Source organism: Coregonus clupeaformis, unplaced genomic scaffold (assembly GCF_020615455.1).
Source record: "Coregonus clupeaformis isolate EN_2021a unplaced genomic scaffold, ASM2061545v1 scaf0001, whole genome shotgun sequence".
Lineage (NCBI taxonomy): Eukaryota > Metazoa > Chordata > Actinopteri > Salmoniformes > Salmonidae > Coregonus > Coregonus clupeaformis.
In genome coordinates this window covers 1,916,619-1,988,707 of record NW_025533456.1, presented here as the reverse complement: position 1 = coordinate 1,988,707, position 72,089 = coordinate 1,916,619, and the positions used below count along the sequence as shown (strand labels likewise).

At 42.1% G+C, this 72,089-nt stretch overlaps 1 protein-coding gene and 1 long non-coding RNA gene across 2 annotated transcripts; one reads left to right on the top strand and one right to left on the bottom strand.

Moving 5' to 3' along the window:
- Window positions 1–19,927: 19,927 nt before the first annotated feature.
- LOC123482975 lies at window positions 19,928–20,974 on the top strand. The gene is made up of 4 exons (XR_006658027.1): window positions 19,928–20,019; window positions 20,179–20,229; window positions 20,547–20,621; window positions 20,914–20,974. It is a non-coding gene; the product is annotated as an uncharacterized LOC123482975 (long non-coding RNA).
- Window positions 20,975–26,426: 5,452 nt separating this feature from the next.
- Window positions 26,427–49,269, bottom strand: LOC123482969. Its single transcript, XM_045212222.1, has 3 exons — window positions 49,189–49,269; window positions 35,866–35,934; window positions 26,427–29,778 (listed from the first exon to the last, which is right to left on the bottom strand). Exons 2-3 carry the CDS (start codon window positions 35,874–35,876, stop codon window positions 28,146–28,148), a joined length of 1,644 nt encoding a protein of 547 aa, XP_045068157.1. The 5' UTR covers window positions 35,877–35,934; window positions 49,189–49,269; the 3' UTR covers window positions 26,427–28,145.
- Window positions 49,270–72,089: the final 22,820 nt, after the last annotated feature.

Below are 72,089 nucleotides of genomic sequence, written 5' to 3'. Positions count from 1 at the left end.
AACCAGCTCATGCATGCATTTAAAGTTGTTTTGAAGCGAAGTCCACCATGCAAGGTATTTCATGTAAATGACATCATGTACCACAAACCTTTTGATTTGCTCATGTCATATGGAGCAAGTGATTTTTTTGACTACATTGTCCCCTACTGTCACTTGATAACTGTTTAAGCCAGGGCTGAGACTTATGGTTAGGTTGTGAGAAACATATTTGTTTTTAATGTAAATGTCATAATTTTCCAACAAACCTATTGATTTGCTCATGTCATATGGAGCGAGGGATTCGTTTGACTACATTGGACTGTCACTTGATAACAGTTTAAGCCAGGGCTGAGACTTATGGTTTGGTCATAATAAACATATTTTAATGTTGAAACAGCTTTGCTTGAGTTTATTGTGAAATCCCAAGTGCTTTTACAAAATGTAATTTCCATTTACATGGGGGAAGAGTAAATAAATTAACACTGAATAGAGTAAACACATTTTTACTCTAATAGGAGTCACCCTAGATCAACACTAGTGAGTGTCACTTTTTGCACTCCTCAGTGTTAAATCAACACTAGAAATGTAACACTTTGATCAGTGTACTTTTTACTCTGTGTAGAGTGGGAGCATATGTACTTGCTGACAGTGTTACATTTATCACTTAAAGTGTTGATTTAACACTTTCAAATTTACTGTGTATTTGAACAACTAATCTTTGAGTCAAAACACAATGCAGGTTACAGGTATTTGTGGGAACAAACAGATTCATAAAACAAACACACTGACTTCCCACTGGGAACAAACCGGTTGAATCAATGTTTTTTCCATATAACATTTTAACAAAAATATTTGTTACTGTAGGTGTCCTTATGAATTCATTCATAAAGCCTTTATAACAGCTATATAACACATTATAAACCAGGTAGTTTGGGTCCTGGATGCTGATTGGCTGAAAGCCAGGGAATATCAGAAAATATACCACGGGTATGACGCAAAATTACTTGTTTACTGTTCTAATTATTTTGATAACCAGTTCAAAATTGCAATAAGGCACCTCGGGGGTTTGTGGAATATGTCCAATATACCACGGCTAAGGAACGTATCTAGGTACTCCGCTTCGTGTATTGTCTAAGAACAGCCCTTAGCCATGCATGGTAAGGTATATTGGCCATATACCACACCCCCTCGGGCCAATTTTGCTTAATTATAACATTTGCCATAAGCGGTCATAAATAGTTGTAAATAGTTATGAGTAAGGGCATAAGATGTTATGAATCTAGTAATAATGGGTGATATAGATAACTGTTAATGAATTATGTAGTTATCTAACTATACTTTTTAAAATAATATAGTTGTCATTGTTACTGTAGCCTGCACATCTTCCTTTTTTACACAGCTGCCCCAGAAACCTTGATTTTGTCGTAAAATTCTATCGCTTCCATTTTGTAAAACATGTTGTTTGTGTTTTTTGGCAATAGTCCAATTTGTACAACTCAGAGCATTTTTTTTTGTTTTTACTAAGTACATCATTCATCCATTTGCCCATGTTTCTTGGAGATCCTTTGAATGTAATAAGCACATTCATAACTGTTTTATAACACCTCAAATGAATGTCACTTTAACTAAGGTGTCAGTACACACACTATAAGGCAATTTGACATGGTCAAAAATTCTCTCCACCCCATGACAAAATAGGTAGAATTGCAGCAAATTAGATGTAAAACCAGGGGCGGCCTGTTCAATAGGGCGATATGGGCGACGCACTGCCAAACGGGAAAAGGAAGGGATTTTTTTTCTAATCAATTATATCACGGCAACAGTAGTTATCAGTGTTGTAATCTATACGTCTGATCTGCCACAGTGCCACACTGCCACTAAATGTCGAATCAGGCTAAAGTCGTGCTTCAAATGGCTCCCCCCCCTTTTGGGGCGATTTCAGTCAGGTTGAAAATCGCCCAGAAGTCTGTCATAGACTCCCATGTAAAATCTATTTTTTTCAAATTTCAGAGCCTTCAATACAATCTCAAAGGGTGTCTGTGGGCTTGCACTTACGCGCTTTCGTCATACGTTACGTAACCATGAACGTAACTGAGAAAAGAGCGGATTGTTTGAAAGAAGTTCCTTTTTGTCGGCGAACAAATGAAGATAAATTGGCAACGAAACAATTAGGACCTCCCAGACCAAATTTAATAATTCAACAGGTTTCTACTAAAGGCGGAAAGTCCTACACCCGAGGATTTTCCAAAAATGTGTACGAACGAAAAAAGACATTGCCACTCACTCAACTGGATGACGAGGGATACAGGCTAGCTGTCCGCCGCCACAACGATGAGGTTAGTGTTGATAATCACAAGTTTACTGGAACTGAGACCAAGTAGAGACTTTGGACAGGGTGGATATGGTAATAAAGGCAGTTTATTCAGAGGTAAAGATATCTGGAATCGCGTTCACGGACCCGTTCGTCAAACTCTTAGGGAGCTATAAATTAAGCCCCATTACTTACCATATCAGATAAGAGAAATTGCTGCAGCTACATATATTTTACATCCTGGCCCTACATAGTTCACTATTTGCATCACTTACCAAAATATTACATGTGGTCATATATGCTTGGAAAGTGGAGATGCCATAGAACGTCAAAAAAGTAAACATTGCTGGAGACACATTGCCGTTTTGGAGAAGACATCGCGTTTGCTAGCGAAGAGATTTGTTGTGGCAAATGAACTTGGGCTGGGAATTGCCAGGAACCTCACGATAAGATATATGCATCAGCATTGCGAGTCTCATGATTCTATACGTATTGCGATTCGATACTGTGATTTTATTGCGCACCATATGTCTGTTGCAGAGGGATCAGAAAGCCATGAGAACGAGTTTTGATCAGTCATGGAAATAAAAGTGCTGAAAACAAATTGGCTCCCAATGTGAAAAGATTGAGAACAAGCTATGAAGGAACAATAATGGTGTTTTGGTGCAGGTACAGCCAACTAGCGCTAAAATATTGCGATATTGTCAATACAGTATATCGTAAAGTATCACTATGTAACTCGATTTCTTTCACCCCAATCCCTCAAATTAACGGTAAATAACTGAATTGTTTGCCCCACATTTAGCTAAGATGATTAGCTAGCCAGCTAAAATGTTTTATTTAGTTAGCAGTCGCATCTACAATAGTTTACTGTCAATAACATGTCTCCAAAAATGACGTGGTGTCTCCAATTGTGTTGACATTTTACAATTGCAATGCGCATCCATGAGTATCCACTTTCTGTAGCTCAGCTGGTAGAGCATGGTGCTTGTAACGCCAAGGTAGTGGGTTCGATCCCCGGGACCACCCATACACAAAAATGTATGCACGCATGACTGTAAGTCGCTTTGGATAAAAGCGTCTGCTAAATGGCATATTATTATTATTATTATTATTATTATCTGAAGAGAGCCGAAACATTGTGTGCAGACATTTTATGCAATAAATGAAGTAGGTTGAATCTAGTAGTTCTGATCTTCTGATTGGTCCTGATGAGTTGGGCGAGGTCCCCTCCAGGCTACTGTCACTGTTGCATTGGCTCTGAGTCGGGTTCTCTGTCTTCAAATGTTCAGCCTAAGAGAGGGGATTTTTGTGTGTGTGTGTGTGTGTGTGTGTGTTTAACAGTGATGATGTGTGTGTGTGTGTGTGTGTGTGTGTGTTTAACAGTGATGATGTGTGTGTGTGTGTGTTTGTGTGTGTGTGTGTCCTCAGAGCAAGAACTCGTGAGTTGGAAGAACTGAGAGGCCTATGGCGTGGGTGTTGTCCTTGGCCACCTGCTGACAAGGCTGACAAGATAGGACCCTTTTGTCCATTGTTATTGGATAGGAACATAACTTATAACCAGCTCCTGACCTAAATAGATCTTAGCACAACATTTTACTCAACATATCATATTCCATATTCACTATAACAAATATATTTACTACGACATTAGCAAGAACCGCCACATCCTCAGCCGGCTAATCCAGTGTGTGAAGTTTTGCGGAGTGTTTGAGTTAGCTTTGCGAGGCAAAGATGAAACTGAGGGCTCCACCAACCCTGGTAAGCCAACACTTTTGAGATCAGTCAATAAATGCTTCTGGTATTGACTTATATGCTGCCCCTGTCTTCATGTTGTTGCTGGACATATCTTTTTTTAAATGTGTGTAGGTCACCTAAATCATCAGAAAAATTGCCCCTCCTGAGAATTTTTTCAGGAGCCGCCACTGTGTAAAACTGAACAGAAATATACAATACATGACCAAAGGTATGTGGACACCTGCTCGTCGAACATCTCATTCCAAAATCATGGGCATTAATATGGAGTTGGTCCCCCCTTTGCTGCTATAACAGCCTCCTCTCTTCTGGGACGGCTTTCCACTAGATGTTGGAACATTGCTGCAGGGACTTGCTTCCATTCAGCCACAAGAGCATAAGTGAGGTCGGGCACTGATGTTGGGCGATTAGGCCTGGCTTGTAGTCAGCGTTCCAATTCATCACAAAGGTGTTCGATGGGGTTGAGGTCAGGGCTCTGTGCAGGCCAGTCAAGTTCTTCCACACCAATCTCAACAAACCAGTTCTGTATGGACCTCTCTTTGTGCACAGGGGCATTGTCATGCTTCAACAGGAAAGGGCCTTCCCCAAACTGTTGCCACAAGTTGGAAGCACAGAATCGTCTAGAATGTCATTGTATGCTGTAGTGTTAAGATTCCCCTTCACTGGAACTAGGGGGCATAGCCTGAACCATGAAAAACAGCCCCAGACCATTATTCCTCCTCCACCAAACTTTACAGTTGGCACTATGCATTGGGGCCGGTAGCGTTCTCCTGGCATCCGCCAAACCCAGAATCGTCCTTGGGACTGCAAGATGGTGAAGCGTAATTCATCACTCCAGAGAACGCATTTCCACTGCTCCAGAGTCCAATGGTGGCGAGCTTTACACCACTCCAGCCGACACTTGGCATTGCGCATGGTGATCTTAGGCTTGTGTGCGGCTGCTCGGACTTTTTAAACCCATTTCATAAAGCTCCCAACGAACAGTTCTTTGGAACAGTGTGGAACTCGGTAGTGAGTGTTGCAACCGAGGACAGACGATTTTTGCGCGCCTAGCGCTTCAGCATTCGGCGGTCTCGTTCTGTGAGCTTGTGTGGCCTACCTCTTCGCAGCTGAGCCAGTGTTGCTCCTAGACGTTTCCACTTCAGCACTTACAGTTGACCGGGGCAGCTCTAGCAGGGCAGAAATTTGACAAACTGACTTGTTGGAAAGGTGGCATCCTATGACGGTGCCACATTGAAAGTCACTGAGCTCTTTAGTAAGACCATTCTACTGATAATGTTTGTCTATGGAGATTGCATGGCTGTGTGCTCGATTTTATACACCTATCAGCAACAGGTGTGGCTGAAATAGCCGAATCCACTAATTTGAATGGGTGTCCACATACTTTTGTATATACAGTATAGTGTATATCTGCCCCATGGCAAAATTAGTAGAATGACATGAAATTTGTTATAAAATTGCTAAACTTCTCTCAATCCCATGGCAAAATGTGTAGAATTGCAGAAAGCTTGCTTTAAAACTGCAACATTTTCTCTAGGCCAACTCTCCATGGCAAAATGAGTAGAATTGCAAGAAATTAACTACATTTGTTCTCTCCATCATAAACAGGGGGGCCACTAAAATATTTTGACCGCGAGGTGGGGAGGCCCCCCAACCAAATCTCACTTAGGGCCCCCAAAAGGCTAGGGCCGCGGCCCTACTGAAGATTTTTCTCTTCCCATGCGACAGGTCTTCCACTCCCCTGTAACTATTCCCGAGGTCGTTGCTGTAAATGAGAATGTGTTCTCAGTCAACTTACCTGGTAAAATAAGCGTTAAATAAAAATTTAACAATCTGCAGAAGTTGACGACTCACCTGAACAAACTTTGTGAGTGTAGAAAACATTGATAGATTTACTCTACCACTATGCATTTCAACGCTCTCATTTTGTCGTATTACTTTTCAACCTTTCATACAATAAATATTTTCTCTCTCTTTTTCTTTTCCTGTTGTATAACTGTCTGTTGAAGTGTCCAAAGATAGTTCTCTGTGACGTTTCCTGTCTACCTGATATTGTCACGATCGTCGAAGGAAGTGGACCAATGCGCAGCGTGATGAGTGAACATACTTTATTTAGATTCACCACATGAACTAAAACAACAAAAACGATACGTGAAGTCCTTGGTTACCTACACAAAACCAACACGGAACAAGATCCCACAAACACTGTGGCAAAACAGGCTGCCTAAGTATGGTTCCCAATCAGAGACAACAAGCAACAGCTGATACTCGTTGCCTCTGATTGAGAACCACCCCGGCCAACACAGAAACACATGAGCTAGATAACGAACCTAGAACATAAACACATAGAATCTACACACCCTTGCTCAACATATAAGAGTCCCAGAGCCAGGGCGTGACAGTACCCCCCAAAGGCGCGGACTGCGACCGCGCCAAAACATAAACCGAACAGGGGAGGGCCGGGTGGGCATTCCTCCTCGGAGGCGGTTCCGGCTCCGGGCTTGACCACCACCCTCCAACAATCCCCCCGTAGCGCCCCTGGTCCGGTCTGGCCCCGCTGGCTGGAGCTAGACTGGACATCGGTGAAGCGGATTGCTTAGGCTCCGATGTGGAGCAGCTGACCGGTACCTGACCAGGCACCGGTGACCCAGGCATGGGCTGTGCCGGACTGACAACGCGCACCACAGGCTTGGTGCGGGGAGCAGGAACGGGCCGGACCGGGCTGACGACGCAGCACCACAGGCTTGGTGCGGGGAGCAGGAACGGGCCAGACCGGGCTGACGACGCGCACCGTAGGCTTGGTGCGGGGAGCAGGAACAGGCCGGACCGCACTGGGAACACACACCACTGGCCTTACACGGGGATCAGGAACGGGCCGGACCGGACTGGCAACACACCTCAGTACCTCTCGCCGTGCCTCTACATCTTCCTTCCCTCTACTCGCCAATGGCTCCCGTAACCCGGTGGCCTTCTCTCCTCGTCCACTAACTCGCCCCTTATCTGCTTCCAGCAGCCCCGTCGTCCATGCCATGTGCCCCCCCCTATACATTTCTTGGGGGTGCCTCTCGCCTGTTCGACGACGGACCGGTTGGCGCCGCTTCTCCTCTCCTGCCTGGGTCTCCCCCTTCATAGCCCTCCGGTACCGGACGGCCTCCTCCTCCATAATCTGCCCCCAACCGAGGAGGACATCCACTAGAGTTACCTCCTGCGTGTGCTCCTGGACACGCTGCTTGGTCCAGTATTGGTGGGATCTTCTGTCACGATCGTCGAAGGAAGTGGACCAATGCGCAGCGTGATGAGTGAACATACTTTATTTAGATTCACCACACGAACCAAAACAACAAAAACGATACGTGAAGTCTTTGGTTACCTACACAAAACCAACACGGAACAAGATCCCACAAACACTGTGGCAAAACAGGCTGCCTAAGTATGGTTCCCAATCAGAGACAACAAGCAACAGCTGATACTCGTTGCCTCTGATTGAGAACCACCCCGGCCAACACAGAAACACATGAGCTAGATAACGAACCTAGAACATAGACACATAGAATCTACACACCCTGGCTCAACATATAAGAGTCCCAGAGCCAGGGCGTGACAGATATGTATTGTACCACATCCTGAGTCAATACCTAAGCATTTACATCAGTACAACGTTTTTTACCACTGCACCCAGATAATAAACATTATCAGTAGACCATAATAAAGACAAAGAGAAGGATATTGTTATGGTGCATTATTGCTAAACACACAAACAAGGCATATGGAAAGAGAAATATATATGTTGAAAAACAAAGCCAGGGGACAATCTTAGAACTTTTGCTCAGTCAGCTTTTCATTACTCATTGCAACTCCAGTGTACTTTTTCATTTGTACAGTTCAACAGTTAATGAATAGTTGATTTCCTCCTCTGTTAAATAATGTGCAAACACCACCTACTTGATTAAGTAACCATTTACACCAATACACAAGACTGTGCCATAATGGACACCAAGTTTCCATCAGCAGTCCTTTGAATCACATTGGGTGGAGTGCAACTGCAGAACACTGGGAGCCTCAGGTGCAGCATACACCCTGACTCTGGAGGAGTGGTACCTCCTGTAGGCCACCATCAGAGCAGCCAGGAGACAGACAGCAGCACTGACCCCCAGGACTGCAGCCACATTGGGGTCTGTACTGACCCCCTGTACTGGAGAGGGAGGGTCAGGGTCAAAGGTCACACTCAGGTCAGGGGTCATGTTCTGGTGTAACAGGAAAACACTGAGGGAGAATAATTATAGAGACACATTTTTATTTATGCTAAATGTATACATGACATTGCAATTCTGATTTACTGAACAATAAGTGTTGTCTGAGAAAAAGAAATGCTGTTTAAAACTTGATGAAATAATATAATTTGAAGTACATTTTGTGTCATACTTACTTCTCAGTAGTCACTGGGCTTGTTGTTGAGGAAGCTGGAGAGGGAGGGGTCAGGTTGTTGGTGGACAGGTCCACCAACACAGGTTGTTGGTGGACAGGTCAATGTCAGAGTAATGCCACAACCTCTTGTGTCACAACCTAGAATTAGATTGCAAAAAAACAGAATAGTCCGCCAGAAGCCCGAAGTTAAATACACTGCTCAAAAAAATAAAGGGAACACTTAAACAACACAATGTAACTCCAAGTCAATCACACTTCTGTGAAATCAAACTGTCCACTTAGGAAGCAACACTGATTGACAATACATTTCCCATGCTGTTGTGCAAATGGAATAGACAACAGGTGGAAATTATAGGCAATTAGCAAGACACCCCCAATAAAGGAGTGGTTCTGCAGGTGGTGACCACAGACCACTTCTCAGTTCCTATGCTTCCTGGCTAATGTTTTGGTCACTTTTGAATGCTGCTGGTGCTTTCACTCTAGTGGTAGCATGAGACGGAGTCTACAACCCACACAAGTGGCTCAGGTAGTGCAGCTCATCCAGGATGGCACATCAATGCGAGCTGTGGCAAGAAGGTTTGCTGTGTCTGTCAGCGTAGTGTCCAGAGCATGGAGGCGCTACCAGGAGACAGGCCAGTACATCAGGAGACGTGGAGGAGGCCGTAGGAGGGCAACAACCCAGCAGCAGGACCGCTACCTCCGCCTTTGTGCAAGGAGGAGCAGGAGGAGCACTACCAGAGCCCTGCAAAATGACCTCCAGCAGGCCACAAATGTGCATGTGTCTGCTCAAACGGTCAGAAAAAGACTCCATGAGGGTGGTATGAGGGCCCGACGTCCACAGGTGGGGGTTGTGCTTACAGCCCAACACCGTGCAGGACGTTTGGCATTTGCCAGAGAACACCAAGATTGGCAAATTCGCCACTGGCACCCTGTGCTCTTCACAGATGAAAGCAGGTTCACACTGAGCACATGTGACAGACGTGACAGAGTCTGGAGACGCCGTGGAGAACGTTCTGCTGCCTGCAACATCCTCCAGCATGACCGGTTTGGCGGTGGGTCAGTCATGGTGTGGGGTGGCATTTCTTTGGGGGGCCGCACAGCCCTCCATGTGCTCGCCAGAGGTAGCCTGACTGCCATTAGGTACCGGGATGAGATCCTCAGACCCCTTGTGAGACCATATGCTGTTGCGGTTGGCCCTGGGTTCCTCCTAATGCAAGACAATGCTAGACCTCATGTGGCTGGAGTGTGTCAGCAGTTCCTGCAAGAGGAAGGCATTGATGCTATGGACTGGCCCGCCCGTTCCCCAGACCTGAATCCAATTGAGCACATCTGGGACATCATGTCTCGCTCAATCCACCAACGCCACGTTGCACCACAGACTGTCCAGGAGTTGGCGGATGCTTTAGTCCAGGTCTGGGAGGAGATCCCTCAGGAGACCATCCGCCACCTCATCAGGAGCATGCCCAGGCGTTGTAGGGGAGGTCATACAGGCACGTGGAGGCCACACACACTACTGAGCCTCATTTTGACTTGTTTTAAGGACATTACATCAAAGTTGGATCAGCCTGTAGTGTGGTTTTCCACTTTAATTTTGAGTGTGACTCCAAATCCAGACCTCCATGGGTTGATAAATTTGATTTCCATTGATCATTTTTGTGTGATTTTGTTGTCAGCACATTCAACTATGTAAAGAAAAAAGTATTTAATAAGATTATTTCATTCATTCAGATCTAGGATGTGTTATTTTAGTGTTCCCTTTATTTTTTTGAGCAGTGTACAATTAAATGTCAACTTACTCTGCCGATTGTCCATAGGGTTGGTCCTTATGCAGGGGGGAAATTGAGAAAAAACATCAATTAAACAGACATTCCAAACGTGGGTCTGTTCTACCCCTCGTACCCCTGCACAATGACTCGGTACTGGTACCTGTATATAGCCATGTTAATTTGACTTCTTATTGTTATTCATTATTCACTGTGAATTTATTCCTTGTGTTACTATTTCTATTTTGTTGTTGGTGGACAGGTCAATGTCAGAGTAATGACACAACCTCATGTCAGGACAGAACACTAAAGTCCTGTATCCTGTCACCTGAAATAATTAATTAATTAATTAATTAATTAATTAATTAATTAATGTCAAGAATCAGGTTAGAAAGGTTGTATCACTAAGGTATTGGGTCATAGAGTCATCCAAGATCATCAAACTCAAAGTTACCTCAATGATGGCATTCTGACAGAGAGGATGGCATTCTGACAGAGAGGATGGCATTTTGACAGAGAGGATGGCATTCTGACAGAGAGGATGGCATTCTGACAGAGAGGATGCCATTCTGACAGAGAGGATGACATTCTGACAGAGAGGATGGCATTCTGACAGAGAGGATGATATTCTGACAGAGAGGATGACATTCTGACAGAGAGGATGGCATTCTGACAGATAGGATGGCATTCTGACAGAGAGGATGACATTCTGACAGAGAGGATGACATTCTGACAGAGAGGGTGACATTCTGACAGATAGGATGGCATTCTGACAGATAGGATGGCATTCTGACAGAGAGGATGACATTCTGACAGAGAGGATGACATTCTGACAGAGAGGATGACATTCTGACAGATAGGATGGCATTCTGACAGAGAGGATGGCATTCTGACAGATAGGATGGCATTCTGACAGAGAGGATGACATTCTGACAGAGAGGATGACATTCTGACAGATAGGATGGCATTCTGACAGATAGGATGGCATTCTGACAGAGAGGATGACATTCTGAAAGGGGGGGAGGTGGAGAGAAAATAAAATAAATGTGTCACTTTCATTCACTTTTTCACAAGAATATGCACTTGCACACAAAAACAGGGAGTTGAGAGAGACAGAGATGGGGAGAGAAAGGGAGTGAGTGTTTAAAAGAGGGGGAGAGAAAGGGAGAGAGAGGGAGAGAGTTAAAGAGAAGGAGGAGATGAGAGAGAAGGGTGAAGAGAGAAGTGAGGGAAGTAAAATAATGGAGATATGGGGAGAGAGAGGGGGAGATATAAAGAGAGAGAGAGAGAGAGAGAGAGAGAGAGAGGTAGAGCACAATATAAGACCACAGAAACATGTTGGGAGAGACTCTGATATTAGTATTTCAAGTGTGTCTGCAGGGTTCTGATCACTGATTGGCTGTAGATCCTCTCCAGACCTCTCATCTGTGTTGTCACCTGATCCCGTGGGGAGCAGCCCACCCCATCTACACAACACAATAACACAACACAGGATGACTCAACTACACAACAATCCACAGCAACACAACATAACAACAAAACTGTAATGAAAATCAAATAGACCTACCATCCCACGGCCAAAAGAAACAGTACAAAAAAAAGCTAGCCATAGCCTCATAATACAGTATAACAAATATGTTATAACATATAACACAAGCAAGGTTACTGATGTTGGGAGGAGTAGGAACAGTCCCTCACACACACACTGTATTCATGTACCATCTCTCTCTCTCACACACACACGCGTGCGCACACACACGCACTCACGCACGCGTCCCAGGAGAATGCTGAGTAAATTGGTAAGGTTCAATACCGAACTCATATTCAGTTCCTATTTTCCCCTGAGCTCCATTTGAATATGTTGTAAACTAGCAACCCGGTATTCATACTGTTACCATCTCTAAAGGCAGTACCAAGACAATTGGCTTATCATGCTCTTTTGGCCTGTATAATTTACTGTAGGTGGGATTCTTGCTGGCTGTAGTTACAGTCTGTCTATCATTTTAAATAGGTCCGGAGGAAACGCTGGTGTCTTCAGTCCCTTACCAGAGGCTCAGAATGGAGAACACTTCACTTTATATGCTGCTCTGTGAGTATTACATTATGATGAATGTATTTATCTGTATTTATAAATGATGTTAGCCAACTATTTCCTTTATTGGACGAGAATTGTATTTATTTATAGAATATGAAGTATGTCATAAATGCACAATAAAGTGGCAACAGATGATGTTGTTTGGTTACACTGTGTTTACCCTTTATAGAGCATTTACATTTATATTTTAGTCATTTAGCAGATGCTCTTATCCAGGGTGACTTACAGTTAATGCATTCATCTTGAGATAGCTAGATGGGACAACCTCAGTAAAGTAACTATCAGCAAAGTCAGAGCTAGTAAGATGGGAGAAAGTTAAGTGAGTGTTGGAGTTGTTGGTCATTGCAGCTTTTAATCAGGTTGTATATGAGTCTATAGGAATCTATAGTTTTATACCAGATATATACTATCTATACAGAAGTATGTGGACTCCACTTCAAATGAGTGGATTCGGCTATTTCAGCTGACAGATGTATAATATCGAGCACACAGCCATGCAATCTCCATAGACAAACATTGGCAGCAGAATGGCCATACTGAAGAGCACAGTGACTTCCAACGTGGCAGCGTCATAGGATGCCACCTTTCCAACAAGTCAGTTCGTCAAACTTCTGCCCTGCTAGAGCTGCCCCGGTCAACTGTAAGTGCTGGTATTGTGAAGTGGAAACTTCTAGGAGCAACAATGGCTCAGCCGTAAAGTGGTAGGCCACACAAGCTCACAGAACGGGACCCCCGAAACTGTCTGTCCTCGGTTGCAACACTCAATACCGAGTTCCAAACTGCCTCTGGAAGCAAGGTCAGCACAAGAACTGTTCCTCGGGAGCTTCATAAAATGGGTTTCCATGGGCGAGCAGCTGCACACAAGCCTAAGATCATCATGCGCAATGCCAAGCATCGGCTGGAGTGGTGTAAAGCACGCTGCCATTGGACTCTGGAGCAGTGGAAACGCGTTCTCTGGAGTGATGAATCACGCTTCACCATCTGGTAGTCCAACGGACGAATCTGGGTTTGGCGGATACCAGGGGAACGCTACCTGCCTGAATTCATAGTGCCAACTGCAAAGTTTGGTGGAGGAGGAATAATGGTCATGGTTCGGGCTAGGCCCCTTAGTTTCAGTGAAGAAAAATCTTAACTCTACAGCATACAATTACATTCTAGACGATTCTGTGCTTCCAACTTTGTGGCAACAGTTTGGGGAAGGCATGACAATGCCCCTGTGCACAAAGCGAGGTCCATACAGAAATGGTTTGTCAAGATTGGTGTGGAAGAACATGACTGGCCTGTACAGAGCCCTGACCTCAACCCCATCGAACACCTTTGGGATGAATTGGAACGCAGACTGCGAGCCAGGCCTAATCGCCCAACATCAGTGCCCAACTTCACTAATGCTGTTGTGGCTGAATGGTAGCAGGTCCCCGCAGCAATGTTCCAACATCTAGTGGAAAGCCTTCCCAGAAGAGTGGAGGCTGTTATAGCAGCAAAGGGGGGACCAACTCCATATTAATGCCCATGATTTTAGAATGAGATGTCCACATACTTTTGGTCATGTAGTGTATTTTTAAACTGCTCTTCTAGCTCAATGTCACGTATTCAGTTATCTCTATCTTTCTCACTCTCTCTCTTTCTCTCTCTCTTTCTCCATCTCTCTATTTATCTCTCTCTATCCCCCTCTCTCTTTCTGTGTTTCAGTGTTGAGTGCATTATTCATCTGTGGACACACTCAAGGTGAGTAAATAATCCGAATATATTTTTCTGCATTTCATCACTCTAACCCGATACAACCACACACATGGTTCAAATAAAAACTAAGTAGGTAAAGACTGATGTCTAATGTCTTTCCAAGATTCCTCAATTTTCTCATTCTTATTTCATGTAATAATTGAAGAAATATGGTGCATTTGTTTAATATTTGCATGTTTCCACAGCTCTGCCCGTGGCCATATTGAGAATCTCTCCTCAGGGTCTCCTCTCCTCTGGAGAGACAGTCACTCTGCAGTGTGACATACTAAGCTACACAGACTGGATGTACCTCTTGTCCGGAAACAATCAACAGCTTCACAGTCAGACCAGTGAAACCATCACCATCTCTCTCCCTGACCAGGCTGGTCAGTACAGATGTGAGGGGACGAGAACAGGTCTGCCCCAGAGGTCACAACCCAGTGTTTCTCTTTCCATCAGTGTCACTGGTGAGTTCACTATTGATGCTTCATCACTAACTGGACCTTCCTAATTTTGAGAATAAACTTTTATTTGATTTTTGATTTTTGAAATTGATAATGTTTTCCGTTTAGGTAACATGTCTAATCTGTAATATGCATCCTCAGCTTTAATAGTTACCGTATTACCTAGAGAAGTCAGATCATACTTTGAAAAGATTTGTGCACTAACTGCATTTGTTTTCATTTAACTGTTTCCACAGCTCTGCCTGTGGCCACATTGAGCATCTCTCCTCAGGGTCCCCTCCACTCTGGTGAGACAGTCACTCTGCAGTGTGATATATCACTGTACACAGATTGGACGCACCTTTGGTCCAGAGACAACCAACAGCCTTCCAGTCAGTCCAGTGAAACCATCACCATCTTTCTTCCCGACCAGGTTGGTCAGTACTTGTGTAAGGGGACCAGGAGAGATCGGCCCCAGCAGTCTCAACCCAGCGGAACCGTTCTCATCAGATTCACTGGTGAGCTTGAGACTGATTACATACTGGTGTAGGATCTTAATTTGATCACCCTGTTGTGAGCGAATTGTCCTGCGTCGAAGGAAATGCAAACTTGTAGTGCATTTAAGCTTTCAAAGGTTTAAAAAAAAAAATATTTCCACTTAGAAATGTCAGACTTGATTTGCTCTAACGAAAAATGCATCAACCCCTACAACAATGTCCATTAATTATTATCCACATAATAACTCACATTTCCTCTTGATGCAGGATCAATTTCCTGCTGTAAGAAACTGGTCAAATTAAGATCCATAAAGATCCATATGTATATGTACACCAGTGGCGGTTGGTGTCGTTTAAGATGAGGGAGGATTATTATTATTTTTTTACAGACATGCCATTATTTCTATTACAGTATATTGGATGACTGTCATTCAAATTCCATTCACCCAGCTCAATGTAACATTGATAGGTTTAGGCTACTTCATGATGCTCTAATTTTACCCGTACCCATCATAAGATTGCTACAACCTAGCCTATGAATTAAAGTTTACAGGTCGAGAGAATTTTGAGTAATCAAGGTGACAGACAGTGACACATTCAATACCGCTTTGCACACTCTTGCCTGCATCTAGCTGATGTAGGGTGTAATCATTAGTCCAACAGTCGCAAACAACAGTTTCTATTGGACAAATTCAGACATGTTTTTACCAGTTTTGTTCCGTTTAGGAAAAGTTTTTCAACAGAATCGGCACAATGAATACACCCCTCATGCAAACAAAGTTAACTTTCATAGCAGTCACATAAAAACAGCTTGTTGTATGTTGTATATATTTCTCTCTCTTAGTGTCTCCTGAGTGGCGCAGTGGTCTAAGGCACTGCATCGCAGTGCTAACTGTGCCACTAGAGATCCTGGTTCGAATCCAGGCTCTGTCGCAGCCGGCCGCGACCGGGAGACTCATGGGCGGCGCACAATTGGCCCAGCGTTGTCCAGGGAAGGGGAGGGAATGGCCGGCAGGGATGTAGCTCAGTTGATAGAGCATGGCGTTTGCAATGGTATCCCTGTGCATTCAAATTGTCATCGATAAAATCAAATTGTGTTCATTGTCAGTAGCTTATGCCTGCCCATACCATAACCCCACCACCACCATGAGGCACTCTGTCCACAACGTTGACATCAGCAAACCACTCGCCCACATGACGCCATACACGTGGTCTTCGTTGTGAGGCCGGATGGACGTACTGCCAGATTCTCTAAAATGATGTTGGAGGTGGCTTATGGTAGAGAAATGAACATTCAATTCTCTCGCAACAGTTCTGGTGGACATTCCTGCAGTCAGCATGCCAATTGCACACTCCCTCAAAACTTGAGACATCTGTGTTGTGTGACAAAACTGCACATTTTAGAGTGGCCTTTTATTGTCCCTAGCACAAGGTGCAACTGTGTAATGATCATGCTGTTTAATCAGCTTCTTGATATGCCACACCTGTCAGGTGGATGGATTTTCTTGGCAAAGGAGAAATGCTCACTAACATGGATGTAAATGAATTTGTGCACAAAATGTAAGACAAATAAGCATTTTTTGCGTATTGAAAATGTCTGGGATATTTTATTTCAGCTCATGAAACATGGGAGCAACACTTTACATGTTGCGTTCATATTTTTGTTCAGTGTAGCTCTCGCTCTCTCTTCTCCATAACTTATTAATTTGTTCAAAACTGTTCAACTATTGTATTTCTCTCTCTTTGAGTCAACTACTCACCACTTTTTATGCACTGCAGTGCTAGCTAGCTGTAGCTTATGCTTAGAGTACAGACCAGTACGAACAAATATGAAAATGAATGCACTTACTACTGTAACTTGTTCTGAATAAGAGTGTCTGCAAAATAACTTAAATGTAAAAAATTTAAATGTAAGTACTAGATTCATTTTCTGATCCTTTGATTTGGTGGAGAACATGTCAGTTCATGCTGCAAGAGCACTGCTAGTTTGAAGGACATCCTATGGATTTTGTCATAATTATTTTGTAAGTCTATGGAAGGGGGTGAGAACCATGAGCCTCTTAGGTTTTGTGTTGAAGTCAATGTACCCAGAGGAGGACAGAATCTAGCTGTCCTTCGGCTACACCATGGTGCTAACCTACAGCGTGCTGCTGAGGCTACTGTAGACCTTCATTGCAGAACAGTCTGTTTTAATCAATTATTAGGTGACGTGAATATATTTAGTATAGTTGAATCTAAAAAGGATAACTTTAATGTTTCCCTATTGTATTTTTATGAAATTCACTGAGGATGGTTCTACCCTTCCTCCTCTGAGGAGTCTCCACTGATGTACACCTAAAATGTACTTTTATCAAAACTCTCCAAAAGCTAAATCGTTGGAAATGTATCCACATGATGTGTATCAAATAATGGATGCAGTGTAACATTTCAGACTACACAGACTGGGAATACCACTGATTCAGAAATAAATAAAAACAGAGTCCTGGAAAAACCATCACCACACTGTCTAACCAGGCTGGTCAGTACATTTGTGTTGGGGTGAGGACAGGTCGGCCCCAGTGGTCTCAACTCAGTGTTTCCCTCCCCATCAGAGTCACTGGTGAGTTCACTATTGATGCTCCATCACTAACTTGTTGTTGTTGTTCTCATCGTAGTGTGTGTCAGGACACTGGAGCTTCCCACTCAATCCTATTGCAATACCAACAGATTATCAGCCCTCGACTACACTGACTTCAGACAAAGAGGACGTATTCACAGGAGACAGTGTGACACTGACCTGTACAGTAGAGTCTTATGGATGGAAGTTTTACTGGTACAGACACAGACCAGACTCTACACCAGTAACCTCAACCTCTGGATACTCCTACACACTCAGCAGGGTCAGTGTCTCTGATGGAGGACAGTACTGGTGCAGAGCTGGGAGAGGAGACCCAGTCTACCACACCCTGTACAGTGACCCAGTCCAGATACATGTTACTGGTGAGTTTGTACTTTTTAGGATAGTGGGTTCCTATGTGGATTAATAATATGTAGTCTACTTGTTATCCATATGTTACTGAATACCTTTCATATCTTCAGGCTCTATTGTTGTGAGTATTGTTTAATGTAATTTGTATTCTGATGTGTGCAACATATTCACTATGTGTTGTGTGTTGTGTCTGTGCAGAGAGACCGGTGGCTGTTCTGACCCTCCAACCCAACTGGACCCAGATATTCAGAGGAGAGACTGTCACTATGAGATGTGACATCCAGGGAGGAGGAGACTCTGACTGGAACTACAGATGGTATAAGAATAGTCAGTCAGTGATCCCCTTTAACACAAAGTCTGAGTACAGAATCAGTCCTGTCTACATGTCTAGCAGTGGTTCATATACCTTTAAGGGTGTAAAGGGAAACAAGTTCTCCAAGACCAGTGATGCTGTACAACTGACTGTGTCTGGTAAGTCTATTTGAGCTTATACTTATATAATATTTTTTGTATTAAAAGTTTGAAAACTGCCTTTTCCTTCATAACAGATAAACCCAAGTCTGTCCTGAGTATCTCTCCTCAGTGGCTGAACCCTGGAGACTCAGTGTCTCTGAGCTGTGAAGTTGACAAGACGTCTACAGGCTGGAGGTTCTCCTGGTACAGAACTGTTCCCTACAGAGCTGGGTTACCCTCCCTATTGGACAAGTCCTACTCTGTAGAGCCCCTATCTGACAGTAGTACTGGAACTACAGAGAGCTTCTACACCCTGAGTCCTGCTGGTCCTACTCCCACAGGAGGATATGCGTGTAGAGCTGGGAGAGGAGACCCAGTCTATGACACACTCTACAGTGAACCCCAGTTTCTCTGGTCAGGAGGTAACTAACTGCATTGAAACGGCATCGAATAATATTTAAGTCACCCTCATGTGTATAATATATATTATTTTATTATAGGTTTGACTCTGTCTCTCTTTGTTTCAGATCTGCAGGAGAGTACAGTAATGCTGTCAACATCACAGTGGATGGTATGTCTGTTGTACGACATTCACACACAAAAAACAACAACATTTTAATGTTTGATAGGATGTTCAATTCTGTAATGAATTGCATCTCTTATAAAATACCAGTTCATAATATTTTGAGGGTGATGACTCCAGCATGCAGATTTACAGTATTATTTATATATTATGTTACACAGATGGTGATGTGATGCTGGAGAGCCCTGCCCATCCCGTGACTGAAGGATACTCTGTGACTCTGCGCTGCAAATACTGGACAACTAGCTCAAACATCAAGGCTGATTTCTACAAAGATGGAGTTCTCATCAAGAATGAGACAACAGGAGAGATGACCATCCCTGCAGTATCCAAGTCAGATGAAGGATTCTACAAATGCAAATACCCTGACAAGGGAGAATCACCAAAGAGCTGGATGACAGTGAGAGGTGAGAAAACATGTGATAAACATGTGATTTTAGTGTTGATGTTAACATAGGTTTGGATTTGTACTCCCATAGAAAATATGATATGTCAACTAAATTGTCAAAAGATACAGACCAGTCTATACTCCTATATTACCTCTCTCAGAGTCTGATGGTGTTGTGTTGTTCTCTCTCCAGTCTCTCCAGTCGTAGCTCCTGGATCCTCTACATCAGTCCTAGTAGGAGTGGTTGTGGGTCTGGTTGTTGCTGGTGTTCTACTGGTCATTCTCCTGGTCCTGCTGTGGAGAAATCAAAACAGCAAAGGTGAGATTAATATTATTAATCATTTAACTTTTCAGTTCATGTTTAGTTAGAAATATTTATAATTACAATAGTTTAAAACAGAAATTACCCGATATTATAGTATGCATTTCTCGTTACAGGTTCCTGTTTTAACAGATTATTATTGTGAGTACACCGGTCTCTCAGTTATGTTAATTCAGTAACATATCATCTTAGTTCTTCATGAGTATATCTGTCGCTCTAGGCCCCCCCAGCCCCAGAGCACCAACCAGGACCACCAACAGGACCAAGGATCTACCCTGGGCCGGGCTCCTGATGCTGGGTATACACTTCTGCAACATGGTCAGTTTCTCAGCCCAGACTTTACCACTCTCTGAAACCTCATACACTGACTCATCAACATCCACATTGAATAACAACATGTTACTGTACTCTCTGTCCCTAGGGAAGCTGAGGGATAACCAACATAACTAACCTTTCTCTCTCTTCATTGACCAACAGGTGGTGCTAACATCTACGATACGATCAATTCCTCAGACAACAATGATAATGGTACTATACACTGTATGTTATGTTTAGTATGAATACAGTAGAGTTACTGCTGCTGTTCTTCATGTTTTTAATATGACTAACACACTAAGACTAAGGGCTCTATTCAGTCCGTATCACGGAAGTTCAGCGTTAGAGCGTGATTTAAATTTAAAGGCAATGTTCCCACGTTAGCGGAGACTGCATTCAAGGTAAACGCTGCATATGTCAGCTCAATCGGAAATTACCTTTACCTCTATCGCGCAATTTGTAACCGTTCAGCAATACAGATTGAATAGAGTCCTAAGTAGAGATATTAGTGTATTACCTGTATGTTTCAGATGGTGCTGCTGCTGGAACAAGTCATGTGACATACGCCCAGATTCAACTCAAAAAGTTGGACAAGAAAAAGAAAGGTGACTCAACTGTGACATCAATTAATAATGTGCAGTGTATCAAAGATTAGTTGAAACATACACTTGTAACAGGCAAGTAGAATTAAGCAACAGTCTCTTTGCTAAATGCAATTCGTAATCCCTTCAGATGTTAAAGTTTTAAGTTCAACAACGATAGCGTCCATCTCAGTTCTCCTCATCTCTCGAGCAGCATCACCCCTTCCAGTGCTAATGTTCAGTAAAAACATGTACAATATATATTTAAAAATAAAACAAAATCTACAAATTCTCTGCTATTCTTCCTCCTCCTCAGAAAAGCCAGCTGATCCAAAAGAAAATCCAGTCTACTCTGAGGTGAAGACAGGGAAAGCCACAGGTAAGACCTATTCTACAAGTTGGCAGTTAGTCACTAAATTCACAATTTGGGAGTTTTGATGAAGATTTAGAATATGCAATAAGGTAATTCCTTCATTTGTAGACTGGAAATGTCCATTGTCAGCAGAAGCTGGACCTGTTGATGTGACCTATGCTGAGGTTGACCTAAAAAAGAAGACCAAAGCCAAGAAGAAGAAGAGAGGTAAGACAGGACATCCCTCCCTCCATATTCCCCCTGTCCGAACCTCACACCTCTTTGACCCCATATTGAATAGGTGTATATTATTCTGTATATTACTGTCATATTATTCTGATGTTTATCCTCCTTCAGAAACATCAACCCCACCAGAGGCAGATTCAGTCGATTCTCAACTGAAGCCAGGCACAGCGCTAGGTAAGACTAATAGCCATATGCTATTGATACTAATATGATACTTATATGTAACCCTCTCACCACAGACTTGGATAGATCAGCAAGGGAATAATGGTGAAAAGGACATCCCAGTGTATTAACTTCTATGATATTGACTCGCTAGGGGAAAAACAAGAGGCAAGGGATATTACTAATAGATAAATAAAGGCTTATATTACTGTTTCCAGAATGTTCTCAGATGCAACTAAATGAATGACTCAAAGAAAACACAACACACAGAATGCAATTTAACGTGAATATATAAATATAACATTTGCAGTTACACAAGTACCACACAATCAATTACAATATAGGAATAAATATATAACCCCATGGTATAGAGAGTGCACTGTTAAAACTGAGTCACTGACACTGTTCGACCTAGCAAGCTAATGTTGGCGTGCATTGGAGCTCAATGAATTTTGATAGAAACCAAAACCAAATGACTCAGCAAATGAATTGGAAACCCCAGTGTTACTCACAGTACCGTAGCATACTCCCTGAAACAATAATTCCAAGGCCAATCCCTATCTATAATCCATGACGGAAAATGCCTTGCATGAAACAGAAGAGATGTCCAGCGTCACGAAAGAAGTCCTCAGGTCTCTTGGAACAAAACAGCTCCCGATCTGGCAAGCTAAGCTACCATGGCGAAATTCTCCACACAGCAGCAGGTGAATTCAGGCAAATTCGACAGGATATCCTACAGACACCCGACAAGGCCCAAATCCCCGTCATTCGCATGAGACGGAGATATCGTGGACGTAGGTCGGGGTGCCTTGTAAGGATACGACGACGAGTGAGTAAACTGCCTCTTCCATCAATCCTATTAGCCAATGTTCAATCATTTGAAAATAAATTAGACGACCTAAGATTACGGTTATCCTACCAACGGGACATTAAAAACTGTAATATCTTATGTTTCACCGAGTCGTGGCTGAACGACGACATGGATAACATACAGCTGGCGGGATATACACTACATCGGCAGGATAGAATGGCTGACTCCGGTAAGACAAGGGGTGGCGGACTATGTATATTTGTAAACAACAGCTGGTGCATAAAATCTAATACTAAGGAAGTCTCGAGGTTTTGCTCGCCTGAGGTAGAGTATGTCATGATAAGCTGTAGACCACACTATTTACCAAGAGAGTTTTCATCTATATTCTTCGTAGCTGTCTATTTAACCACACAAACCAATGCAGGCACTAAGAGTGCACTCAATGAGCTGTATAAGGCCATAAGTAAACAGGAAAACGCTCATCCAGAGGCAGCGCTCCTAGTGGCCGGGGACTTTAATGCAGGGAAACTTAAATCCGTTCTACCTAATTTCTACCAGCATGTTAAATGTGCAACCAGAGGGAAAAAACTCTAGACCACCTTTACTCCACACACAGAGACGCGTACAAAGCTCTCCCTCGTCCTCCATTTGACAAATCTGACCATAACTCTATCCTCCTGATTCCTGCTTATAAGCAAAAACTAAAGCAGGAAGCACCAGTGACTCGGTTAATAAGGAAGTGGTCAGATGACGCAGATGCTAAGCTACAGGACTGTTTTGCTAGCACAGACTGGAATATGTTCCGGGATTCTTCCGATAGCATTGATCAAGAAGGTCATTCTGAGAAAGATAGCAGGAGAGTTGGCTATAGACGGCACACTCAAGAGTTTTGGAGAGAAAATAAAAAAGGGCTACTGGTCTGTAGTTGTTGACATCGGAGGGATCGAGTGTAGTTTTTTTGAGGAGGGGTGCAACTCTCGCTTTCTTGAAGATGGAAGGGACATAGCCAGCGGACAAGGATGAGTTGATGAGTGAGGTGAGGTAAGGGAGAAGGTCTCCGGAAATGGTCTGGAGAAGAGAGGAGGGGATAGGGTCAAGCAGGCAGGTTGTTGGGCGGCCGGACCGGACAGCTGCACCATTGAGAGCATCCTGACTGGTTGCATCACCGCCTGGTATGGCAACTGCTCGGCCTCCGACCACAAGGAACTACAGAGGGTAATGCGTACGGCCCAGTAAATCACTGGGGCCAAGCTTCCTGCCATCCAGGACCTCTATACCAGGTGTTGTCAGAGGAAGGCCCTAAAAACTGTCAAAGACTCCAGCCACCCTAGTCATAGACTATTCTCTCTGCTACCGCACGGCAAGCGGTACCGGAGCGCCAAGTCTAGGTCCAAACGGCTTCTTAACTGCTTCTACCCCCAAGCCATAAGACTCCTGAACAGCTAATCATGGCTACCCGGACTATTTGCAATTCCCCCCCTCTTTTACGCTGCTGCTACTCTGTTTATTATTTATGCAAGGTGCCCCTGCACATTGACTCTGTACCGGTACCGGTACCGGTACGCTACTGTTATTTTATTTTACTGCTGCTCTTTAATTATTTTCTATTTTTATTTTTTTCTTAAACTGCATTGTTGGTTAAGGACTTGTAAGTAAGCATTTCACTGTAATGTCTACACCTGTTGTATTCGGTGCATGTGGCAAATACAATTTGATTTGATTAGATTTTTAACAAGACTTTCTGTACACTTGTAACAGGTAAGTAAAATAAAAATTAAGCAACAAAAATTAAGCAACAGTCTCTTGTGAATGTGAAATTACAGAGGCGGAACTTCTGGATGCAATTACAGACATTAAGTCCGGGAAAACTCCAGGGTTGGATGGCATACCAGTCGAGGTATACCAAACCTTTTTTGATATACTAAGAGGACTGTTATTAGCATGTTTTAACCACTCCTATGTAAATGGTAGATTATCTGACACTCAAGAAGAAGGTCTGATCTCATTATTACTGAAACAGGATACAAGTGGAAAATATAAAGATCCAGTCCATTTAAAAAAGTGGAGGCCCCTTACACTTCAGTGTTGTGATGCAAAAATTCTAACAAAATGTATAGCGCATTGAATTAAAAAGGTATTGTCGGATATTATTCATTCTAATCAGACAGGTTTTTTACATGGAAGATACATTGGAGAAAAGGCAAGTATTGGAAACAATAGAACACTATGGAAAATCTGGGAAACCAGGCCTGCTATTCATAGCAGACTTCGAAAAGGCATTTGATAAAGTACGACTGGGGTTTATATATAAATGCCTGGAGCATTTCAATTTTGGAGAATCTCTTATAAAATGGGTCAAAATCATGTATAGTAACCCTAGGTGTAAAATAGTAAATAATGGCTATTTCTCAGAAAGTTTTAAACTGTCAAGAGGAGTGAAACAAGGATGTCCACTATCGGCATATCTATTTATTGAGGCCATCGAGATGTTGGCTATTAAAATCAGATCCAACAATAATATCAGAGGATTAGAAATCCAGGGCTTAAAAACAAAGGTGTCATTGTACGCTGATGATTCATGTTTTCTTTTAAATCCACAACTAGAATCCCTCCACAGCCTCATAGAGGATCTAGATACATTTTCTAACCTCTCCGGATTACAACCAAATTATGACAAATGTACTATATTACGTATTGGATCACTAAAAAATACAATTTTTACATTACCATGTAGTTTACCAATAAAATGGTCTGATGGTGATGTGGATATACTCAGAATACATATCCCAAAGGAAATAAATGATCTCACTTCAATACATTTTAATAGAAAGTTAGCAAAAACAGATAAGATCTTGCTACCTTGGAAAAGTAAATACCTGTCAATTTGTGGAAAAATCACCCTGATTAACTCTTTAGTATTATCCCAGTTTACCTATTTGCTTATGGTCTTGCCTACGCCTAGCGAACAGTTTAAAGTATAAAAAAAAAAAAAAGTATTCACTAACTGTAAGTCGCTCTGAATAAGTGCGTCTGCTAAATGACTAAAATGTAAATGTAAAAATAATTAACTTTGTGTGGTGATATGTTACTGGTCCTTGAGGGAGATGGAGGGACTCACCATCAGAGGAGGAGCAGGAGAAACCTGGGAACATGGATTATACACACACACTCACACACACACACACAACAACACACAGTACAACAACGATTTTTATTTATTTTAATGATGAACATATATATTTTTATCATAGTTTGATTGTGTATTACTGTATCAGCTTTAAAAAATGCTGTAATGATGATGGATCTTATCTGCAGTTACAGCAATTATATCTGCTTTGTATTGTGTATTGAATTGTTGGGTTGTAAATGTACTGAAATGTATTATATTTGATTAATTATTTCTGTCATTCAGATGATAGAATAACATATTTTGTATATGAATTTCACATATACGTGTGTTCTTCTAATGGCCTGTACTTTTACAAAATCTTTGCATTGTGCTTTTTTAATACACTTTTTTTTGATCATCCACTTGATGGTGCTCTGTTACAGAAAACTGAGATTGTCCCTCGACTCTTGGCCATCCCTCCTTTTAGCCTGTAGTGTTCTTGGGCTCCACAATATTTAAGTTAAAGGGGGAAAATGGGATTGGTCCATCAGTTTTTCTACCCACTGAAAATTTTCATAATAACTGCTGGTTGGTTTGTGTTGATGTTGAGCATACCACTGGAATCCACCTAGCATGGCCACACTCTTAGTTATATCTGGAACCAAAAAGGGTTCTGCTATGGGGACAGCCGCAGAACCCTTTTGGAGCCCTTTTGTTCTATTTTGGGTTCCATATAGAACCCTCTGTGGAAAAGGTTCTACATGGAACCCAAATGGGTTCTACCTGGAAACAAAAGGGGTTCTTCAAAGGGACAATTAAAGAACCCTTTTTGGTTCTAGATAGCACCTTTTTTTCTAAGAGTGCAGTGTACTCACAGTCAAAGGGCTGGCTAAATCTAGCACCTGCAGCGCCATAACACTATCATCTGGGAGATAGGGCTGGGGTCCTGTGGGTGGGGTGGGCAGGGAAGTGCTGGGCACTCTAATGGAATGGTTGAATGGGTGTAATTTGATGGGCCGATTGACGTTTATTGTCATGATTCTTTCCCTTCAGGTAGAACTCAGCAATTTCTGCTAGATGGGCCAGCTGCAAAGTCTATATAGGCTATATTGTAAAATGCTATATTGTAAAAATTCATGAAATCAAAAATGAGCTTTTTGGTCTTTTAATACAACGAGATTTAAGTTCATTTAAGTGACTAAGATTAATTTACAAAGAAGGTTACACATGTATATGAAAAACATTGACAGAAGTTTGTTATTATTGTAGGCAGTTATATAATTATTGTAGACAGCTAAATAACATATAAATATATAGCTCAATGATAATGTATTAACAATTTTCAGATTAAGAAACAAAACATTACAGAAACAGAAATATGGTCCTCCTTAAACTGTATATAGTCTCATACAGCATATTATCTGGTAACATAAAATATACAGTATGTCAAAACTAACAAACCACCTCTGCAGGATTAACAATTCAACTTGCCCCTGCCTACCCAATGGCAGGTCAGTTATCAGTCCTCATGAATCCCTACATATCTGATAGATGCCGCTCCACCTTACCACTGAGTTAGTTTACAGCAAGTTTATTCAAAAATTCCAGAAACAGGCATAAAAAATCTCAGATCATTAAATCAATCACAAATCAATATCACCAATCAATGATAGGCACACATAAACAGTAAATTAAATTGATAGACCCCTTCAGCGCCCGTAACTAAACCCTTATTGGGGCGTGCCAATAAGATATTTGTTGTCTATTACAATTTTATGACAAGCACAATATCTAAACACTACTGTAACACACTTCTATCAATGGGCTAGCCTTAAGGGTTCCCCCTAGAATTTTACCTTAACTGAGTATAATAAAAATCAAAATATGAGTATAATAAAATCAAAATATATTTTAAGCTAAAAAGCTACAGCAAAAATCTTCTTCCAGCAGTCGACAGGTTCTTCCAGCAACCTCAAAGAGAGTTCTCCCCTTAAAATCATGGCTCCTTTATACCCTCCATCTTCCTTTTTGCTAACCCCCCATGACGCATTCAGTGGTTAACACCTAATGCGGACATCTCTCCTTTCCCCACCTAGGCAGGATGTTTGCTTACACAGGATGCCCGCCTTGACAGGATGTCTCCTCCTATCCGCTCTGACCAGGGAATGTCCAATGCAAGCTAGCACCCTTAATACACTCCATTATCATTAACTTTTAACCCATTAATTTCTAAACATTAATATTTTAACATTATTATTCCCTACTTCACTCAATTATAATCTTACTCCAATTCAACTTATTACTCCCATTAGATCTTAAATATCCAACAACTTAAACATTTCATCATTACAACATCTCAACATTATAACCTTTCATTGTCAACCTCCTCCTAAGGCCTTGTTCCTCTAAGCTTAACAAACATAGTCTATATGCATCATACCTTAAAGCAAACAACATTATCACATTATTAACCATTTTACTGCATTCCTTTAATCCCCCTTTAATATACCCCACTGTATGATTCCCCATACTTTCAGCATTTTACATATTTAACCTTTAATTATTATCTTAATAAATTCCAGTCCAAATTGTTCTTCTTTTCTTCAATTCATGTCAATTCTCTCTCAATGTTCATTCTTTGTTCTCCGTGTGTGTGTGAAAGTGGAACTTCTTCATATGTGTGTGCGTGGGTGTATGCAAGTGTGTCTCTAAAATGTCACAGAGAACTGGGCCTTAACCTACTACTCATGTCAAGTATTTCTTGAGTATAGAAATCATGAATAACAACACTGCTCTTTGTTTTCTTTTCAGCATTTCTTTTCTAAATGTTCATGTGGTTTTTCCACATCTTCTTTGCTTTACTATGTCTCAGTTTAACTTTCCCCAGAGATGATTCCACCTTTTACTCATACCAGCTTTAAAGTAATCTAAAGTTCCCTTGTGTTCCTCCTCAGCTCTCTTCTTCATCTCCTCCAGTTTCTGAACCTTCTCTGTATTTCCTGTCTCCTTCATCTTGTCAATCAGGAAGTCAAGATGCACAGCAGCGGACAGTGAGATGGCCTTCAAAGCGATCTCTTCCAGTTTGATGACACACTGGTAGGATTCCTCCACCAGTTTGGGTTTCTGGAGTGTGACATGCTCCAACTCCATGTGAAGTCTGGTGAGCACATTCCCTTTCTCCCCAGCCGCCTTCTCATTGATTTCATACTTTATTTTCAAATCCTCATATGTCGTTGTAACATTCTTGGTCGTTCCAACATATATTTTATTTTCTTTGACATGCTTGGAGGAGGGACATTTGCCAGTACACACAGTGCATTTGGACTCCTTCATCACACTGCACCATGAGAGATCTTTGACCAACCAGCAGTCTGGATAGTGGCAGTTCTCCTCACAGACACTGCAGGTGGTAGCCCGTTTAGTTAAATGCCACCATGATGATTCTATTGGGACTTTCTCTTTGTAACACGTTGGAACAGTTATTGAAAAGTTCTTGTTTTCGTCCATGTCTATCTTGTGTTTCTCCAGGGCTTCTTGAGTCTGCTTGATTTCATTCTGCTTCAGTTCAATCATTTCAATCCGTAAATGCAAGTTGCTGACACATGCTTCTAGCTGTTTGCGCTCTCTCAGAACTCCTTCAGTCATCTTCACGTTTTGAGGTGTTATTCTACCCAGGAACTCTGTGAATTCCTCCATACCCTCCTGTGATGTTTCGAATGCAGTGTTCATGATTGTTTCTTCTTTCTTGGCCTGTTTCTCTGTTTCACAATTAGCCTTAAGTTTACGGTTGTTGAATAGGAAGAAAACAGATTGATTCTTCTCATTTTTGGCACCAGGGACCTTTGCTACTTCCAGGGCCTTCAGAGCATTAGTAGGTTCCCCACCATCTGAGTGTGTGATGAGGGCTACAATGTTCTTCTCCATGTCTTTGCCAAATAAAGACAAAACTGCATCGAAGATGTACTTCTGTCTGTCACTGAGTCGATTATCAGATGCCTTTACCACTAAACCCACAGCCTCAAGTTCATGAATCCCATCTGTAGACCTAAACAACTCAAACAGTTTTCCAGAGATCTGTTGGTCTTCTTGGATCCCTCTGGTGTCTCCGTACCCAGGAGTATCAATGAAGGTGAGAGAATAGGGGACTCTCAGGCCCTCACATCCAAATACCTCATAAACAGTGATCGCTGTAGTTTGACTTTCAGTCAGACTTTTTTTTTCCTCTTCAACGATCTCAAACCAGACTTTATCCTCCCACTCTACACCCAGGACATAATTGACCATGGCATTGATCAGAGATGACTTCCCTGTCCCTGTCTCTCCCACTATCAGAATGGTTTTGTTGAGCTTACTGGGATCTCTCTCTCCAAAGGTACATCTTCTGAGCATGTCTTCATCATCTAGATACTGTTTCTTTGTTACCAGCTGATACCTTGCAGGAGGTCCTTGATCGATACGGGTACTTATTGCAATGGTGTCTTGTATTTTTGATGATGTGTCCCTAAAATGTGAAATAAATGAACATGTGTTATACTCTTATGCCCTATGCATTTCATTATACATTAAATTGCACTGTGACAATAAATATCCTCTTACTTTACAATATGAAAGATGTCCACAACCTTAGGTCCGATAATGTTTCCCCAGGAATTTTGTTATTCGCATTGCATGGGATCAACTACTTCATGTTTATCATGAATAATGTCATTTATTTTAATGGCCATTGTGGTCATATTCTTTGCTCTAAGCGAGTCCCACTCTGTCTGTATGGGCTGTCATTTATTTTCCTTTTACTCAGAGATCTTAAGGGTGGTATAGGGGGTGATTCAACATCAATTTTTAGGCTTTAACATAAGATAAAGTATCCTAAATCTGTTGTTCTATTTAATCTAATTAAATAACACATTACATCGACATTTATTTAAATTTTTGCTTCTTCCCTGCCTCTTTTCCTTGGAGTCTTGATTTGCACAGACTGGGTTATATTATTACAGTTTTACTCTGTAGAGGAATATGTTTATGTTTGACATTCAACCTGACTGACTTGGTTGATGGTTTGATTAGTCAACCAACTCTCTCTGCCATATCAGTCCTCCATGGTAATGAATGTTAATTACAAAGAGATTTAATGGAAAGGTTGGCATAAGCAAACACCAGATATCCTTAGTTATTAAACATAAGGCTGAAATAAGAGGAAGCTTAATGCGAAGGTTGGGGTATACTGAAGTATTGTTATCCCTCTGTTATTATCTATGGTACTAAATTATTTCTGTCTTCCATCTATGTGCCAAATGTTTTTGAAGCTTAAATTGCTAGACTTCCCAAACTCAGTGACCATTCTTGGGAGAGGTTTTAACCTGACAGTAGATTCTACATTCATACCACTAAAACTGACAGTACGGCATGCCGGGCACCTTCAAGCTATATTAAGACCTTTTTGGAAGATTTTAATATTGTGGATACCTGGTGCCTTAGAAATCCTAGTACTAGGGATAATACCTTCTTCTCTCCCCGTCATCAGTCTTTCTCACAAAATGATTGTCTTTACTTTCCCCTGTTTTTCTGATATGTACAGTATATCCCATGCAGACATATTACCTATGCTGTTATCAGATCATTCACCATTATTGATTTATTTTGAGATTTCTCGTTGTAGCCATACTTGAGAACGTTAGAAAATGTTTATGTTTAAACTGTTTCTACATCTTAAAATGTGCATTAAAGTTGTTGACATAGTTGCACGTGATCAAATACTACATGTTAGCTGTCCCCATTACATAACCTTGAACATTTAGCCCAATGCTAACCTGAGCAGGTGGCAGTGATTTTATCCTGTAACAAATAACAATGGCATTTCTTAAAATAGGTCAACTGGGCCACCAGAGGGATATTTTCAACCTATTCCGCTTGGTCCGTCTCAAGTGTACAGTGCCTATATTGCATGGTGCATTATTGACAAGGCTTCTAGCTACTAACGTTACACAAAATTCAAAAGGCACGCTTTCTTGCATTTATGACAATATCCCACGTTTTTACTCATCTATTTCACACACGTGCTTTAACGACAAAATAGATAAAGGAGGTCTATACAGCATTTAAGTTGATAGTACATTGTAGATAAAAAGCAGAAGAGACTTAAGGACTTGTCAGTTAGCTGTTATGTACCGTTATCATCATAGCTTCCTGGTAGCACACACTGCTGATGCGGTTGACTCTAAAACGACAGCGCATATTGACCGTGGGTTTGGCTTGCGTCAAGCATTTTTGTTAGGAAAACACTGTTCACGGCTGGTCCTTGATGCTCGATTCAAATAATGCATATGGTATGTGACGAAGTGGATGATTATAATAATGTATATGAAACGTACATGTAAGTGTAGATTACACGTCTATGTAATATAACCTATACTAGCGACAATTATTTATGTAGCAGTACCAGTAACCTATTTGTTAGTCTGCAAGAGGGACTCCTACAAGAAACTCCTCATTAAATGTCTTTGTAATCTTTATTTACAAAGTTTGGGCTGCACTTCTCCTCTAAACACGCTAACACAATAAATGTACACTGAAGAAAACTATAAACGCACCATGCAACAATTAAAGAGATTTTACTGAGTTACAGTTCATATAAGGAAATCAGTCAATTGAAATGATTGATTTCACATGACTGGGAATACAGATATGCATCTGTTGGTCACAGATACCTTTTTAAAAATTTAGGTGCGTGGATCAGAAAACCAGTCAGTATCTGGTGTGACACATCTCTATGGAATGTTGTCCCACTCCTCTTCAATGGCTGTGCGAAGCTGCTGGAAATTGGCAGGAAATGGAACATGCTGTCATACACGTCATTCCAGAGCATCCCAAACACGCTCAATGGGTGACATGTTTGGTGAGTATGCAAGCCATGGAAGAAGTGGGACATTTTCAGCTTCCAGGAATTATGTACAGATCCTTGCGACATGTGGCAGAGCATTATCATGCTGAAACAAGAGGTGATGGCGGTGGATGAATGGCACGACAATGGGCCCCATGATCTCGTCAGAGTATCTCTGTGCATTCAAATTGCCATCGATAAAATGCTATTGTGTTCATTGTCCGTAGCTTATGACTGCCCATAATAACATAACCCCAACGCCACCATGGGGCACTCTGTTCACAACGTTGACATCAGTAATCCGCTCGCCCACACAACGCCATACACGTGGTCTTCCGTTGTGAGGCAGGTTGGAAGTATTGCCAAATTCTCTACAACAACGATAGAAATATGAACATTCAATTATCTGGCAACAGTTCTGGTGGACATTCCTGCAGTCAGCATAACAATTGCACGCTGCCTCAAAACTTGAGATATCTTGTGTTGTGACAAAACTGCACATTGTGGCCTTTTATTGTCCCCGGCACAAGGTGCACCTGTGTAATGATCATGCTGTTTTAATCAGCTTCTTGATATCTCACACCTGTCAGGTGGATGAATTATCTTTGCAAAGGAGAAATGTTCACTAACAGGGATGTAACCAAATTTGTAAACAACATTTGAAAGAAAAAAGCTTAAATGTTGCGTTTATATTTTTGTTCAGTATAGCAAGTTGGAAATTACTGAGTTTCCTAGTTCCGAATAACACATGATCGCGGCATTACCACTGGTTGTGCATTAACCTGTAAGAAGTCCTTGATACCAGTTGAGATTTTATACATGTGCCTCATTCAACAAGTTAGCAATTTCGGAGTTTCCTAGTTCTGCTTGCACGTGAATGTGGCATTTACCCACCTACATTATGGGAAGTAAGGAAGTGTTGCATAAGAGGAATATCTACTTTTTTCTCATCACATTAGAACAGAGAATGCAACCTATAGATTGATTTAATAGAGAGAGAAATAACCCATCATAGTTGATGCAACAGTCTAATTAGACAGAACATAGGCAGATAACTTATCACATTTAAAAGTGAGTATAAGATGATAACTGTATATGATGAGGTCCTGTGGCCAAGCGACCACTATCCAAGAGATGGTGCTGTTTTGCGTGTTATTCTGACGTTCATTCATGCCACAACATTATATCATATCAGTTAGCAAACTATTACAAAAATGAATTGTTTGAGCTAATAAAGCACACATTTGATTGTTGTTTTTGTTAATTTTATTTGAGTAAGGCGGCTCCCAAATGCAGCTATTTCAGGCTGACTTCAGTGCTCTGTTGCGGAGGGACTTGCCAGGGGGCAGCCCTTGGTTTCTCTGGTTGCATGTCATTGGCTGCACGTGATTGCCGTGTGCTCAAGGGGTACAGCACTCACTGGGATTTCCAGGCAGCTGTAGACCCCTTGGCTTCCGACATAGAAGTACATTAAAAGTGCCCGCCCAAGGTCCACTGATACCCACTATGAGCCTGTGCAGTGGATGGGGCGAGCTAGAGCGGTGTTTGTGACAAGAGAAGATCCCTGAAAACAGTTATCCTCGCGAAAACATCTGTAAAGTCTAAACGGTTTGAGCTACAAACTATTATGACCCCATTCTGAAAAGCGTATGACCCCATTCTGAAAGGTTCTCACTTACACAGACATGTCGCCTGTTTTGCTCTATGACGCTCACAGGCCACACAGGACTCGTTAGAAGGTATGGTTGGCCACTTCCCAACTCAGCACAAAATGACTGTGTGGCAAAATCAATGGAAGTGAATGGGTGTTTTCTACATAGAAGATCATACACATTTATTGCATCATCCATGATGTTTTCCTTTATCTCTCAGATTAATTTCAGACCCTTCAAACACTTACAGTCAGATCACAGGTAGTGTTATAAAACAATGGATGATGTTATGTGGATATTTCACCAATTCCCATCCAGGACATATAGTCATTCTAGACACGAGCCTCCCTGTTTTCCCATCCCTTCTCCTATTGTTTTTTATTTAACCTTTATTAACGAGGCAAGTCAGTTAAGAACAAATTCTTATTTCCAATGACGGCCTACCCCGGCCAAACTCTCCCCTAACCCGGACGACACTGGGCCAATTGTGCGCCGCACTATGAGGCTCCCGTTCACGGCCGGTTGTGATACAGTTCGGGATCGAACCCGGGTCTGTGATGCAGTGCCTTAGACCGCTGCGCCACTCGGTCCCCCTCCTTACAGTCCTAGCATTTTGTTGACATATCAAGCGAGGCAAATTGTTATGGCTGCTATAACAGCAGGCAAAACAAAATTCTGAGGAGCTGGTTCAAACCAAATATTGTCCTGTGTAGAATTTGGGTACTTGACATCGCCCAGTTTAAGAGGTCTACTGCCAGATTGTATGGGGCCAAACCCGAAACTCTGGCCAACTGGTCTCATGCTATTTCCAAGGAACTTATTAAACAGTGTTTGTTCTTGCAAATGGGAGATAGCATTGTCCTGCTCAATGACTTTCCTATGTGGCTATTGTTTTCTGGCCCTTGATATTTATATGAATTGTCTGTGTCTCTATTTATTGAAATCAATCACTGCTTCACTGGCAAATAATGCAATATACTTTATGTTGCAATGATTTTGGTTGTTGTTGATTTTCTTTAAGTTGTTTTGTCTTTTATCATTTATATTTGTTTTGTCTAATTGTTTGTCTTTGTGTCCACTCTGGTCCCACTTATTGAACTGATCATATCATATACACTGAGTGCACAAAACATTATGGACACCTGCTCTTTCCATGACATTGACTGACCAGGTGAATCCATGTGAAAGATATGATCCCTTATTGATGTCACTTGTTAAATCCACTTTGAGGAGACAGGTTAAAGAAGGATTTTTAAGTCTTGAGACAATTGAGACATGGATTGTGTATGTGTGCCATTCAGAGGGTGAATGGGCAAGACAAAAGATTCAAGTGCCTTTAAACAGGGTGTGGTAGTAGCTGCCAAGCGCACTGGTTTGTGTCAAGAACTGCAACGCTGATGGGTTTTTCATGCTCAACAATTTCCTGTGTGTATCAAGAATGAACCACCACCTAAAGGACATCCAGCCAAGTTGACACAACTGTGGGAAGCGTTGGAGTCAACATGGGCCAGCATCCCTGTGGAACGCTTTCGACACCTTGTAGAGTCCATGCCTTGAAGAATTGAGGCTGTTCTGAATATCAAAAGGGAGGGGGGGAGGGGGGTGTAACTCAATATTAGGGAGGTTTTCCTGATGTTTGGTATACTCAGTGTAGACCCTTTAAATATTATATTTTCGAAGAAAAAAGTCTGTAAAAGTACACCTTGGTTTTGTGACCATTTTGAGAAATCTTATGAAACATCTCTGAATCATACTAGACACCTTAATAATGCATAACATGACTTATTAACTTTAACTTCTCTAAAGCCTGTAAAGTCCCCCAAAAAATGTTCTTCTCACTATTGTGGCCGATGGGATTAAATAGATTTTAAGTGGACTAAGGGCTGGTTTCCCTGATTCAGATTAAGCCTGAGCTATTCTTCATTGAGAATGTTTTTACTCCGGGAGTAGGCTTAATCAAGGCCCAGGAAACCATGCCCAAATATTTATAATTGTGTCCGTCAATAATCTTAAACATTCAATAACATTTGAAATGACAATGAAATCTGTTGACACTTACTTGCATGCCATGATGGTCTTTAGTTGTGTAATCCAACCAAGGAAGATAAGGTTGACAGGTGAGTTATCTCTGTAGACAGAGAACATGGCATTTCAACTGAGGAATGTTATACTGTATATGAAACAATACAACTAATCAACAATCTCAGTAACGGTGAGAACTCAACAAATTCTTGGAGTTTGGAAAAGCCTTTTAAGATTGAATCTCAAACCGAACACTTGGCCCCTAATGGTGTCTACATGATTTCCAATCCGTTTTTGTGTGTGATATATATATATATATTATGTGGAATTGTGACCTTTTTTGTTCGTTTTGGTCTTCAGCATGGGTGTTTTTGGCTGTTCGTGCACACACAAATGTTTCTTGAGGCAAGGCAAAGTATGCCCCTTCGTCAGTGATTGGTCAACAGGATGGATTCTTCAATAAAGTATTGTTGTTATTCAACGATAGAAAACTCGTTTTCATGCACATTTTTCACTTGAGAAATACTGCACCAAACATCATAGTTATATGTAAAATTACACGACTAAGACCTCTTTGGCAAAAACGTCAAAATTAATTACAGATTTCTTGTATTATCAGATTAATTCAGACTATTTTGAGGAAGTATACTGGCTACTGCGTCTCAAGAGCGGCAAACAGTAATATTGCAGAGCGAAAGTCTTTTAAAAATAGAATTTCATAATGTTTTGGTAACCGAGAAAAAAGCACATGGCCAGCTATTAGCTACAGCAGTTTGTACCATTTCACAATAGCCTGTAATCACTAGTTATTACTTCTAAACAAAATACAATTTTGGGTGGATTCTTCTTGTTTGGTTTACTGTTTGAACTGTCACTGAGATTATATTTGGTTATCAATGGAAAATAAGCTCCTTTGATGAATAGCCTATATAGCCTATAGATCAGATCAAGGAACCAAGTGACAGCACTGCCCCCACAGCTGCAGAAGGAATGATAAGGTGTGTCTCAATTTTAAGGAAGTAAAAAAGTATGCTGAAAGCCGGAGCGTATTACAAGAAGCCGCCCCTTTTGTGAAGAAAAACGACATTGCAACCCGCTGCGCTGAACTCGTAGTAAGCTTTACAGGGAACATTGGTTGTGACTATGTTGTTGCTAGGTAACAACACACTGAGATTGCTGGGAAGAAGCTACCAAGGGCACCGAGTCAACACAGGTGTGAACGACTCCATGATTTTTGGTGTCGACTCTGACTCCTGTGGTTGGAATCAAAGGAGTTGACTCTTGCTCGACTCTCAATATGCGCTGAAACGGAGTCCTACTAGGAAGACACATTTTGCGTTCTAGAGAGGACTGGCATGAGCATGATGCTGCCCAATCGGTGTAGAATTTGTGCTGCATAATCCCATGGGATCTGTCAAGGCTGCGCACAGCAGATAAATTTTCTAGTACTTACACATCACCTTCTATATTCAAACAAAATAGGCATTCTATTAGTTTATTTGTATTTTTAATCCCAGGCCCTGTCCCCACAGGAGGCCTTTTGCCTCTTGCTAGGCCATCATTGTAAATACTCATTTGTTCTTAATTGACTTACCTGGTTAAATAAAATAAATACAAAATTATCTGTGTAACAGTTGGGCTAATTGGACAATTCTGAGTATATATTTGTCATCCCTGGATTGAGGTATGTTTTATGAGCCATATCCCGTGCCGGCTCTGCAGTGTCTTAATCTACACAGGAATGCTGTCCGACCCTAGTGCAGCTTTGAGTAAGAGGGTCGGATCTGCTGGCTACTTTGGGACACAACATCAGAAGTCAGTGAACGCCGGCTATATCGTGGTAGGGTTATTTTCTGTCGCCACCCACCAGAACGATACACAACTCAGGGAGTCCAACCAATACACAGACTCCCAATGTTGTGTCCCAAAGCTATAGGCATATGCCAATAAGCTATTATTTGCTGTGTTATATGGCCCTATTCAGACAGGACAAGTATTACTAGAGACATTGGTTATGTAATTATTATTAACTGGTGTTTCGAGCCCTGAATGCTGATTGGCTGACAGCCGTGGTATATCAGACTGTATACCACGGGTATGAAAAAACATGTATTTTTACTGCTCTAATTACGTTGGTAACCAGTTTATAATAGCAATAAGGCACCTCTTGGGGTTGTGGTATATGGCCAATATACCACGGCTAAGGGCTGTATCCAGGCACTCCGCGTTGCGTCGTGCTTATTGACATCCCTTAGCCATGGTATATTGGCCATATATCACACCACTTCATGCCTTATTACTTAATTATCCAAGCATGTGTGTTATTCCAGAGGATAATTCTCACGGGATTAGATTTGCAAATTGCTGGGGGGTTTTTCTCCATTCAATTTACTCTTTTGATGGATGCCTGGAGTGGAGGTTTTTATTCTAGGCGTGAAGATATTTCAACATCGTGTCTAGACCAGTGGTTCTCAAACCTCTCCTTGGTCCCCCCAGCCGTTCCATGTATTTGATCTTTTCCAGAGCTAGCACACCTGATTCAACTTGTCAACTAATCATCAAGCCCTGACTAGGTGAATTAGGTGAGTTAGTTTAGGGCTACAACAACATTGTGAAACGTCCGGGGGTCCCCGAGGAGAGGTTTGAGAACCACTGGTCTAGACGATAGGCTGCACTGATAACTCGTGCTTTGCTGCCACATGTACAGGTGTCCCAATAATATTTAAATTGAGAAAGTGCGATCATAATCATTATTTTAGCGATCCATGGCAGACGTCCCTCCTAATAAAAATGCCCCCCATCCTGCTGATTTGAGCTATTGAACAGTATTTGCACTTGAGATGCGTTTATGGATGAGAAAAGGCACAATTTCGTTAATACTGATGAACCGGCGTTTGAGTTGTGTGGTTGCAATATCAACAGTCCCTTATCTCTGGTATATCTTGGTATGGATCATTCAAGACTAAGTTTAAATTAGGTGCAGAGCAATGGACATATAATGCACAATGTCTCAGGAAAGACTGTTTATCTCACACATTCCCTCGCCCTTGATTTAGCTATCTAACTAACTGACTAACAAATATATGCACTGTCAATCGAAAAAGAAGCGCCCAAATATTTTCAATCGCATCAACCCTCAGCACTTTGATGCGTGAATCCGGGTATTTATACACTGACCTCACACCTCAACAAGCTTCTGATTGGTCAGTGTCAATACTCCTGATCAACATTGGTTGGCAGATGGGTGAAGTATATGCGCGTGCCCACAGAATAGTTTTTCAAGGTCGAGGGAGGGTGTGAGAGGGAGGCATCCGCACAAGCTCAGCCATCCACATAAAGAGAAGCGCATGCAATTATTGAACTGGGAACATTTTCTCGCTGGGAGAAATTTTACAGCATGAAGTCACAATCAGAACACGATCAGAACGATTGGGAACTATTTCACACTGGGAAGATTTTTACATTACACAGGGGAGTCTCTCAAGTTGGATTTAATTTAATTTGATTTAATTTACCTTGAATATTCCAGCCCATTTGTATAAACTATTAGCCAGAGAAAACCTGCCGAGTTCAACAATAAATAGTGGCTGAATTTATCCTCAAGCCACTACTTTCTTCCTAATTGTTAGGCTTTTTGATGTGTAATTTTTATAAAAAGTGTATAAATAGCAGCTAAATTCGGTATATAGCTATAGATTGTAGGCTACACTGCATAATGAAACAATCTCTAGTAAGCTAGTGTTTTGAGGGTGGACTGACTGTATTATTCAACCTGGTCCCAGAGCATTTCGTATTATTATGTATGTAAATCCGGGAAACTCCTTTCAGTATAATATGTTATGTTTCGTATGGAATGTATTAATTTGTGGATGTCCATCACCCATTTTGTATCATATCTTACGAATTACAATATGTATTATATGTTACAAATTCTCAAAACATATGATATGTTCCAAATTTGTAAAACGTATGATATGTTACGAATTCTAGCTAGTTGGCTAATGTTAGCTAGCTCGCTAACGTTAGCTAGGCTAGGGGATAGAGTTAGGGGCTAGGGTTAAGGTTAGGGTTAAGTTTAGGAGTTAGGTTAAAGGGTTAAGGTTAGGGTTGGCTAAAAGTGTCAAGGTTAAAGTTAGGGGAAGGGTTAGCTAAAAGGGTTAGGTTGGGGTTAGGGGAAGGGTTAGCTAACGTGCAAAGTTTTTGCAAAGTAGAGAAAAAGTAGTAAGTAGTTAAAAAGTAGCTAATTAGCAAAAGTTGTCCATGATAAGATTTGAACTCTCAACCTTTGGGTTGCTAAACTTGTTGTCCATGATGAGATTCGTTCTCGAAACCTTTGGGTTGCCAGACATTCATGTTATATGCCTACCGATCCACCCCGACCAGCCACCCTACTTTTGTTTTTGCATTAAGTAACCATCTGTCTTATTTAACCATACCAAACGGAACATATCCTGCTAAATGGATTCTCTCGGATTTACGTACAGAATAATACGAAATGCTCTGAGACTAGTATCGTATCTGAAGATTATGCCTTTGTTAAATGTTTTTCATGACGAAATGGAATGTTGGTTGTTCAGGCCAAAGGGGGGATGTTTTATGATGTTATTTGAAATGTGCCGCTTGGAGGGTGACGCCCGAGGGGAGACTGGTGATTGGCCAGAAGAGGGAGTAGCCCCTCCCTTTGCATTGTTTATAAATAGGGGGTAAACGATGAGACGACAGAACGGCCATATCAATCTGGGAGCCGTTCTCCGGACATCGCGAGTCTGTATCTATGCTGTAAATTCGTGAGTTTAATAAAAGCCTCTAACACGATGCAGTATGGCGAACTCTTTGTTGACAGCGATAATTGCCACCATTCATCATATACGACATAATGGCGCCCAACGTGGGGCGGGTTTTGCGTCTCTTCCTTGTTTCAGTCAACCGCCGGCCTAACTCTCTCTGAGGCATGGAAAAAAGGGTGAGTTCTTACCGCTTCGGAGTTTGTTAGATTGGATATGACTTGTGTACATTGAGGGGATGTTCCATTATGACCCGGCCTCGGTGGCGTTGTTGCTGGTCAACTAGAGTCGGCTAAAATTTATCCCAGGGGAAACGGCAGATAATTGGGAGTTTTTAGAGCATGAAACGGTAGGATTTAAGTATTGAACGTGTATAATTCATTGGTAACGGGTGACAATGGGTTAGTAGAGAATAAAGGTTGGAAGACGTCTGCATAATTAGGGCACCGGGGGATCTGGAAAAGCCCTCGAATCGAGGCGATTCATAGGAATGGGCCATAAAATCCTTGCAACGCGTTATGTGGTGTATGGTTAATTCAGGGAATTATTAAGCTGGACGGATTATATGTATGTTATATACTCATCGTATGGTTGACGAACTATAATGCTTGGGGTAACCTCTCTATGATTATCCAGAACTTACGGCAACACAAAGTTAGGAGGTATTATTGATAATCATGAACAATGATTGGGCCACGGTGCAGGGTGTTCATTTGTATAGCTAGTAGGCTGCAGTTAGCTGGAGGTTGGTGTTAATGCTGGATTGTTTCAGGCCACGTGGTGCCTCGTTGCTAAGGCTTGATTGTAGGGTTCGGGTCACGTGGTACATCGTGGCTAAATGCTAATGCTTGAGGCTAAAGGCTAATTTTTGTAAGGCTAAAGTGTGAATCATGCTACATCATGGTGGCTGAGGTGGATGCTAGTGCTAATTGGGTTTTGTGCCACGGTGTACCTTAGGCTAAGCTAAAGGCTAATGCTACAGGCTAATTGTGTTGTGTGCTACATGCTAACGGATATCCTTAGAGATTCCGTTGCGACGGGTGAAAGTCTCTTAAACTTGTTTATGTGTTTGTAAGTCAGGTTATATGTTTTGTGAGCGCTGGTAAATGTTGTTTGATTATAAGGGAGAAATGGGGAGTTACAGCTGGCTGTTATTCTTTCTGTTTGGGGAGAGAGAGAAGAGAGAATCTTTCTTCCACGGTGAAAAGGGGTTTTTGAATGGTTGTGCGCATGCGTTTAATTTTGCGACACTACACTACAGAAAGGGGGAGTTTATGACACGAGATTAGGACACGTTTTGGTTTACGGCACTAAATCTACGACATGCGGTCGACGAAACAAAATGGTGGCGTTAGTAAATGTATGGGGATGCGTTTAATTTTAAAATGATATTTGCGCATGCGTGGGATTCTGCAAAACAACACATTGGTTAAACTGCAGGGGGAGACAGAGGAACACAGACGACGGAACAAATACGCATAAAGAGATTTTAACACGATGATACTAGTTTAAACTGCGATTGGTTAAAGATGAAACTTGTTTTGTAGCCTATTGAATTTATACATTAAATATAGGATAACGGATTATAATAGATTGAATTAAATAATTGAATAACGGATTAAAATAAAAAAAAAAGGTTTTTGAGCGATTTATTTAATTCTGAGTTTAGTCTTAGAGTGAATAATGTAGAACGAATGAATATTGAACGGTTGGAAATACTCAGTGATGGCATGAACTACTAAAAGCTGTTCTTGTGTCTTTATCCCTTGTCATGAGAGACAGGAGAGAGAGGGGGAGCGAGGAGATACAGGAAGTGATCACGTCACGTGGCAGAGGATCAAGTCAAAAAGGTTTTGGTACTGATTATGGTTACAAAATATTTCCCTAACAGGATATGTGATGTTATGACAATTTTGCATGGGCTTGGCAAATTCTATTTCAATAAAAGTTACATTTTGGAGGCTATGTGCATCACTGGGCTGGATTGCAGTTCGATTGGAAATCAGGTACTGACATTATTCTTTAAATTTATGATAATTAGGGGTTATAGAGCAAGGGGTTAAAGGCTTTGTTTAGGGGTATTTTAGTCTGAAGATGACTAACTTGCATTTACTGGCAGTTGATGGGTTGTGGTAATATACTCAACACTAATGGATAAGGTGGTGACATAGGATATAGGAATAAAAATTGGTTTTAATTATTCATGATTTTTAATTGACTTATTTGGATTTATTTGGAGTTGTTAGGTTATATTAAGAATTACAGGGGGAAGCCTATATAACTTAAATAGTCTAAAATAGGATAGTTCACAATAAAGGAATATAAAGGGCTTGATATAGGGGAAAATTGATTGAAATAGTCCTTTTTTAATCAAAGTAGGGTTAGAGTAGTGTTAGGAGAGACTAATGGCAGAAGTTAGTACACCTTTCTCACATATGGATTCAGCAGAAAGACATCATCCAGCAGGGTGATTATGGCATCAGAGATGAAGACGAATACGAGCAGAAACAACGATGAAGATGAATCCAGAAGACGGAAGAAAACCGAGATGTCTGGGAACTTAAGGAGAAGAGGATGATGATGATGAGAGGTCATGGGTGGAGGTGACTCTGTGATCAGAAGGAAGTGGCAAGAGAGGAAAGAAGAAATGGATACTAGAGATTTGATCTCTGATGAAAGTTGAAGGTACAAGAGAGGAAAGAAGAAATGGAGAAATGGAAGAAGTAACACGACTGGATGAAGACCTCAAGAATTGAAGGAAAAGAATAATACAGTGAGGCTAAAGGAAAGGCCACTGGTAAGAATATGATATTTCAAGAACAGAACTTAGAAGATAACCGTTTGAAGAATACTGATATGTCAACGACGAGAAGGAACAGGACGAAGAAAACTCTATCAAATACAACTTATAACTGGTGGTGGAGAAGAAGAAAATAAGTGTTGGTTATGAAGAATCAGAGTGAATCAAATCAACAATCACTGTTACAGCTTTAACTGAACAATATCAAAGGCAATTGTACCCGCCAAGGGGGGACCAGATGTTCCATATCGACTGTCAGTTTCTGGACAGACACAGAATTGGAGAAGAAGAAACAGAGGAAGATTAAGGAGCAAGTGAAGATCACCTGTGCTTCAGGTGAACACTAAATATTCTAGAGTGCCGAGAATATCCGGAAGGGGTGCATTGCTGAGAGCCTCGATTAGAGAAGAAGAGAAAATAGCTAACAGTTGAAACCACCGGCCATTAGAAGTGATAGTGAATAGGGGAAAACTTATCTGTGTTCAGCCTAAAGAGGTTAAACATCTCACTAATTGATAACTAATTAGGATAGGGATTTGAGGTAGTACTTACTCTTAAAGTACTAATATTAGAAGATACTGTTATTGTAGTGTTGGGAAGAGAATTGAAGCGTACAATAAAGATGTACACTAGACGACTGACTGTCTGGTAGCATATTTTAAAAAGTAGGGTTTTTGGGGAATCATTTGCTTAAAAGATAAATATCATAGGAAGGATGATAATGTATTAGATTGCCTGTTAGACAATCTGTCTGGGAAAAAACTTAATAGGGGTGACTGTTATTTTGGGTTACATTCTTACACTAAGAGATTTGAGGTTAGGCTAAAAGGTGTTTAGTCGGTTTTGCCAAGTCTGTGTGTAATGAGTCAGAAGCAGGTGGGGAACTTTCCCAATCACATATTCCAAAAAATTTGGTGGTAAGAGATTTTGTCAATAGATCAGGGGAAAAGGTTTTAAATGTTATGAGAGAAAAGATTAGATTAAAATAAGTTAGGGGTAGGCTAGGTTGAAGGGACTCTGAGACAGTAAGCTAAGTTTCAAAGTTAGTAGTAAGACAGAGAGAGAACAGTGAGGAAGGACATTTTAAAGTTTAGTGGGAAGATATGGTAGGAGTTTAAATCGGTTAGGAGCAGATGCATTGAGAAAGTATGTGTTGCTGAATGATTTGAGGGTGATTGAGTATCTATATTTACAGTTTCCAGCAGGGAGATCAATGTCATTATAGGTGTATTTTGTGTAATCAAAAGTTTAAAGTTTAGAGGTAGAACTGAAAGGGGAAAAAGTGACACTAGTGGTGATGGATGGAAGTACAAGGAAAGAGTTCAGAGCTTAGGGGAAAACTAGGGATGAGGTAGTAACAATAATGACATCAACACGTGAGTCTATTAAAACAACAGGTAGAAGTAATTTAACTCTTTCAACATTGATAGTTATTAAAGCCATAAATATAGCGCATTTGATTAAGGGTCCAGCATCAATTATAGGGGGAAAATACTGTTATGAGGGGTGGGAGAATAATAATTATAATATGCCGTTTAGGATGATGACGTTTCTTTCACAGAGAGAGAGAGAGAGAGATAATTAGGGAGGATAAGTATTGTTAGCAGGATCAGAAGTAGGAGCTGTTGCACCTACTCAAATAAGGGATTATTTTGCGTAACGTTACCGAGAAAGGTTAGGGAGAATATATGTGTACTTATCTAGTGCAAGCATTAGAAGTTGTTCTGGTTAAGAATTATTGGTTAAAGGGCTATGTAATTTGTAAGGTGATGCTTATAACGGAAGATTTGAAGTCTGTAAAACTTTCCACAGTCACAGAGGGAGTTAAGGATAAGTTTATTACAGTAGTCACTCCAACAGGGAATAATCGAATAGGATGTTGGTAGTTTCCCACTAGAGGGAATTAAGGGTTTTAATTCATCAACTAAATCAACAACGTTAATGGTAACTTTGGTAGGGATTAATGATACGATGGTAATAGCAAATGTAGGAAGGATGACAACAACTTTTCTGAAATTAAAGGAGGCAGCAAGAGAGACTCAGGGGTTTAGGTTATTACGAATAGGGTTAAAAAAGGAGAGCAGATATTAATAGAAACAATATAGATCAATCTGAAATGGAGAAGAGAGATTCGTCATGGAAGCTGCAGGATGAGGTCTTTTGATTTTGATGACAGAGGGGGGGGGCATCTGATCAGTGCTGCTCGTTCCTCTGTTGTGGAAATTAGAGAGAGATTAACTCATTCGGTAAGAGTCAGTGAGGAATCTTGAGGGTCCATGTCTGTTGAGAATTCCATCCCGGACCTGTTAGACGGTTGCGCAGCCTCTGTCAGGTGTGGGTCAGTCTTGAGCTTTGTCATGACTGTGGAATTGGCAACAGTCATTGACAGATAAAATAATGTTGTTGTCAAAACAGTAGGGTTTAAGTGTTCTTGGGTAAATGGATTACCCTATGGGAATTGTTAGATGTAAAGTCAGGTAACAGTGGAAATCTGAAGTATTCAGGTGAAATATTGAGGGCTAAAAGTTGTGTTTGTTCTAATAAAACATATGAGGTAAGGGGTATGTTTATGGGAAGATCAGATTGGGATGTTAGATGATAACTTTGGATGAGTATGACCTTAAGGGTAGTAATGACAAATAATAGGTTACTTTTTATATATCAGGTAGTAAGAAGAGCAGGACTTTGATGGTTAAAAGATTAGCTTTTGACTGACAATGTGAATATGGGAATTTTAGAGATATTTGGTGGGTTTGTGATGATAGAGTATATTCTTACCCTATGGGGGATAGGATGTTGTTACAGGTCAACGTTGAAGCTTCCATATGAGGTTTTACCATTATAAGAGGGATAGCATTGGACACAGCTAACTCTAGGGTTAAAAGGGTGACATTACATTTACATTTTAGTCATTTAGCAGACACATGGCGACATGTCATAGTCTTCAAGCCTATCATTGAAGGGTAAGTTTAAGGGAGAAGGGGGGACTTCATTCATGGTATGGTGTAACATTTGAGAAGATAATATTGATAAATATTAGTTATACTGTGAGTCCAGATAGTTCAGATAATATCACTGGGGTTATAGATGCATTATAAGGGATGCATTTGAAAGGATTTGGTTGCAAGATCAATTAGGCCAGTAGGGGCAGTGATGGGTCAGATTCTAGTTTAAGCTTTGATAACACTGTGTGATGTTTGTATTGACTTTTGAGAAAGTTATGAGATTGAGATAGGTTGGAGAAGTGGTGCCTGGAGACAACACTCAGATGCCGGTGTTGACTGTTCCGGATCTGGACGAAGACGGACGAGGGGGTCTAGATGGACTACTGAATGGATAAATATCCTTTTTGATTATTTGATCATTTTTATTTTTATTGTTTCAAGGAAAAAAAAAAATTTTTAGTAGGATTTTAGTATGATTTATGAATCAAGGGGGGGATAGGTTAATGTGATTCATACATCATTTATGTATCATTTTTTAAATTCTTAGGTGAAATTGAGGTTTAATTTGAAAATGTTGTTTTGCAAAAGATACTGTTTGGTTGTTTATTTTCTTGTCATTACAGAAGCATTTGGGAGAATATGTGGAGATTGGAATACTCAAACAAAGACAATATGAAGGGACAATATGACTGGAGGAGATGAAACAAGGAGGGTGTGGCTGATTCCATCATCAACAAGTCCATTGGAAGAGGACACTACAGGGAGATGAAGTGTAGTGGACTACATTCCAGTGTCTGCAATGAAATATAGACATATTTGATGTGTAATACATAATTGTGTCATATTCTTAGGTATTGATTTTAGTAGAATGATGTTTGATGTTATTGAATGCAGATGAGGATCTTAGATGCTTTTGTTTATTTCGATGGGGTTAGGGACAGAAGGTCTAGGAAGGGAGAGATTCATTGTACGATTCGATGGGTGGACCAGCCGTACAATGGATATTTATGGATAGGATTTTGTTTACATGTGTATTTAATTACATCATAGTTTCAAATGCATTTACATGGTTAATGAGGTTATCTGGAGTACCGACGGTGGTTGCCTGGGGCAGAGGGACCGTGAGAGAATTTTACTGTCTTGATTGATATGGATGGATGGCTGCTGGACAGTTTTTCGCTCTCACACTCCATAGAGATTTATTCATAATTCATAGTAATGTGTTCATACTGCATAAACAATTGTTCATATGTCATAGTAATGTATTTACACTCCATAGAGATTTCTTCATAGGTCATAGTAATGTATTCACACTTCATAAACAGGTATTTCATAGAAAGGTATTTACACTCTAGAGGAGAATGTTTTTGGGTTTAAGGTTAAGAATATTCAATGAGATAAATGGTTAATAGTCATAATCTTATTCTGTTTGTTTTCGAGACGTTTATTTCGTCTCGAAAGGGGGGAATATCGTATCTGAAGATTATGCCTTTGTTAAATGTTTTTCATGACGAAATGGAATGTTGGTTGTTCAGGCCAAAGGGGGGATGTTTTATGATGTTATTTGAAATGTGCCGCTTGGAGGGTGACGCCCGAGGGGAGACTGGTGATTGGCCAGAAGAGGGAGTAGCCCCTCCCTTTGCATTGTTTATAAATAGGGGGTAAACGATGAGACGACAGAACGGCCATATCAATCTGGGAGCCGTTCTCCGGACATCGCGAGTCTGTATCTATGCTGTAAATTCGTGAGTTTAATAAAAGCCTCTAACACGATGCAGTATGGCGAACTCTTTGTTGACAGCGATAATTGCCACCATTCATCATATACGACACTAGGCTGTATTATTTGGCATTAATAGACTGGTTTTATGCCAACAACTTTCTATCCAAACTGGGCAAGAGCGCGAAGAAGCCTCATGTTCATGCAGGTTTAGGTAGGCTAAGACAGTTGTATATTCCAAGAAAAATATATTGGTAGCTGATTAATATGCTGTTACATCGAAAATGTATTTTACAATCTGCAATGTTTGAATTTCCAACTTTAATTACTGAACAAGTTGGATAATTACATTTTTCCGGCAGCCAGCAGTCAGACGCCTCGTTTGGTTTGACGATCAAATAGGCCTATCAATAAACTTTTATCCATTAGGTAAAGAAAAGCTATAGAATAGCCAAATCTATACTTTGATATACTTTAGATTCATTTACGAGGCATTGCAAGACAAGACATTGCGAGATACTGATTACCAAGCTATAGCCTATGCGCAAGGTTCCGACTGTCTGTCTGCCTGCCCCTCCTCTCTCTCCCTCGCCTTCACTTTCTCAATCTCTTCTCCATGAAAGATGTGTGTTTTCAGTCTTCAGTCGTTTGCGTGTAGAATAGCCTACTCATTGATTGCCCCTCCTTTAGTTAACTTGCGAGACATTGCAAGCCAAGAAATTGTGAAATAAAGTATTGCGAGATACAGCTTCTGATTAGTGGATGCACGGTTCTGACTCTGCCTGGTAGATGCGAAAGTTTGTGTTCTCGGAAGTAGCCTATGGCAACTACTCAGTCTCATCCTTTGCACAAAAACTGAATTGGAATCGAAGTTTGACACCCAGAAATGGGAGTCGACACAGGGAGTCAACGGACAACGAGTCGAGGAATCGATTATATTAGAATCGACTCTCCACCACTAGCACAGGATGCCCACTCGATAAAGATCCTTCCACTGCGCCATTTGGTGACTCAACAACTAGCGCATATCGAGTGGTCGAGTGCTCAAAGTGTTCGGTTTGAGATTCAGACTAAGTAAAATCTTAGCATCTTTTCATCCCTTTTAACTTACCTCTGCTCCTGGAGATGGTTTGTTTCAGTTCTGCAGTCAGAAGAATAGAGAAGGAGAAAGAGAAAGAGCCGATGTGTGTTGCAGGTCTTATAGTGGAACAGCCCAGCATTCTCCTCCCACCTCACCTCACCACTCCAGTACTGTACTCCCCCTCTCACCAAGTCAGCTGATTTCAGAGAAGAGATATCATTTCTTCAGCAGAGGGTACAGGATAGGTGGCACGATTCCAAACAAATAAATGAGATTTCTTCAGTAGAGGCAGTTGGAGACAAATTCTCTATTCTTTATTTGTGTTATTTTAATTGTTTTGTCCCATTTAGAATATATCATCATCTCATATTGCTATTTATATTGTGATTATTAATGTATTATGAAAGTGAGGAATTATTAAATTAACTTGAATGAATTGAGTTTGTATGTTAAATTGGCAATATGGAGTCTCAGCTAGACACACCCCTTATTCTCCCAGGGACCCTTTCCTTAGGCCATATAGGGTTGGTAATATGGGCAAGCTAATCTCTAGGCACAACGGCAAACAGTTTTTAAACACACATTTATGCTTTTTGTTATCAGATTGCTTAGTTTTTGGGGATTTCATACCCGGCTGTAGGCAAGAAGTGAATAGACTCATGTAACAGGTGGTGACATAGAACTTGTGATTACAAAGATATGATTTACTACTAAAACTATAAAGGGCAACAACGAAACAAAGATAGTTTTGTGGTTAACACATTCTCAAAAACATACAGATATATTTACATTAATATAAATAAGATAAGATAAATGCCAAATTTCAGTACCTCACATCATAACATGCAACGTTTACCCCATGCATCAATAAACTACAATGATATGATATCAGTCTAGGCACATTTTCCAGTTTTTCCAATGTTCTTTGGTAACATTTGTGAACAACTTCCTAAGAGAAGGACTTGTTTGTTTGTCTCTTATCAAAACCCAGAACCAAGTCAGCTAAAGCAGTGCCTAGGTAAATATTGCTGGTGGTGAGAATACAGGATACAGGCCTATTCTGTGAAATCAGCTGACCAAAGAAAGGAAGGGGCTTCAGAGTGATGCACAGGGTTGAAAGACCATGTCTACTTGAATTAATGTAACTTTATTTAAATTGTTTATGATCCTATTTCTTTGTCATGTACCTTAGTGCTGCAGTCCAGAACTCCTCCTATCACAAAGTCAGCAGCTTTCAGAGAAAAGAGAGACTTTATTCATCATGTACCTTAGTGCTACAGCCCAGTACACCTCCTGTCACAAAGTCATCTGACTTCAGAGAAAGAGACAATTTATTCATCATGTACCTTAGTGCTACAGTCCAGTACACCTCCTGTCACAAAGTCAGCAGCTTTCAGAGAAAATATACATTTTCTTCAGCAGCAACCTTTATTATTTTATATATCCAGACTAATTGCCTTATTGCTTTGCCATATACTTTCGCTGAACCTAACTACCGTCATAAAAATAACTGTCAGAAAAGTGAAGAAATGCGTCAAGACCTAAACCCAGACAGCAGTCAGTACAGGGTCTCTTCGATTTTGAGTTTAGTTTAGCTGTTATGCTAACCAGGTGTTAAAAACAACACTAAGTTAGCCAACATTAGCTAGCTAGATAGCTTGTAGTCTAGCTATTAGCATATGTCTCTCTCATTGGCTGCGTGTGAGTTCAAGGTTTTGGGGAAGCAATTTTTTCACCATAATAATTCACAATTTTAATAAAGCATTATATGCATTTATCATTGCATGTGCAGACTAATGTAAGCCTAATAATCCTAATGTAATGAGTAAATTAGATAGTCATAATTTAGGTTATTAATATAACTCAATACATTTATTTTATTTCCGTTGCACGGGGAAAATATGGACTTTGATGAACACATGTCATGCAATTCTACTACAATTCATATGACTGGAAACATTAGAAAAATATTTTTTAATACGACAAAGGTAGCTTAGGCCTGCTCTGCTGACACTGACAAACTTATCAATAAAAACGTTTAACTTGGGTCAAACGTTTTGGGTAGCCTTCCACAAGCTTCCCACAATAAGTTGGGTGAATTTTGGCCCATTCCTCCTGACAGAGCTGGTGTAACTGAGTCAGGTTTGTAGGCCTCCTTGTTCTCACACGCTTTTTCAGTTCTGCCCACACATTTTCTATAGGATTGAGGTCAGGGCTTTGTGATGGCCACTCCAATACCTTGACTTTGTTGCCCTTAAGCCATTTTGCCACAACTTTGGAAGTATGCTTGGGGTCATTGTCCATTTGGAAGACCCGTTTGTGACCAAGCTTTAACTTCCTGACTGATGTCTTGAGATGTTGCTTCAATATATCCACATAATTTTCCTTCCTCATGATGCAATCTATTTTGTGAAGTGCACCAGTCCCTCCTGCAGCAAAGCAACCCCACAGCATGATGCTGCCACCCCCGTGCTTTACGGTTGGGATGGTGTTCTTCGGCTTGCAAGAGTCCACCCTTTTTCCTCCAAACATAACGATGGTCATTATGGCCAAACAGTTCTATTTTTGTTTAATCAGACCAGAGGATATTTCTCCAAAAAGTACGATCTTTGTCCCCATGTGCAGTTGCAAACCGTAGTCTGGCTTTTTTATGGCGGTTTTGGAGCAGTGGCTTCTTCCATGCTGAGCGGCCTTTCAGGTTATGTCGATATAGGACTCGTTTTACTGTGGATATAGATACTTTTGTACCTGTTTCCTCCAGCATCTTCACAAGGTCCTTTGCTGTTGTTCTGGGATTGATTTGCACTTTTTGCACCAAAGTACGTTAATCTCTAGGAGACAGAAGTCGTCTCCTTCCTGAGCGGTATGACGGCTGCGTGGTCCCATGGTGTTTATACTTGCGTACTATTGTTTGTACAGATGAACGTGGTACCTTCAGGCATTTGGAAATCGCTCCCAAGGATGAACCAGACTTGTGGAGGTCTACAATTTTTTTCTGAGGTCTTGGCTGATTTCTTTTGATTTTCCCATGATGTTAAGCAAAGAGGCACTGAGTTTGAAGGTAGGCCTTGAAATACATAATAATAATAATAATATAATATGGCATTTAGCAGACGCTTTTATCCAAAGCGACTTACAGTCATGCGTGCATACATTTTTGTGTATGGGTGGTCCCGGGGATCGAACCCACTACCTTGGCGTTACAAGCGCCGTGCTCTACCAGCTGAGCTACAGAGGACCACATACATCCACAGGTGCACCTCCAATTGACTCAAATTATGTCAATTAGCCTATCAGAAGCTTCTAAAGCCATGACATCATTTTCTGGAATTTTCCAAGCTGTTTAAAGGCACAGTCAATTTAGTGTATGTAAACTTCTGACCCACTGGAATTGTGAATTATAAGTGAAATAATCTGTCTGTAAACAATTGTTTGAAAAATTACTTGTGTCATGCACAAAGTAGATGTCCTAACCGACTTGCCAAAACTATAGTTTGTTAAAAATAAATTTGTGGAGTGGTTGAAAAATGAGTTTTAATGACTCCAACTTAAGTGTATGTAAACTTCCGACTTCAACTGTATGCAGAAATCCATGTAATTCCAAAGGGTTCACATACTTTTTCTTGCCACTGTATGTGCACATGTATGAATATATAAAATGGAATTTGGAATAACATGTAAAAGACTATAGTTTATGATATTGTAAACATACTGTACTTTAATAATTGTTGTGGTAGTGTCACGGATCCCCCCAGTACTGCTGCTCATTCCGTTCACCAGTTCCGGGGGTCTACCTCTCCGGCTTTCCAGGCGTCACTGACATGGATCATTACCACCAACCCCGGACTGTCTTGTCTCATTACGCACACCTGGTTCCCATTCCCCCTGATTAGTATGTGTATACAGTGGGGAGAACAAGTATTTGATACACTGCCGATTTTGCAGGTTTTCCTACTTACAAAGCATGTAGAGGTCTGTAATTTTTATCATAGGTACACTTCAACTGTGAGAGACGGAATCTAAAACAATAATCCAGAAAATCACATTGTATGATTTTTAAGTAATTAATTTGCATTGTATTGCATGACATAAGTATTTGATACATCAGAAAAGCAGAACTTAATATTTGGTACAGAAACCTTTGTTTGCAATTACAGAGATCATACATTTCCTGTAGGTCTTGACCAGGTTTGCACACACTGCAGCAGGGATTTTGGCCCACTCCTCCATACAGACCTTCTCCAGATCCTTCAGGTTTCGGGTCTGTCGCTGGGCAATACGGACTTTCAGCTCCCTCCAAAGATGTTCTATTGGGTTCAGGTCTGGAGACTGGCTAGGCCACTCCAGGACCTTGAGATGTTTCTTACGGAGCCACTCCTTAGTTAATAATAATAATAATATGCCATTTAGCAGACGCTTTTATCCAAAGCGACTTACAGTCATGTGTGCATACATATTTTTTTTTTTTTTGTGTATGGGTGGTCCCGGGGATCGAACCCACTACCTTGGCGTTACAAGCGCCGTGCTCTACCAGCTGAGCTACAGAGGATCACGTTACCAGCTGAGCTACAGAGGACCAGTTGCCCTGGCTGTGTGTTTCGGGTCATTGTCATGCTGGAAGACCCAGCCACGACCCATCTTCAATGCTCTTACTGAGGGAAGGAGGTTGTTGGCCAAGATCTTGCGATCCATGGCCCCATCCATCCTCCCCTCAATACGGTGCAGTCGTCCTGTCCCCTTTGCAGAAAAGCATCCCCAAAGAATGATGTTTCCACCTCCATGCTTCACGGTTGGGATGGTGTTCTTGGGGTTGTACTCATCCTTCTTCTTCCTCCAAACACGGCGAGTGGAGTTTAGACCAAAAAGCTCTATTTTTGTCTCATCAGACCACATTACCTTCTCCCATTCCTCCTCTGGATCATCCAGATGGTCATTGGCAAACTTCAGACGGGCCTGGACATGCGCTGGCTTGAGCAGGGGGACCTTGCATGCGCTGCAGGATTTTAATCCATGACGGCGTAGTGTGTTACTAATGGTTTTCTTTGAGACAGTGGTCCCAGCTCTTTTCAGGTCATTGACCAGGTCCTGCCGTGTAGTTCTGGGCTGATCCCTCACCTTCCTCATGATCATTGATACCCCACGAGGTGAGATCTTGCATGGAGCCCCAGACCGAGGGTGATTGACCGTCATCTTGAACTTCTTCCATTTTCTAATAATTGCGCCAAAAGTTGTTGCCTTCTCACCAAGCTGCTTGCCTATTGTCCTGTAGCCCATCCCAGCCTTGTGCAGGTCTACAATTTTATTTTACATTTACATTTACATCATTTAGCAGACGCTCTTATCGACTTACAAATTGGTGCATTTTTTTATTATATATATTTTTTTGGGGGGGTGGTAGAAGGATTACTTTATCCTATCCCAGGTATTCCTTAAAGAGGTGGGGTTTCAAATGTCTCCGGAAGGTGGTGAGTGACTCCGCTGTCCTGGCGTCGTGAAGGAGCTTGTTCCACCATTGGGGTGTGTGACGTCACGAGAGGCTACACAGCTTTCAGCGGGGTTGCTCAAGTAGTGCAAGGAGACAAGGTTCAAACAAAACAAGGATTTTATTATAGGTCTTGGGAAATTAACGAAAATATAACAAAATTCTGTTCTCTTGTGGCTCTTTAAGGGTTAACAGTTCAGGGATGTCTCTTCCACATCCAAAATCATAATTCTCACTCGCTCAGATAACTTTTCCCCAGCCTTACTGTAGTCCACGTTGCAGCTAGTGGCCAACCCAGCAAAAAGTCCTTCCAAATGTCTCTCACGTATTTCCACAGGTGCATATATCCAAAGGTGAGTATTTCCCAAAGGTAAGTATCTCCAAATCCTTATATTCCTCCTGGAAGTGGACGTGCAGCACTCTTGTCCTCCAGAGAGCCCAGGTTGGAGACTGTGGTTCTTCACCCCCCACACACTCCCTCAGTGTGTCTCTTCCCTTCCCCAAAACCTTCAGCTCATCAGCTCCTGATTTGTTTCAGCTGCGTGGGAAGATTGGCCATAGAGGGGTGGAGTTCCCGACCATACCAGCAGATGGAGCCATAGCTGTCTGGGTTTGCAGCCACCTCAGGGGGATGTAACGTCCCTCCAGGACACAGCCTCTCGTGACATCACACATCCCCCTCCTCGGGACCGACGTCCTCGTCGGGGTAAAGGCAGCGAAGAAGGCATCACGCCGGGAGAGGGCGTCCGCATTGCCGTGGTGCTTGCCAGCCCTGTGGACAACAGAAAAGTTAAACGGTTGCAAGCTCAAAAACCATCTGGTTACTCTACTGTTTGATTCCTTGTTCTTGGCCATCCACTGCAGAGGGGCGTGATCAGATACCACCATGAAACGTCGGCCCAGGAGATAGAACCGAAGGACTCCAGGGCCCAGACTACAGCCAGACATTCTTTCTCCACCGTTGAATAGTTCTTCTCTCTTGGAAGTAACTTTCTGCTTAGGTAGAGAATGGGATGTTCTTCACCGTCATGTGCCTGGGTGAGGACAGCACCCAGACCCACCTCCGAAGCATCCGCTTGGACAATGAATTCCTTCTTGAAGTCTGGTGCCACCAGGATCGGACTGGAGCAGAGTGCTCGCTTCAGGTTGAGGAAAGCCGCCTCCGCCGCAGGGTTCCACTTCACCATTCGTGAGTGGCGTTTGGTCGTCAGCTCCGTCAACGGTGCAGCTATGGTAGCAAAATCTGCAATAAAGCGTCTATAGTAGCCAGCGAGGCCCAAAAATGACCTTACTTGCTTCTTGGTGATGGGCTGCGGCCAGTCCTGTATGGCCCGCAGTTTGGCTTCCTGTGGTTTGACCAACCCCCGCCCAATGGTGTACCCCAGGTAGTTTGTCTCACTGAAGGCCAGCTTGCACTTCTTCGGGTTTGCCGTGAGCCCTGCTTCCTGAGCGAATCCAGCACCGCTTGTACCCGGGGTAGGTGGCTGGCCCAATCCGGACTTTGTATAACAACATCATCCAAATAAGCCGCTGCGTGCACTCTTGTGGGGCGCAAGGACTCGATCCATCAGGCGTTGGAACGTGGCAGGTGCCCCGTGGAGACCAAACGGAAGTCGGGTATACTGGTAGAGCCCCTCCGGGTGGCAAAGGCTGTCTTCTCCTTGGACGCCGGGGTCAGGGGGCACCTGCCAGTAGCCTTTTGTGAGATCAAGAGTGGTTAGGAAACGAGCATGCCCCAAGGAGTCTATTAAATCATCGACACGATGCATTGGGTATGCATCAAATTCAGACACTTCATTCAACTTTCGATAGTCATTACAAAAATCGTACTGAACCGTCTGGCTTGGGAACTAGTACGATGGGACTTGCCCAGGCACTGTGGGACTCTTCGACATTACTCCCAACTCCCGCATCTTCCTTACCTCCTTCTGTATAACCACTTTACGAGCCTCTGGCACGCGGTACGGGCGCTGGTTTACCGTTCGGCCAGGCATGGTGCGGATCTCATGTTGGACCACCTCTGTGTGACCGGGAAGGGAGGAGAAGACATCCTGGTTCTGCTCCACGAGTTCCAGGGCCATCTGTCGTTGATGTGGGGACAGATTTGGACCCAGCTGAACCTCTTCTCGCGCCGGTTCCTTGGTCTCTGTGGGGGGTAGACAGCTGAACATCGCCTCTCTGGCGTGCCACTACTTTAACAGGTTAACATGATAAATCTGCTCAGTTTTTCTTTTATCTGGTTGCCTCACCTTGTAGTTTACTTCTCCCATGCGTTCAATGACCTCATATGGTCCTTGCCAGGAATTTACACTCAACGGTTGGCACCAGGACCAGCACTCTGTCCCCCGGCTTAAACTCCCTGGGTTGAGCAGATCTGTTGTAGGAGGCTTGCTGTTGCCGCTGACTGGCCTCCAGGTGTTCCTGCATCATGGGATAGATGGCCTTCATTCTCTCCCTCATAGCCCCGACATGGTCGATCAGTGTCCGCTGTTGGCATGGCTGCTCCTCCCAGGCCTCCTTGGCGATGTCGAGCAGTCCTCTGGGTCTGTAGGAAAGCAAGAGCTCAAAGGGTGAAAAACCAGTAGAAGACTGAGGTACCTCTCTCACCGCAAATAATATGTATGGTAACAGCTGATCCCAGTTGCGCCCATCTTCCCCTACCGCTTTCCGCAGCATGGATTTTAGTGTTTTGTTAAAACGTTCGACTAGGCCATCTGTCTGGGGGTGGTAGACCGAGGTTCTCAGCTGTTTGATTTTCAGTAAAGCACAGAGTTCTTTCATCACCCTGGACATGAATGGAGTCCCTTGGTCCGTCAATATCTCTTTTGGGATTCCCAGACTAGTTGAGAGACGGAACAGCTCCTTGGCGATTTGTCTGGATGTAGCCTTCCTCAGTGGAATGGCCTCCGGGTACCGGGATGCATAGTCCAGAATGACCAGAATGTATTGATGTCCCCTGGAACTTTTCGGTAAGGGCCCGACTATGTCTAATCCAATCCTCTCAAAAGGAGTTTCGATAATGGGCAAGGGAATGAGCGGGTTTCTATATGTGGGCTTTGGCGCAGCCTGCTGACACTCAGGGCAACTACGGCAGTAGTTCTCTATCTCTTTGTGTACTCCTGGCCAAAAGAAACGTTGCATGATTCTTTCCTTAGTCTTCTCTACCCCCAAGTGGGCCCCCTAGCGGGTGTGTGGGCTAGGTTGAGTACTGTGGCCCGATAGGGCTGTGGAACGAGGAGCTGTTCATGCACTTCATAATTTTTCTTGACTATCTGATATACTAACCCCCCGGTTTACTGCGAAATGGGGGTAAGTAGGGTTTGTCTTATCACCTAACACTACACCTTCTAATACCTGCACATTTCTTAAGGCATTTGCAAGAGTAGGATCTTGTAATTGAGCCGTACCATACTGGCCTGTGAGAGGGGGAAGCTCTTGGGTGCCTGGGACGTCTTCTTCACTGGAGAACGGAGCACTTTCCTGGGCTGCGTTCTCTTCTCCCCGTATCCGGACCAGTCTCGGTGTCGGTCTGGGCACCTGCCATCCCTATCAGAGCCCGGGGCGGGAGTGAGTAACTCGGAGGATTGCACCGGAGCCTTCCCAGGATGAGTCTTGCCTCTCCGTTTCCGAGGTACTCGGGTTATCCTCTCCTGAGACTCTCTCCAGAGTGGGTAAAAGGCTGGGCAGTCTCGTCCAATTAGGACAGGGACGGGGAGGGAATCAACCACCCCCGCCGTCGTGTGTATGGTTCCCCGTGTGCTGGTCATTGTAAGTTCAGTAATGGGGTATTCTCTGGTGTCCCCATGGACACAGGAAACTGGGAGGACTTTCCCGGGGGTCAGACACGTTGGGCCCACCAAATCCTTACGCACCAGGGTGGCCCGGCTACCAGAATCCAGTAAGGCCTCCACATCATGGTGATTCACAGTTACCGGGCAGGTGGGGGTCGATCTGGGCCGCCATCTACGACTCCCAAGAGCGAGGCAAAACGGTGTGTGGGTGCTGAGCTGGAGGACTCCGCAGTGGGCATAGGTTCATCGGCTGGTTTCCCACACTGCCAGGAGATATGTCCCATCTCCCCACACCGGTAACACTGTCGAAGTTTCCCCCTCCTGGTGTACTCTCCTTGGACCCGCCTGGTTTCTGGCTCCCCCTGGAGCCGGGATAAGTCCTGACGTGGCTGGGTTCGAGACCTTGGGGTCCTTTGGACGGGTTCTTCCCATTTGTGGTTGGGCCGCACTCCTGGGGTCTTTTCGGGAAGCATTCAGCATCTCCGCTGTGGCCTGGTACTTTTCCACAGCTTCCACGGTCAGATCAGCCGTGGTCAAGGCCTGTTGACTGATGAACCGTTTTGCCTCATAAGGCAGGGCGCGTAGGTAACGATCCACCACAACGGCCTCCACCACCGCCGCTGCTGTATTCCTCTGCGGATCCAGCCATTTCCTTGCGATTCGGACAAGTTCATGCATCTGCGCCCGAGGAGGTTGGTCTGGTTGGAAGGTCCAGCTGTGAAAGCGCTGGGCCATACCAAACTTTGTGAGTCCATATCTGCTGAGGATCTCAGCCTTCAGGGCATCATAGTCAGTAACCTGGTCAGGGCCCAGGTCCCGGACAGCATTCAGCGATTCCCCGGTTAGAAAGGGGGCTAACAGACCAACCCACTGTTGCTTGGGCCAGGCTTCCCTAGTGGCCGTGGCCTCAAATGCATGCAGGTATGCCTCAATGTCATCGGTAGCTCCCATCTTAGATATAAAGTCACTTGCCTTTATTGGGCGTGTATTTTGGACAACCCTCTGTCTCTGCAACTGCAATTCCTCTGCCTTCAGAAGGTTGGCTTTCTTTTGCTCCTCCAAGAGAGCCACGTTTGCTTGCATCTGGGCTTGCTGGCCAGCAACAAGGGCTTTCAATATGTCCTCCATTTCAGTCGGGCGGGGAGCCTACGGCCAACTTGGAAAACTGGGTGATCAAACCTTCGGTATCCTCCTCTGACATGCACTATTAACGCTTGAGTATGCCTGTATTCTCCACCATCTGTGACGTCACGAGAGGCTACACAGCTTTCAGCGGGGTTGCTCAAGTAGTGCAAGGAGACAAGGTTCAAACAAAACAAGGATTTTATTATAGGTCTTGGGAAATTAACGAAAATATAACAAAATTCTGTTCTCTTGTGGCTCTTTAAGGGTTAACAGTTCAGGGATGTCTCTTCCACATCCAAAATCATAATTCTCACTCGCTCAGATAACTTTTCCCCAGCCTTACTGTAGTCCACGTTGCAGCTAGTGGCCAACCCAGCAAAAAGTCCTTCCAAATGTCTCTCACGTATTTCCACAGGTGCATATATCCAAAGGTGAGTATTTCCCAAAGGTAAGTATCTCCAAATCCTTATATTCCTCCTGGAAGTGGACGTGCAGCACTCTTGTCCTCCAGAGAGCCCAGGTTGGAGACTGTGGTTCTTCACCCCCACACACTCCCTCAGTGTGTCTCTTCCCTTCCCCAAAACCTTCAGCTCATCAGCTCCTGATTTGTTTCAGCTGCGTGGGAAGATTGGCCATAGAGGGGTGGAGTTCCCGACCATACCAGCAGATGGAGCCATAGCTGTCTGGGTTTGCAGCCACCTCAGGGGGATGTAACGTCCCTCCAGGACACAGCCTCTCGTGACATCACAGGTGCCAGAGCAGCGAACAGTTTTGACTGGGCTGAGCGGGAACTATGCTTCCGCAGAGGAAGGGGAGCCAGCAGGCCAGAGGTGGATGAACGCAATGCCCTCATTTGGGTGTAGGGACTGATCAGAGCCTGAATGTACGGAGGTGCCGTTCCCCTCACAGCTCCATAGGCAAGCACCATGGTCTTGTAACAGATGCGAGCTTCAACTGGAAGCCAGTGGAGTGTGCGGAGGAGCGGGGTGACGTGAGAGAACTTGGGAAGGTTGAACACCAGACGGGCTGCGGCATTCTGGATGAGTTGTAGGGGTTTAATGGCACAGACAGGGAGCCCAGCCAACAGCGAGTTGCAGTAGTCCAGACGGGAGATGACAAGTGCCTGGATTAGGACCTGTGCCGCTTCCTGTGTAAGGCAGGGTCGTACTCTCCGAATGTTGTAGAGCATGAACCTGCAGGATCGGGTCACCGCCTTGATGTTAGCGGAGAACAACAGGGTGTTGTCCAGGGTCACGCCAAGGCTCTTCGCACTCTGGGAGGAGGACACAACGGAGTTGTCAACCGTGATGGCGAGATCATGGAACGGGCAGTCCTTCCCTGGGAGGAAGAGCAGCTCCGTCTTGCCAGGGTTCAGCTTGAGGTGGTGATCCATCATCCATACTGATATGTCTGCCAGACATGCAGAGATGTGATTCGCCACCTGGTTATCAGAAGGGGGAAAGGAGAAGATTAGTTGTGTATCGTCAGCGTAGCAATGATAGGAGAGGCCATGTGAGGATATGATAGAGCCAAGTGACTTGGTGTATAGGGAGAATAGGAGAGGGCCTAGAACTGAGCCCTGGGGGACACCAGTGGTGAGAGCACGTGGTGCGGAGACAGCTTCTCGCCACGCCACTTGGTAGGAGCGACCGGTCAGGTAGGACGCAATCCAGGAGTGAGCTGCGCCGGAGATGCCCAGCTCGGAGAGGGTGGAGAGGAGGATCTGATGGTTCACAGTATCAAAGGCAGCAGACAGGTCTAGAAGGACAAGAGCAGAGGAGAGAGAGTTAGCTTTAGCAGTGCGGAGAGCCTCCGTGACACAGAGAAGAGCAGTCTCAGTTTTATCCCTGATGTCCTTACACAGCTCTCTGGTCTTGGCCATTGTGGAGAGGTTGGAGTCTGTTTGATTGAGTGTGAGGACAGGTGACTTTTATACAGGTAACGAGTTCAAACAGGTGCAGTTAATGCAGGTAATGAGTAGAGAACAGGAGGGCTTCTTAAAGAAAAACGAACAGGTCTGTGAGAGCCGGAATTCTTACTGGTTGGTAGGTGATCAAATACTTATGTCATGCAATAAAATGCAAATCAATTACTTAAAAATCATACAATGTGATTTTCTGGATTATTGTTTTAGATTCCGTCTCTCACAGTTGAAGTGTACCTATGATAAAAATTACAGACCTCTACATGCTTTGTAAGTAGGAAAACCTGCAAAATCGGCAGTGTATCAAATACTTGTTCTCCCCACTGTATATGTGCCCTGTGTTCCCTATTGTCCTTGTCGATTATTGTCCCATGTCCGTTGGTCTCGTGAGTACGGTGTATAGTGCTCTTGTTGTTTACGGGTCTCGTCCCGTGTATTGTGTAGAGGTTACACCTCGCTCTTTGTTTGGAATACATCCCTTTTGTGTGTATATATATATATATATTTATATATATATATATATATACATGTTTGTGTTGGGTGGAGTAAATAAAACCCCTAATACATATTCCTGCGCCTGTCTTCAAATCATTATACAGCGTGACAGGTAGTCTTAGGCAAACCATCTTCATTATCACAGTGGCACCTCCAAGTGCCACTCACTTTTCTCCCAGAAGGTCTATCTGGCATTGAACTTGGTAGTAGTAGTTGTGTGTATGTTTTAAGCTAAGGATCCCATCTTCTGCTTTCAAATGCAAATTCCAATAAGGCAAATGTCATCATACTGTAGGCCAGTGGTTCCCAACTCTGTTCCTTGAGTACCCCAAACAGCACACATTCTTGTTGTAGCCCCGGACAAACATACCTGATTCATCTCATTGAGGGCATGATGATTAGTTGACAAGTTGAAGCAGGTGTGCTTGTCCAGGGCTACAACATTTTGTTTTACTGTTGGGAGACTCAAGGACTGCTATAGGCCTATGGCTGCATTGGCGTTGTATGCCATTATCATCAGCTGCAAAATGGGTTTACATGACTGATATCCTGAGAGTGACAATCAAAGAAAACTAATTGGAGAGCTTACAACTGAACAAAAAGGTCATGTTCATTTGAGAATACATCACAGAAACACAGACAGATTAGCAAAAGATTCCTTCTCTTTTTTGCAAGATTGTGATCTGCGATTAATCAACTAGTTAATCTTGAATAATAGTTTTAAGTTAACAATTAAAACATAACTTGAAAGAAAACACTTTATTGCATATAATTTCAAAGTTTACAAGTAACCTACATTTTAGTAACAAGTAGGCCCCACAAACTGAACTTTGGACCTCAAAGCCAGTTCCACTGCTTTTTGTATTGTTCCCCTCTAATCAGGAACTGATTTAGACCAGGGACACCAGGTTTTCACAATTCATTATCAGGTAGAACCCAAAACCAGCAGGCTCCGGACCTCGTAGGGTAAGAGTTGAATACCCCTGAAGTTAGGTATTATTACTAAAGCATAATTTCAGGTGAACAAAAAAAAGTCCATACCAGAGGTGGCCAACCTCACTCCACTGATCCCTGATCTACTGGGTGAGCAGACTTCTATTCCAGCCCAGCAATAGCACACTTGATTACCAACTAATTAGGTTTGATAAGTTGAATCAGGTGTGCAACGTGTAGAACATTTTATAACCCCCCTCATCTAAGATAGCAATGACCTCTCACTATACTTTAACATTAAACTACTGTAGTTCTACAACCAAATGCCTTGACAGTTTTTAATAAACAGAAAAATGAAATGTGGACATTCACGCCTATGATTGCAAAGGGGTCTTCCAAGTAAGCAAAAGTCAGACTCATAAGTCAGAATGTGATATAACATGGTACAATATTGAATGTTTCCATCACTGTGTTGAATTCCAAGTGCTAACCTACCTATGCATGACTAACAGTTCTTGCGCATTGCCTCCTCATCCAACAGACAATGTCAAGGTGATTAATGACATTAGTGGTTTTCTGACTACTATTTGCAATGTCCCTGCATGGTTGGTAAGGCCACTGTTCCAGTTAAGGGCTTCATGTGTTTATGTGTTTAAACCTATGTGGTCAGACAAACAGACAGCAAGGTTCATAGTGTCACTGCTGTAGAATTAGGAATTAGAATACTAGAATGGACATGAACCTTCTTATGATGGGATGAATGTCAGCCATTTTGGTTAGGGAGTTGCTCAACCATGGTTTGCCAGTTATGTGATAAGATATTTTGTAAAAGTTGTAAATGCAAAATTTACTGATATTGTATCATAATAGCGTGACAGCTTTTCAATAATACACACATTTATTTATGGTCTGTTCACATACACTGAGTATACTAAACATTAGGAACACCTTTCTAACATTGAGTTGCACCCCTCTTTCCCCCTTTTGCCCTCAGAACAGCCTCCAATTAGTCGGGGCATGGACTCTACAAGGTGTCGAAGGGTTTCCGCAGGGATGCTGGCCCATGTTGACTCCACAGTTGTTTTAAGTTGGCTGGATGTCCTTTGGGTGGTGCACCATTCTTGATACACATGGGAAACTGTTGAGCATGAAAAACCCAGGAGCGTTGCAGTTCTTGACACGCCTGGCACCTACTATCATACCCTATTCAAAGGCACTTAAATCTTATCTCTTGCCAATTCACCTGAATCCATGTCTCAACTGTGTCAAGGCTTAAAAATCCTTCTTTACCTGTCTTCTCCCCTTCATCTACACTGATTGAAGTGGATTTAACAAGTGACATCATTGAGGGATCATAGCTTTCACCTGGATTCACCTGGTCAGTCTATGTCATGGAAAGAGCAGGTGTTCTTAATGTTTTGTAAACTCAGTGTATATTTTAGAGGCTATTTGTACATACAATTGGTAGAAACCTCATATAAAGTGTATTTATAATAATTTGACAATGTTTTAGGTTTGCCAATAATTATATTACACAATTTCAGATATATTACATGCCTTACTTTTATTTTGCTGCAGAAGTAAAATCAGGATTATGCCTCTACTGCCTAAAATCAGGATTATGCCTTTACTGCCATTCATTCCAATTAGACTAGTTTAGATTTCTCCCTGAACAATACGGTGCCATTTTGACCCCATTTTGGAACTTTGAGGGTCTACGACATAACCCCTCTAGTAATTTAATAGGATGTCTATGGTCACTACTCCTGAGAGACAGAAGCAGGTCGCTATGGAGACCACCAGTCACAGGAAGTTACATCACAAAAACATGTTACTTGAAACGTAGAAGGGGAGCCTTTGTCAGTAACCTAGAAACCACTTCATCCTGAAAACACACAAGTGGGCGGGTTTTTCATGTACCTCAGCGACACTGACTTATGAGCATGCAGAAAAACTCATGCAAACCCTTCTGCAGAACTGCACACACACTGTTATCATACTGTATTATCACACTCTCTCAATTCAATTCAAAGGGCTTTATTGGCATGGGAAACATATTGCCAAAGCAAGTGAAATAGATAATAAACAAAGTGAAATGAACCAAAAAAATTACAGTAAACATTACACTCACAAAAGTTCCAAAAGAATATAGACATTTCAAATGTCGCATTATGTGCAAATAGATGAAGTACAACAGGGAAAATAAATAAACATAAATATGGGTTGTATTTACAATGGTGTTCGCTCTTCATTGGTTGCCCTTTTCTTTTGGCAACAGGTCACAAATCTTGCTGCTGTGATTGCACACTGTGGTATTTCACCTATAGATATGGGAGTTTATCAGAATTTGATTTGTTTTTCAAGTTCTTTGTGGGTCTGTGTAATCTGAGGTAATTATTTGTCTCTAATATGGTCATACTTTTGGCAAGAGGTTAGGAAGTGCAGCTCAGTTTACACCTCATTTTGTGGGCAGTGTGTACATAGCCTGTCTTCTCTTGAGAGCCAGGTCTGCTTACGGTGGCCTTTCTCAATAGCAAGGCTATGCTCACTGAGTCTGTACATAGTCAAAGCTTTCGTTGGGTCAGTCACAGTGGTCAAGTATTCTACCACTATGTACTCTCTGTTTAGGGCCAAATAGCATTCTAGTTTGCTCTGGTTTATATTGTTAATTCTTTCCAATGTGTCAAGTAATTATTTTTTTCATGATTTGGTTGGGTCTAATTGTGTTGCTGGCCTTGGGCTCTGTGGTTGGTGTCTCTATGTGTTTGTGAACAGAGCCCCAGGACCAGCTTGCTTAGGGGACTTTTCTCCAGGTTAATCTCTCTGTAGGTGATGGCTTTGTTATGGAAGGTTTGGGAATGGCTTCCTTTTAGGTGGTTGTTGAATTTAACAGCTTTTTTCTGTATTTTGATAATTAGCGGGTATCAGCCTAATTCTGCTCTGCATACATTATTTGGTGTTTTACGTTGTACATGGAGGATATTTTAGCAGAATTCTCAATTTGGTGTTTTTCCCATTTTGTGAATTCTTGGTTGGTGAGCGGATTACTTTATCCTATCCCAGGTAATCCTTAAAGAGGTGGGGTTTCAAATGTCTCCGGAAGGTGGTGAGTGACTCCGCTGTCCTGGCGTCGTGAGGGAGCTTGTTCCACCATTGGGGTGCCAGAGCAGCGAACAGTTTTGACTGGGCTGAGCGGGAACTATGCTTCCGCAGAGGAAGGGGAGCCAGCAGGCCAGAGGTGGATGAACGCAATGCCCTCGTTTGGGTGTAGGGACTGATCAGAGCCCGAAGGTACAGAGGTGCCGCTTCAACTGGAAGCCAGTGGAGTGTGCGGAGGAGGGGGGTGACGTGAGAGAACTTGGGAAGGTTGAACACCAGTTCACAACTTTGTGGAAGTTACCAGTGGCGCTGATGTTTAGGCCGAGGTATGAATAGTTTTGTGTGTGCTCTAGGGCAACGGTGTCTAGAAGGATTTTGTATTTGTGGTCCTGGCAACTGGACCTTTTTTGGAACACCATTATTTTTGTCTAACTGAGATTTACTGTCAGGGCCCAGGTCTGACAGAATCTGTGTAGAAGATCTAGATGCTGCTGCAGTCCCTCCTTGGTTGGGGACAGAAGAACCAGATCATCAGCAAACAGTAGACATTTGACTTCAGATTCTAGTAGGGTGAGGCCGGGTGCTGCAGACTGTTCTAGTGCTCTCACCAATTCGTTGATATATATGTTGAAGAGGGTGGGGCTTAAGATGCATCCCTGTCTCACCCCACAGCCCTGTGGAAAGAAATGTGTGTGTTTTTGCCAATTTTAACCGCACACTTATTGTTTGTGTACATGTATTTTATAATGTCGTATGTTTTTCCACCAACACCACTTTCTAGCAATTTGTATAGAAGAACCTCATGCAAATTCAGTCAAAAGCTTTTTGGAAATCAACAAAGCATGAGAAGACTTTGCCTTTGTTTTGGTTTGTTTGTTTGCCAATTAGGGTGTGCAGGGTGAATATGTGGTCTGTCGTACTGTAATTTGGTAAAAAGCCAATTTGACATTTGCTCAGTACATTGTTTATACTGAGGAAATGTACGAGCCTGCTATTAATGATAATGCAAAGGATTTTCCCAAGGTTGCTGTTGACGCATATCCCACGGTAGTTATTGGGGTCACAATGTGTCCACTTTTGTGGATTTGGGTGATCAGTCCTTGGTTCCAAATATTGGGGAAGATGCCAGAGCTAAGGATGATGTTAAAGAGTTTTAAGTATAGCCAATTGGAATTTGTGGTCTGTATATTTATCACTTCATTTAGGATACCATCAACACCACATGCATTTTTGGGTTGGAGGGTTTGTATTTTGTCCTGTAGTTCATTCAATGTAATTGGAGAATCCAGTGGGTTCTGGTAGTCTTTAATAGTTGATTCTAAGATTTGTATTTGATAATGTATATGTTTTTGCTGTTTGTTCTTTGTTATAGGGCCAAAAAGATTGGAGAAGTGTTTTATCCATACATCTCCGTTTTGGATAGATGACTCTTTGTGTTGTTGTTTGTTTAGTGTTTTCCAATTTCCTCAGAAGTGGTTAGATTCTATGGATTCTTCAATTACATGGAGCTGATTTCTGATGTGCTGTTCCTTCTTTTTCCTTAGTGTATTTCTGTATTGTTTTAGTGATTCACCATAGTGAAGGCTCAGGTTTTCTGGGTCTCCATGTTTTTGGTTGGATAGGTTTCTCAATTTCTCTTAGGTTTTTGCATTCTTCATCAAACCATTTGTCATTTATGTTCATTTTCTTAGGTTGTCTGCTTTAAAATTTTTGATTTGATAGGGCAGCTGAGATGTCAAATATACTGTTGAGGTTTTCTACTGTCAAGTTTACACCTTCACTATTACAGTGAAACATTTTGTTCAGAAAGTTGTCTAAAAGGGATTGAATTTGTCGTTGCCTAATTGTTTTCAGGTAGGTTTCCACACTACTTTCCTTCCATCTATAGCATGCCTTAATATTATTCAGTTCCTTTGGCTTTGATGCCTCATGATTGAGTATTGCTCTGTTCAAGTAGACTGTGATTTTGCTTTGATCGGATAGGGGTGTCAGTGGGCTGACTGTGAACGCGCTGAGAGACTCTGGGTTGAGGTCAGTGATAAAGTAGTCTACAGTACTACTGCCAAGGGATGAGCTGTAGGTGTACCTACCTTAGGAGTCCCCTCGAAGCCTACCATTGACTATGTACATACCCAGCATGTGACAGAGCTGCAGGAGTTGTGACCCCTTTTTGTTGGTTATGTTGTCGTAGTTGTTGCTAGGGGGGCATATGGGGGAGGGAATTCTGTCACCTCCAGGTAGGTGTTTGTCCCCCTGTGTGCTGAGAGTGTCAGGTTCTTGTCCAGTTCTGGCATTTAGGTCACCATGGACTTGTACTAGTCACAGGGCCTGGAAATGATTGATATCCCCCTCCAGGATGGAGAAGCTGTCTTCATTAATGTATGGGGATTGTAGTGGGGGGATATAGGTAGCACAGGAGGACATTTTTCTCTGTTGAGATCATTTCCTTTTGAATTTCTAGCCAAATGTAAAATGTTCCTGTTTTGATTAATTTAATAGAATGAGTTAGGTCTGCTCTATACCAAATTAGCATACCCTCTGAGTCCCTTCCCTGTTTCACACCTGGTAGTTTGGTGGATGGGACTACCAGCTCTCTGTAACGTAGAGGGCAACCAGTAGGTCCATCTCCTCTTTACCATGTTTTTTGTAGGATGACAATGTCGGTAACTTATCAGTTCACCAGTTATTGCCATTCAAGGCGAAGGTCCAGATCATGTGATGAGCATGCTGAAGATGGAGGTCCATACCCTCATTGAGCCCAGAGCAGGGCAGACTGGGAGGAGGTGTAGCTGCAGTAGAACATAAGTTAAGAGAGTGAGGGTAGAGAGAGCAGGTGTTAAGAGCCACTTTTATGACCCATTGTCTTGGAGAGAGAGAGACCTTGGAGGAAATCTTAATGTCAAAGTCAATACAGCACATTTTCAACATTGTTCAACATGACATTGAAATGACACATCACGACAACGCAGAATAAAAATATGATCTTATCTTGACAAATTCAAAGTGACTTTTCTTGAAGGTGTAGTTTTAATATCATACACTCTTCATGTCATATCTTTGTTCTTCCCTGTCACGTCTCAGTTGTGTGACTTGATGTGTAACATTTTGAAAAAAACACTATCAGTTCTCATTTTGTTCAGAGTGATGGTAATGATGTAATATTGTGAGACGACTGGCCTACGCACATCAAATATTTATATAGTTTCCATTAATTAGAATCTTTTTTTAAACAGGTCTACTAAAAATCTACCTAATGTTCTTATTGTAATACATAGCAGAATATCAAAACTCTGGGTGTGACACAAGACAAAGCCAGTGCAAAACAGTGAAATCCAGATATGAAATACTTTTGATTTAAAAAAACATTGAAATAGCTATACTGAACAAAAATATAAACACAACATGCAACAATTTCAAATGTAGGGCGTGAAAACCAGTCAGTATCTGGTGTCACAACCATTTGCCTCATGCAGCGCAACACATCTTCTTCACATAGAGTTGATCAGGCTGTTGATTGTGGCCTGTGGAATGTTGTCCCACTCCTCTTCAATGGCTGTGCGAAGTTGCTGGATATTGGTGGGAACTGGAACACGCTGTCGTACACGTCGATTTAGAGCATCCCAAACATGCTTAATGGGTGACATGTCTGGTGACTATGCAGGCCATGGAAGAACTGGGACATTTTCAGCTTCCAGGAATTGTGTACAGTTCCTTGCGACATGGGACCGTGCATTATCATGCTGAAACATGAGGTGATGGCGGCGGATGAATGACACGACAATGGGCCTCAGGATCTCATTATCAGGATCTCGTTATCTTGGCAAAGAAGAAATGCTCACTAACAGGGATGTAAACAAATGTCTGGGATCTTTTATTGGAAAATGTCTGCGATCTTTTATTTCAGCTCATGAAACATGGGACCAGTACTTTACATGTTGTGTTTATATTTTTGTTCAGTGTAAATTGAAAAGCTGAAAAAAAAGTATAATTCTGCCACTTTTCAACCTCATATTCATTATCTCCAGCACTTTACCAGTGTCTAAATATGTGAAAAAGGTGTGTTTCTATGATCTGTGGTAAAAGTAAGCAAAACTGTGATTTTCAAACCCTGCAACAACTTTCTATTTTCTTGCTCCCCACGTCACTGCGAATAGTTTAACGGTTTTAACTTTTGATTATGTCATCGAGTACAACTTTTTACTTGATATGTAGGCTCCCGAGTGGTGCAGCAGTCTAAGGCACAGCATCTCAGTGCTAGAGGTGTCACTACAGACCCTGGTTTGATCCCGGGCTGTATCACAACCGGCCGTGATCGGGAGTCCCATAGAGCGGCGCACAATTGGCCCAGTGTTGTCCGGGTTAGGGGATGGTTTGGCCGGGGTAGGCCGTCAATGTAAAATAAGAATGTGTTCTTAACTGACTTGCCTAGTTAAATAAAGGAAAAAAATATATGTTTGTCTACAAAACTTACAAATGTGACCGTTTTTACATATGTAGACATTGGTATTGTGTTTATCATTAAAATGAGGTAATATAAAATAAAAAAATCTACATTATATATATTATGCATTTTATATATTTTTTCTAAAAATCTACCCCTGAGACAAAAAAATGCATTTAGTTGCAAAATCACATGAGTCACTATCAACCTGGACATGATTCAGTTCCATTTACATGTGATTTTAAATGTGGGCCTGAAAAAGTTAATAATTTATTGCCATGGAAATACAGTTATTCAGATACAGAGCACATTCACACTAGAGAACTTCAAACACTTATTCTCAGCAGAGAACTTAGTCAACAGGAAGTGGTTTTCAGTTTCTTGTCACAGTCACGCTCACACACATAGAGATTTATAGAGGACTCTAGTTCCCAAAAGCCCGTTTTAGCATGGGCAGTGCCATTGAGGACTTTCACCATTTTTAAGTAGTCAACTGGGTGGGACTTCCTATGTGTTAAGGAAAGATCATATAACTACATCAGGTCATCAGGAGGGATCAGCCAATGAATTATACACATGAGCAAACATTCCATAACTGCAGGTGGCAGTAAATATACAAACTTGGCTGTATACCTGTTCAAACAACACACTCTAGGTGGCACTATACAACCTTTCAGTTTATTTACCAACTCATAGAAGTAGTAGAAGAAGAAAATTGACTACTTCAAAATGGAGATGGCCTCAATGGTGCTGTCTGTGCACTCACAGCCATAGTGGGACAGATACAACGTTGAGATCTCCATACATCTCTATGCTCACACCTTAAAATGGTGCTACATCCCCTCACCCTAACCATTTCCTACAATGGACAAAGATGTAACGTGTTTTCAAACCGAAAGGAAGCTCTGCTCTGATCAGCTTTCTCCATTAAAATCTTACCTTACTATAATAATTATTTCACATTACTAACGATGGATCAGCTCTTAGACAGATTTTACCACCTATGGCTGCAAATATTGAGGCGGCTAAGGCTTATTTAAATTTTTAATGCTTACCCAATGAAAATGCATTAGGTCTAAATCACCGATTTGGCACATCCTTGCGCCCATGTTAGTAGGGCCTTGCACAGACCTTAAAGTACAGATACCCAAAATAACTACTTAAGTAGTACTTCAAAGTAATTTTACACAACTGCCAACAACTTTTTGGTTCTAAAGCATAGATGAGATTTGCGGGCAGTGGGTTCAGAAAAACAACAAATATGCCTAATGTATACAAGGGCAAATGGGCATGTGCTCCGCATGAAATATATTCAGGCAAATTACAGACAGTAGACGACAAGTAGCAAAATAGAACTAAATTGTTTGAACATGAAATGTGGGTATTTCAATATGATTGAAATAGGCCAATAGCCCACGGTTAATATTTTAATGCAGTCATCTCGGTTTTCATTTGAAGCATGTGAGTAAAGTATTTTGCAAAACTATTTGGAACTTGAATAAATGCTGCACAACAATGACCAACACAATTCCAGTCAAAATAGAAGATTGTAAGAAATACTGTAGCCTACCATTATTATATTGAACCCAACACCATTTGTTTCCACTATCATGTATCCCAGTGGTTTTTAAACTTTTTTGA